At 43.5% G+C, this 72,089-nt stretch overlaps 1 long non-coding RNA gene across 2 annotated transcripts; it reads right to left on the reverse strand.

Annotated features, from left to right (window-relative positions):
* Positions 1-30,780: 30,780 nt before the first annotated feature.
* LOC115071191 lies at positions 30,781-42,949 on the reverse strand. Of its 2 annotated transcripts, none has more exons than XR_003850298.1 (3): positions 42,858-42,949; positions 33,225-33,294; positions 30,781-31,213 (listed from the first exon to the last, which is right to left on the reverse strand). It is a non-coding gene; the product is annotated as an uncharacterized LOC115071191 (long non-coding RNA). The 2 variants fall into 2 exon arrangements; XR_003850299.1 differs by lacking the exon at positions 30,781-31,213 and adding an exon at positions 31,694-32,873.
* Between the last annotated feature and the right edge of the window lie 29,140 nt (positions 42,950-72,089).

Consider the following 72,089-nt stretch of genomic DNA (forward strand, 5'->3'; position numbering starts at 1 on the left):
GCCCCTGACCTGGCTGCATTCTCTCCCAGCAGGCCTCCTAAGGGTGTCTGAGCTGCACTCTGATGGTCTATGCCCAGTCCTAGCTGGGGTGGTGGCAACTCGGGCGCTGTGGCTGGGTCTACTTCAACCAATCCTAGTTTCCAATCAGATGTCTGTTCTCTGCCGAAGACACTGCTCAGTACCAATCCTGGTGACACCCTGCCCATCTGCCAGGATAAAGCATTCTGAAATGGAAAGTGATTTAAATGCAGCAGCATTTAAATCACTGACACTGTGCTCTCACCACAGAAGAGTAACCTTGAATTTTCCTGTGACTGAATTTTCTTATCTGGGATAACAATAATTAGAAGTACTAACATCTAGCGTGTTCTTATTATGCAAGGCATTATGACCACCCCAGTGTTCTGTGTGAATCAACTTACCAAAATCCCTCCAGAACCTGCCTCAAAAGCACTATTCTAACTTCACAGTTGAGGAAGCCGAGAGCAGACGGGGCTCACTGACTTGACACTAACCGGTTTCCTCTGGAGGAACGCTCACCTAAAGACCTTCCTAGGGTTGATAGAACAGCTGGATTCTGGAGCCAGACACTGGCTTTTACTTGGCAGTCTCAGTTTCCAGTGGTGCCTACCCTATTTTTTATTATTTTTTTTAGCAATGGCGAGAACAGAGAGCAATTTCTTCTCGGTGTGACTATGTTACCTGTACTTGGAAAAACCTTACTCCCACTTCCCCCACAAAAGGAAAAACATTTGGTTGGGTATTGGTTTTTGTCAGATCTCTTTAATATTTACTCAGGATTGTGTCATCTAAAGAAGATTAATTAGGAAATGATGAAAGGATGCTGGCTTTCCTCCTGTTCATTACCTTGGTATTTATGAGAAATGTATATTTATGGAACAAGCATTTTGTAATTTTGGAATCTACCTTATTAGTTTGCATACTGAGTTTAATTTTGTCAGGTTTACCCCAAATCTGGATGCTAATAGAGCCTAAATATATTAAATATTGACTTCAGTTTTGCCAAGTAGAAAGCTATTGTTAATATTGCAGCTTTATTAGGGAGCACTGATAGGGGAAGTCAGTTAACTTCTCAGTTTGAGTGGCTCTGTTTACTCTTAGATGAAAGGGCAGAGAGGGGTTCTCAGACTTGATATTAGCCAGTTTCTTATACCATGGGGGGATGCTTGTGAAAGAAAAAATGGGCCAAATTAAAACTGGCCTGTGGGCTTTATTTTTTATTTCCTGTAGCTATAAGTGTATAAGTTGAACTGCACTAAATAAAACACAATAATTTGTTCTTGAAATTAGCAAGCACACGTTCCACTCATAAAACTGTTGCTCTGTGATGTGAGACTGGATTTTATTTCAGTGGTCTTGATTTATTGTTTGGTTTGTTTTATTTTAAGGGGGCGGGATAAGACGTCTGCAGGACAGGTCTATTAAAATGGCCAACAAGAACAGATTTGCAAAGGTTTATTAATCTTTAAAAAGTCTGAGTCAGTGAGTTAAAAAAATTAAATGTTAGGAAGATTTTTTTGAAGACCTTAAAAATATACATGTGGCTTGAACCAAAATGTTTGGTGAGAGGTTGGGAAGACCTTCCTGTCTTTTTCACTTTACTCTATAAAGTTCATGTCTAGACACTTGCTTTTTGTGCCTGAAGGCAGTTTTCTTATCATGCAGGTTAGTATTACGGTGAATTAGGACTCCCTAGTTGGCCTTGCAAAAGCCTAGACCCTGCTCAAACAGGCCCTGTTCACCAGGTTCCACTGCTCACTGCCATGTGTGCTGCTCCCTTAGGAATGGGTACAAATGACAAGCATGCGGAACACGTTGGTTGACAGCAGGAGCCTGGGGCGGCTAGTATCTGAACCTTGGGGGAGTTTTACTTTCCTTGGAAAGGCAAAAGCTATCAGAACAGTTCAAAAGAAACTTGGTAAATACGGCTATGTAGATACCTTACAAGTGGTGATTTTGTTTCGCTCCCTTTAGGAAATATAGAACAGGGATTCCTGGGTCACATGCAGCATTAAACATACAGGTGCACCATAAATGACCATTGAGAAATGAAGAGATTGGAGAGAGAGAGAGAGGAGAGAGAGAGAATTGAGATTGATTTTAAGGGGTGATACTGCCATTTAGGACACAACCATTTAAACTAGAGGACAGTCTATTAAATGAGGTAAACCAGATGACCAGATGCTGAAATACATATGATCTGTCTTGTATGTATATTTTTTTAATAAAAGAAACAAAACTCTAATAAAATTCATGGAAACAACACAAAAGTGACTAATGGGGAGGAGTTGGGAAATGTTGGTGAAAGAGAACAAGTTGAGGTAAAATGGATAAATCTAGAGAAGTAATGTATAGAATAAGGACTATATTTAATGATTGTTATTATATGGTGGAAGTTTGCTTTAAAAAAAGTAGGTTTTAGGTAATTTTACCACATATTCATACAAAGATAACTACTTAGGTAATTGACACGTTGATTTGCCTGACTGTAGTAGTCAGTTTACTGTGCGTATCAAGAGAGTGTGTGGCAATCTTTAAATATACACATTATTTTTAAAAAACTGAAAAGAGGGAAGGGAGAGAGAGGAATAGAGAGAAGAGGTAAAGAAGGAGAGGAGGAAGAGGAGGAGTTGGTACATTGCTAGACGCAAGCATCAAACTGCTTTCAGACCCAGAGAGCATGTAATTATTCTGCCAACTAAATAGCCAAGTGAGAACTTGACAGGCCTCAGGAGCGTGCGACTGAAAGGTTGGGTACAGACCGGCTTCGGCTTTAAGGCTGCTGCAGGGATCCAGCTGAGGTCACCAGGCCCCTTCTCTTGGATCTGTTCTTTACCAGTTGGCTTATGACCAGACCCTGTGTGATGGTAAGATGGCTGCCAGCAGCCCAGGTCCACTGGAAAGAATGCCTCTCTCCCAGCATACTCAGCCATAATGCCATGGCATCTTGTTGCTTCTGGTTGGGTCACCATCATCCTGAACTGATCAAATGGTCCAGGGAATGAATACACCGATGGCTCAGGGGTGGGTGCAGGGCTCTTCTTTGAAGTGAGGAGAAGCATAACATCTACGCACTATGTGAAGGGAGGACTAGGCCAGCTGAGGAAGAGGGTCAAAACTTTCCGGCTGAAGTAAAGGAAGCTGAGTGTTCTCTAAAGACAACAAAGAGGAGGGAGTCACCAGGCCAACTCCACGAGTTGCAGTTCATGCCACAGGTTGCAAAACCTAAGACAAGCCTTTGGGAACTCCCACACATAACCTAGGGACACTGTAGTTCACTCTAGTGACATTTTAAAGGGTTTCATTCTGGCAGAAATACAAGTTCACTTATAGACATTCTGTGGAACCAGAGACAAAGAAATCTTACTTTATTAACTTGAAATTTTCTGAAACAAAGTCAGTATCTGCAATGTGATATCTTTGGTATGTCAGACTAGGCCTCTTCTTCCTCATAGAGCATGTTTTTGTTTCCTTTCTGTTTCTTAAAATTGCCAGAGGTTGGCCAGTTTTGTCTTTTCAAAGAATCCACTTTTATATTTTGCCATTTAAATTTGTAAGATTAACCAATTCTAGCTTCTTTTTAAAATTTTTAGTTGATTTTTTTTTTTCTATTTCCTTAAGTTTCATGCTTCCCTTATTTTGAGACAGGGTCTCTCCATAGTTCCATCTGCCCTAGAACTCACTATGTAGACCAGGCTGGCCTCAAATTCATGGAGATCCGCCTGCCTCTGCCTCCTGAGTGCTGGGACTAAAGGTGTGTGCTACCACGTTTGGCTTTCTTTTCTTTCTTTAAAAAAATATTTTATGGGCTAGAGAGATGGCTCAGTGGTTAAGAGCACTGGCTGCCTTTGCAGAGGACCTGGTCTCAATTCCCACGGCCTACATGGTGGCTAACAACCATCTATATCCTCAGTTTCAGGAGATCCAGCACCCTCTTCTGATCTCCATGGGCACTGCATGATACGGGTGCACTTGCATACATACAGGCAACACACTCATATACATAAAATAAAAATAATAAATGAAAATTTATTTTTATTGTATTTATTTTGTGTGTAGAGCTCAAAGGATGACTTTTGGGAGCCATCTTGCCCCAGCTTACATCTTTTCTTTTTTTCAAAAACTACAGTTTATGTGTTTATTTTGTTTGCGTGTGTATGTATGTGTTTGTGTATGTATGTGCATGGATGTGTGCAAGCCGCAGTGGATGCTAGTGGAGGTCGGAGGATAACTTGCAGGAGTCAGTTCTCTACATCATGTGGGTTCTGGGGTTGAATTCAGGTCTTCAGGTTTGGCAGCAACAGGCACCTTTACCTGCTGAGCCGTCCCTTCTTCACTTTTTCCTTCCTTCCTTCCTTCCTTCCTTCCTTCTTTCGTTATTTTTATAGTTGTGGTTTTGAGACAGGATCTCAGTATGTAGCCTTGGCTGGCCTAGAACTCTGCATGCAGACAAGGCTGGCCTCAAGCTCACAGAGAACCACCTGTGTCTGCCTCCCATCATGATATCTGATATACCATAATTCTGGCATTATGCTCTGATGTCGTCCATGTTATTGTAAATTTCCTTTTTTTGAAATGCTTTAAAAATTTTTCCCTGATTCAGTATTTTTAAAACTTCTTTCCCATTTCTTAAAAAAAAACTTTTGTACTGAGCTTTTGTACATTTCATTTCATACAACAGTTCTTAATCAAATTTAGATCCCCCTCCCCAATCCATGCCCTCCCACCCCTCCCACTGGACCTTATGTATTCTGCCATACATGTTAAGTCCCATCCAGTCAAGTGTTTGTACCCAGACGTCCTTCAGTACAAATTCACCCACTGGAGTCTAGTCAGCCTATGCAGAGATTGTAAATAAGGCCTACTCGCCCTCACCCAGTAGTAACCAGTGTCCTATAGTTCCCAGACAAGGGCCCAGAGTTGGCGTGGGTCCTGTGCTCAATGCCACCATTGCCACAAGTTCACATGTGCAAGTTTCCAGTGGCCTAAAAACCTCTGCTTCCCTGCGTTCATGAACCAGCCCTGGCTCTTACAATCTTCCCCCTGCAATGGTCCCTGAGCTGTGGGTGAGTGAGGTTTAGAATCTACCGTATGATCTGGTTATACCACTCCTTGGCATATACCCAAAGTCCTCACCCTATTATATAAAGAAACCTGTACATTCATGTTTGTTGCTTCTTTCTCCACAATAGCTAAGAAATGGAAACAACCTAAATGTCCCTCAACTGACAAATGGATAATGAAAATGTGGTACATTTACCCAATGGAGTTCAACAGCAAGAAAAGATGAAATTATGAAAATTTCAGGTAAATAGAGGGAACTAGAGACTGTTATACTAAGGGAAGTAACACAAACTCAGAAAAGCAAGGGACATATGTTCTCCCTCATTTGTGGATCATACTGCCGATTTTTTATATGCGAGTATATATCGTGATGTTACACCAAGGGCCAGAAAAATGGAAAGGAAACACAGAGGTAAAGGAAAAGAAAGAACCCAAAAGAGGGGGATAGTAAGAAACAGATGTTACGGGGTTGGGGGAGGTGGGGAAAGTGGGAGTATTTGACTGAGAGGAGAGAAGGGAAGGACATGCAGGGGCCACAGTGGGGGAGGAGGAAACTCAAGGGCGGGTGGAAGGTGAGTGCTATTGGGGGCAGGATGGGAATAATGGGGGAGCTTGGACTGGGAAGGGAGGAGGGCAGTCAGAAGGGGGGAGAGTAGCGATGAATGGGCATTGGGGGACTAGGAAAACCAGAGAAATGTGTTGTCTTGGAAATCCCCTGAGAAATGCCCACTTTTAATATGAAATTCTCCTGTGTATATTATTTTTCACAAATTAATATTTTTGCAAGTCATATTCACAAATATTTATATGTGTATATGGAGAGACTAAATACACATATGCTCTTTTGGGGTAGGTCTGTGTGTGTGCAGGGGTATGTAGGTATTTGTGTTTGTGTACATATGGAGCGTCATTGCTCCTCAGGACCTGTCCAACTTGTTTTCTGTGCCAGAGTCACTCAGCAAGACCTTGAAGGTCACAGCTTAGCAAGGCTGGGTGGCCAGAGAGTCCCAGGGTTCTTTTGCCTGACTATATTTTATTATTTTTATTTTATGCATATGAGTGTGTTGCCTGCATGTATGTATGTGAGTGCACCCGTGTCGTGCAATGCCGCGGAGGTCAGAAGAGAGCTTCGGATTTCCCTGGAACTAGAGTTGAGGACGGTTCGTAGCCACCATGTGGGTGCTGGGAATCGAACCCGCATCCTCTGCAAGAGCAGTCAGTGCTCTTAACCGCTGAGCCATCTCTCCAGCCCTGTTTCCCTGTTCTTAATTCCTACATTAAACCTTTGATTGAATGCTGTTTAATTAATAAAATTTAAATAACTGACCATTTATTAAAATGTTGTTATATTAATAGCATATCACTTTTCAAATACTTTCTTAACATTTATTCTTTAAATTTATATTAGCATTATTATGAAGCCATCTACAGTCTTGTTATGAAAGGTGTGTTCACTATGGACGACCTAGAATAAACCTTAGTTCAAATCCTGACTCTATGAACTTAGATCAGTTAAAAAAGGAAGCTAAGCCAGGCGTGGTGGCACACGCCTTTAATCCCAGCACTCGGGAGGCACAGGCAGGCGGATCTCTGTGAGTTCAAGGCCAGCCTGGTCTACATAGTGAGTTCCAGGACAGCTGGAGCTACAGGGAGACACTGTCTCAAAAAGACCAAAAAAAAAAGAAAAGAAAAGAAAAATCACACAAAAAAGGAAGCTAATAGTAAAATACATTCTTTTGTACAATGTGGAGAGAGAAATAGTAGTATCTACAATAAACCTAGAAAAAGTCTTGGCAGAAATATTCCATATTGGATGGTGATAGCACCATCAAGCCAGAGTCAGCTGTAGATGTCCCAGTGCTGTGCCATTTGCTTCACCCAATTCTTGTAGATCATCGTCAGCTCCTTTGAGAATCATGTTCAGATTTTATTTTTCATTGGCTTGCACATTTTACTAAGTTATTCCTTTAGAAAAAATACAAGATGGCCAGTGAGATGGCTTATTACGTAAAAGCACTTGCTACACTATCCTGAAGATCTGATTCAATCCCTGAAACCCACATAAAGGGAGGGTGAGAACCCACTCAAAAGTTGTCCCCTCTCCTCCATGCATATGCTGTGGCACCTGCAGCCTCCCCCCCATGGTAATAATAATAATAATAATAATGATAATAATAATAATAATAATTTTTTTTTAGCTAAACAAAGAAAGCATACAAGTCTTTATGTATGGAAATGCCTTTCTCTGGTTCTCCAATAGTTTGACCAGGTGGATAATTTTGAAATTGCAGTCTTTTTCTTGCAGATAAGGAATCCAATTCCTGTCCTACTCTCTGTATAAGTAATTCTTGCCCACTTAAAACAATTGATTTCAGGGCTGAAGAGATGGCTCAGTGGTTAAGAATACTGGCTGCTCTTGCAGAGGACCTGGGTTTGATTCCCAGCACCCACATGGTGGCTAACAACCACCCATAATTCCAGTTCCAGGGGAATCTGATACCCTCTTCTGACCTCCATGGGCATTGCACAATACAGGTGCACCTAATCCCATGCAGACAATACACTCAAACACATAAAATAAAAATAATAAATAAAATATTTTTTTTTTAAAACGATTGATTTCAGAAACTACCCAGGTGTGTTCAGGCTTGTTTCTTATATGAAACCTGCTAAGTACTTCGCTTAGCCCTCCGACCTGAAATGCAAATAATTGTTAAGGTCAGACAGATTTCCTTCTAAAAATCATTCTCTTCCAACTCAGCTTTTTCTGTTTCCAAGTCATTATTTTCGCACTAGGTTCCTGGATTCGTCTTCCATGTCCCTCATCTTCTCACTCACTTGCCCTCTCTGTATTCTGTTTTGCAGGGTATTTTGTCCATCTCCCACATCAGTAACTGAGTGCTCATCATGATCCAATCTACTGTTCAATTTTTCTGTTCTATTTCAATATTTAGAAAATATTTTTAATTTTGGGAACGTTTGTGTCCTTTGGTTGCTCCATCATTTTGTATCACTTTAAAACTTTAAATTTTAATTCTCTAGGCCCTTATTTTCCTCCTTCAGTGTCCTCTAGCCGATGGACGGAAGTGCCCCATGTCTTGTTCATTCCAAGTTGTTGCTGCTCTTGGAGGTAGCTAGGATCTATGGTACCTTCAAGTCTCTCCAGGGCTGTGCACAGCTGGGCTTCTGAGCCAAGACCTCAGGGGAGAGAGAGTCTTTGTCCCAGGGCCCTGCAAAGGCAGAGCAGCCCTTCGGTCCTCTTCACTACTGGCCCCTAACATCACTACCGTATCTCGGGGAGCTACCCTCAGTTGGCCTCTCATCTCTAGTGCTTCTCAAGAATCTCAGGTTTCAGTCGTCTGCAGATTCCCTCCACGTAACAGGTCTCTCTCTCTCTCTCTCTCTCTCTCTCTCTCTCTCTCTCTCTCTTGAACCCACAAGGCAGTATGCTGTGTATTCTGTCATTTTCTTTTGAAAGTATTTCTAACTGATACAATGATATGTTACATGGTGTGGTCAGATTATGCAAAGGTAGAAGATAAACAGTATTTTGTTTTAAAATAAATACAATTATAAAGAATTTAAACCCCATGTATAATTTAAAAGTAGGGTACCAATGCAAATTTTTATTCACAGGAAACTTCTTGTCCAAGGCTTTGGAACTCTTAAGACACTGTTTGGTGCTAAGACACTCATGTGGGGAAGGGAAATGTGTTCTTTCTTCTATACAGAAAAGTAGACTATTATCCCTTCCTGATTTGAGAGAGAGGTGGAGAGAGAATTTAGAGGATTCAGGAAAGGCAACACCTGTCTCTGCATTTTCAAACTGAATACAGAAGATACCTGTGGGTATTCCCAAATGCTTACTCCCTGATAACCAACTCAAGAGATGAGTTATGATCAGTCTAAGCTGGGCATAAAAACTCTGTTCCCCTCTACCAGAGCATGCATTCCAGTCTCTCTGTAACTAAGTAGTGTCATAACAAGTTTTGGACAAAAAGATTAAATATATGAATTTTGGAGGGGTTCTTGTTTACTGTTCATTCTTTCTGGGGATGATAGTGTGAGAGACAGTGCTTGGAACTATGGAAGTCATTTTGAATAAAATGGGACAGTCACAGAAAGCAAACATATTTAAGAAAGTGGATCAGCATCAGATGAGAAGAAACATGTTTCTGACAATAGAGGTGAGCCATTTACATGTGTTACCCAATAATGTAGGCACTGATGGTTGAATTCATCATAGCTGAGTATTTTTTTATTTTCTTTTGAAAGTATTTCTAACTAGTACAATGATGTCTCACTTGGTGTGTTCAGATTATGCAAAGGCAGAAGATAAACAGTATTTTGTTTTAAAATAAACACAATTATAAAGAAGAATTTAAACCCCACATACATTATAATTTAAAAGCAGGGTACCAATGCAAATTCCTATTCACAGCAACCTTCTTGTCCAAGGCTTTGACAATGATATCCCCTTGCCCTTAGGAACAGTTGGGGAAAGAGTTTCAGAAAGAGGATGGAAGGGCAAACCAATACTCACCTTATAAAGGATCAATAGTCAAGTAGACTGTTGCTGCTGTTGACTTATTATTTTCCTACTAATAACCAAAAAAGAACACTTGCTGACAAATGTGAGACATTTTGATGCCGAATATGTCATCCTGGGAAATATCTGATTTTTTTCAGGGAGAATTATAACTATATTTTTTAGTTAAATTAAAGTTAAATGAAGCTGTGATTAATAACAACTAGGGACTGAGATATTTATTCTATTTAAAATTTTATCCCTGAGGTAAGCTGCTTTTTAAAGTATTTTTTCCTTCCAAATGGAAAAATGAGTAAAATGATCATGGATGTTGCATGCCTGTACTTATCATGTGCCAGGTATTTTGTTAAGCACTTCACAGATCTTGTCTCATTATATCCTTCCAAGAATTCTAGTGCAAGTTGTCAAAATCATTGTTTACAGATAGATACTAAGACAGAACTTTTATGTCATTGATAGAAGAAATCTTGTCTTTAAGTCTTATAGAACACTATGCTGTCTTCAAAAAGAGTAGCTCATCAAACTTACAATTCAGTGTGATAGTCTAGATCTTTTAACATGGGTGCTATGTTAACATGTTACTATTTCATAGTGACTTTTTCTTTTTGGTCTTTTTGAGACAGAGTCTCCTTGTAGCCTCTGCTGGCCTGGAACTCACTATGTAGACCAGGCTGGCCTCTATCTCACAGAGATCCACCTGCCTCTACCTCTCAAGTGCTGAGATTAAAGGCTTGTGCCACCACACCCAGCATAGTGACTGTGCTGGATAGCTATAGGGTCAACTTGACACACCTGAGTTGAGGGAGTCTCAACTGGGGAATTGCCTCCAATGGACTGGCCTGTGGCCATATCTATAGTTTTTTTTCTGGATTGTTGAGTGATGTGGGAGGGCCCAGCCCACTGTGGGCAGTGCCACCCTGGGCAGGTGGTCCTGTATTGAATAAGAATGCAGGCTGAGCACAGGGCAGGGAACAAGCCAGTAAGCAGTGATCCTCCATGACCTCTGCTCCAGCCTCTGTCTCCAGGTTCTTTCCCCGAGTTCTTACCTTGGGCTCCCTGATGAATTGTGACCCAGGAGATTTAAGCCAAATAAACCCTTTCCTCCCCAAGTTGGTATTGGTCAGAGTGTTTTGTCACAGCAGTGGAAAGCAAACTAGAACAGTGACATATTTTTAACTTTAAATTTAGTTTTCTAATATTTCCTATGACTTGAAATTGAATTTGCAGAATTAAACCAATTGATTACCAACATAATATGGCATGATTTATTTCTCCATTATCAACCAATTCAGTGTTTATGATGGTCACATGTATATTTCCATTCTATTAGATTCTTTAATCAAATTCAACACAATACTGAAGGTCCTTGAGGTTAAGTGAGAAAAAAAATCAAGGGTGTAGTGGGGCACATCACAGATAATTTGGACATAGTACAGTAGTTTTCTTCATAAGACATTACACATAGTCTCTGGCTTCCCTCCTATATTGACAAAAAATAATTCCAATTTTCATACTGTCACAGTGCAAATAGAAGTGTGACTTACGTCTCACAATTTGCACAGCTGATTTCCTTTGACCATTCAATCATGTGTCTGACAGTTACAAAATTGTTTTTCTTTGGGACATCATTGGTGTGCACTTATGCTTCAAGGAGTTTCTAAATTAAAACATGGGCCCATTATATGGCATACAGAGAGCCCCAATCACAACTTGTATAATCAGGCAAATCAGGTGCCACTGATTGGCATACCCACAGCTACCATCTCGGGGAATCTCCTGTACTGTTTTGGATGCCAGGTGCTTAGGTGGCTGGTCTTAAATGGTGAAGGCATTCCCAAAGCCAGGTGTTGTCCAGCACAGAATCCTTTCTTGCTGTCTTCAGTCCTGATAGAACAACATAACCCAATGTAAAGCCAGGTTTGGGAGCATTTAGGGGCCTTTTCTTTTAAATATGACAATAATGAGGGAAACTTGAATGTGTCTGGCTTGCAGTTGCCTGCCTCACCTTGGTTTCATTGGACAGCACTAAGACTACCTGATATACACATATTCTCCTTCTTGGAAAAGTTTCTTTGCCTACAGTTCCTGCTTAAATAGTTTAAAAATACCAATTGACTTATCTCAGGCAGACTGACTGGACCCAGGATGGGCACTAATCCAAGGAAGCCAAGCCAGAGGTTGTCAAAGACACAAAATATAGCCGCTGCCCCCCCCAAGTGTCCTGAGTTAACAAAGATCTCCATGAACCCAGAGGAGAGAGCAAGCTATCATCAAGAACTGAAGTAGGGAGAATGACAGAACACCAAACAGGCTAGACAGGAACCTGAAGAAAGTTCTGAGTTAGATGAAGAACCAGATAACAAAAGAAGGAGGAGACATAAGGTCAGGGAAAGATGAGATACTTCAGGAAACGGAGGGGAGAGAGAGAGAGAGAGAGAGAAACAAATAATGGTCTAACTACACTATTATCCAGTTCTTGTCATGACCTGGTCTATCGTTTTTCCCCCTGAAGTTAGCCTCTTCCCAGAAATCTGAACTGTCTCAATGGAAATTGGGAGAGGGGTCACCCAGTCCTGATGAATCATGACGATGAGTTCAGGTGAACACAAACACCGGATGTTCTGACTTGTTCACCTAGGGTTCAAGTTTCATGATCCTAGAAACTGCAGTGTCCCAAACCTCAACCCCCCGCAACCCCGGCCCAGGGTCTGAGGGGTTATGATTTTGCAAGGTGCTCTTTCCATATGACTGAGAAGTTTGCAAATTGAAGCTGGCCCCATATGGTCTGGCTTTGTGATCTAAGAATGGTCATCAGCAAGCACTCACCCTGAAGTAAGACGTATCCTAAATGAAGAGGTGGATGTGAACAGCCAGAGGGTCTGGATTTTCAGATCTTTCAGGAGAGACTCAGGAGGTTTGGTTAGGAGTCCTCAGAATCTATGAACTTAACAGCCACCAGCTATGGCCGAGGGAAATAGGCATTCACTTCGACAGGGCCTGTAGCGCTAGTACTTCAAAGCTTTGACAAGTGGGGAAGGACAAGTGGAATTACCTAAATGGCTCTAGCTGTTTATCTATCTGTATTGTAAGTGCTGTGTTTCCTGGAAAGTAGCTCTGAGTTAAGAAAATAGTTTTAACTGGTTTCAACTTCCTGCCTGCTGTGATTCACAAACCACATTTCAATATTTCTGGGTTTTGTCTGACAAAGTAGAAGCATGTAGAGATGGAGGAGGGAGTAGATGGGGGAGAATGGAGTGAGGACAGAACCAAGAGACTGGAAGGAATTTCGAGGGGTTAAACACTACAGAGGTGGGCATGGGCGGTGTGCTTCCTACTTCAAATGGGCAGAAGAGGCAGGTCCTATGTTTAAGCCACTCCCTCCACCTACCATTTTCATGTCACCAAAAGCCAAGGGGAACTGACCTCATCTCTGATCTATTTGAAGGGCTGGTTTCCTTCTTTCAAATCCCTTTTCCATTGCTGTCTGAAATTTCATAAGTTTAAAGTCGTTTGTTCCAACTACAAGTCTCCAGGCATCCTTTTCAGATCTTTATAAATGCTTACCAAATAATATTTCTCTCTGACAATAAGAGGTTACTGAGTGCAGGTGAAGTATTGGGCATCTATGTGCACTGCGGGCAAAACAAGGAAAAACCCTGATGCCTATAGCCTCACAAATCTGTGGCTGTGGAATTCTTCAGCTGTTGCTTCGTTCCCTCCCCCATAGCAGCACAAAAGGGAGTTGTTTTTATTGTCCCTCCCTCAGACAAGAAAACCCAGGCTTTGAGAGAGTCTATGAGAGTCTTTTCTAAGGTCTAGCTGCAAGAGACAGAGTCCAGATGGGAGCGGATCCTTGGGATGAGTGGGCTTCTTCTAGTCCAGTGCACTGAAGACTGTTTTAGGTCACAGAGTGTTTTAGGTCAACTTATTAGTCAGGCCAGGGACAATACAGACAACTCATGCCAGGAGCCCTCTCATGAGGGGAACCTTCAGGACCCTACTAAGAGGTGGCATGAGCTGTCTTTTCTTTTTTTCCCTTATTCTTTCCTTCCTTCCTCACTTCCTCACTCCTTCCCTTTTCCCCTCCCTCCCTCTCTTTCTCTCTTTCTTTCTTGGAAAACCTACCAAGCCTGGGGACTTGGCCCCAATAAAATTATAAATGTTAGATTTTCATGTACTCTTGCTATAGCATGATTAGCTGTTATTGGTGAGTCAAATATCCATGACTACCAGTTACGCTAAGATCATAGCAACATTTTTTTCTTTTTCTTTTTGCTTTCTGCACAGCAGCAAGAAAAAGCTTCATAAATAAGATCTTAACATTTTGGGTCTCTGTTTTCCTTCCTTCCTCCCTCCCTCCCCTCCTTCCTTCCTCCCTCCTTCCCTTCCCCTCCCCTTCCTTCCTTCCTTCCTTCCTTCCTTCCTTTCTTTCTTTCTTTCTTTCTTTCTTTCTTTCTTTCTTTCTTTCTTTCTTCCTCCCATTAGGACATTTTCAGAATGACTGACAAAAAGTTGTTTTAAGACTAAGTAAAATAAATACATTATTCTTTGGTTAAATAAAAGTTTTATTTTTATTTATGTGTATATATGTGTGTCTATGCCATGTGTATGTCATGCCTGCAGAGGACAGAAGAGGACATTGGATTCCATAGAGCTGGAGTTACAGGCAGTTGTGAGTCACCTGCATGGGTGTTGGGAACCAAACTCAGATCTTCTGCAAAAGCAGTATCTGCTCTTAACTGTTGAGCTATCTCTCTAGGCCCAGTATGAGCTGTGCTGTTCCCAAGACATCAGGTTTTACAGGAAATTATCCAGCCTCTGCTTTTTCTTGATCTACCTATACCACTTTTACACAGAGATCTGACCCAAAATATGCCTTGGCCTGGCTTCTTTCCTTGATGCACTGATTCTCTGCCCACTCACCCTACTTACCACCATTTCACTTTTGATTTACCTCATAAGAATATGGGAAGGATTAAAAAAAAAAAAAGACAATCTACAGCAGTCAAAAGCTGTACTTTTTGACAATTCTTTTTTTTTTTTTTTGGTCAAAAAGCATAACTTATTTATGCTGTAACTTTTTTCAGTACATATTTTATTGAATTTCTGTGTATTTCACAAAATGTATCATAATCATATTTAGACCCTTTCCCCTATCTGCATCCCCATAGTCCTTCCCCACCAGATTTCACGCATTCTGTCATATATGTTAAGGCCTATAGCGTCGAGTTTGTGTTCCCAGGTGTCCCTCAGTGTGAGTTAATTGACTCGGAGCCTGGTCAACCTATCTAGCACTACTCCCTTGAAAAAGACCAACTCTCCCTCACTCAGCAGTGATCAGCCAATAGTTCCTCAGCTAAGTTGGGGCTTCTTACCCATTTCCACAGTTTTATGCTGGGTTTTTGTCTGATTTGAGTTTGCATGGGTCTTGTGCATGCTTTCACCATTGCTGTAAGTGCATATGAGCAAGTTCCCAGCCACCTGGAAGGCTCTGTTTCCTTGTGGTCATCTACCATCTTACAGTCTTTCTGCCTCTTCTCCTGCAATGGTCCCTGAGTCTTGGGTGGCAGGGGTTTAATATAGGAGTCCTATTCAGGGACATGCACTCTTCAGTCTCTTATTCACGCACTACATTTTGGCCAGTTGTGGACAATTCTAATTTTTAAGCGGGGTTAAAATAAATACAAAATGTTGAAACTGCTATTTAAAATGAAGCTTAAATGTTGCCTGCATCTGACTTTAAAAATAATGTATACTGAAGAAATGATCTAGGGGCTTTGAAGTGAAGCTGACTAGCAAAACTGGCTTCTTGAAGGTCAAGTGGCAGACGCACATCATGTCCAACAAGCAATCCCCAGAGGGCCGCAGGAGTAGTGCTCCCAAGACTGCAAAGGCCGGAGCCATGTGCATGTCTCCTTACCATTGCTTTTTACCTAATGAGGATTCAGGAAGAGGCTCCCAGGATTATTCATGAAAATTACTCAACCAATCTGAATTATGCACTTTCTAAGAATTTCTTCAGACAGAGTCTACTTATAGTCCCAACTCCCTTGAAACTCACTATGTAGGCCTGGCTGGCCTCGATCTCACAGAGCCCTGCCTGTTTCTGCTGGGATTTAAGGCTGTCGCCACCACACCTGGCAATTATGTACTTTCATTTGACCAATATTTACATAGTAGTTATTAGGTATCACATACCATTTAGGAAGATTCTGATATGCTAACCCACTTTTGTGACCATAACAGCTACAAATGGGAAGATGCGCATGGCAGAGTTGAGGCACATCAGGCAGTGAGGCTCACCCATGCTACTAAGCCTGCCAGACTTCTGGGCTCTACATCTTCAGCTGTCCCAGAAGTTTCTATTTAATCCCTGTGATCTATGTAAATTGATGAACATACAGTGTAGTATGTCCCTGAGAGGCAGGGACTTTGCTGGTTGGAAAGCAGCCTCTCCGGGACCCTCAGGATGGAACAATAGAGTCGCATGTAGCTGACTTCCCATTTCACAAAAATACTTGCTTTGTCAGGACAGAGGGAGAAGGACCAGCTAGGGTGAAGCTGAGGAGGCAAGCTGCCACCCATGAAGGATTGCATTCAGACCTGCTGGTGTTCGGAAGTCTGTAATCATGTGGCTCTGGTTGTATGTCTGTGTGTGAAAGTGTTCACTCATTTATTTATACTTTTATGCCCACTGTGTGTATGTGTGTACTTGTCACTGGCTTGCTAACATAAACAGAAGACGCTAGGATAAACTTCCCATGTGACCTGTTTTCTGCCTGCTATGTACGTTCAGATCCTCTAAGAATTTAAAATAAACATTTTTTTTTTTTCCTGAAAGGATCATTATTTGTTCAGAAGTGCACAGGCTGACCACTACACGGTGCTTTTTCTTAATGAAGCTGAAACTCAGTTTGAGAAAGCCCGCGCTCCCTGCATGCAGGTCTCCTAGGTCACAGCTCATCCCTGCAGGTGGCCAGAACGGGGGTCCACTGCTCACAGGCATGAACCACGGAGGCCCCGAGAGGACTTGGAAGGACTCGGTTTCCACTTCCCCAACTCTTAAAATCTCAGGACCCATCAAAGCCCGACGGTTTGTCTCCAGAAACACTTCATTCAAACACTTTTCGGGGAGCTGGGCCTCCAAGTGCAAAGGAAAAGGAGCCCAGTGGGGGCGGGTGGGGGGCTGCCGTAGCTCCTCTTCCTGCATCTGTAGCAGACAGGACATCTGTGGGCCCACGTCTATCTGCTGAGGTGGCAGCCCAGGCTTCTCTCGCTGCGAGGTGATGTCTGGAGTGATAGTCTTAAGGAAGCAAAGAGCAGAGGCTGGAGAGAGAGTTCCAGAGAGAATGGCTGGGCTAGGGCTTCAGCCACAGGCCTCCAAGGCTGGGAAGATGAACATGCCCAGCAGAGGGCGCCACCGCGCCGGCTCACCGCTCTGAGCAACCAGGCAGGGGGATGCTCAGAACCGCAGAAGAGGGATTGATTCACTACCGTCCCTCACTCGCCTCCTCCTCCCTCCTTCTGCTCTCTCTTCTTCTCTCGGTCCCCTCCTCTCTCTGCCCTCTCTCAGTCTTTCTTTCCATCCATCTCCAGCCCCACACGGCCCCAACTTGAGCCAGGCACCCTAGGGAGCCTCAAGTCTAGTAACTGAGTGTTAATTATGTCTGGATTCTAGAGAAAAAGAAAACCATATACTGTATCAGCAGAGAAATGGTTTCACTATGAGGAAACTAATGATGCTTTTATCGGGAACAATATAAAGATTGCTTTTTTACTAGTGTGTGTCCCGTAGGGTTCAGGACTATGAGATATTTCTGTATCTGGCTTTAGGTTCCTCTGAGCTTTTACATAATCAAATCAATATAGCCATGATTCACCCTCTGGCAACAACTGCTCCCTGCAAGTTTGCTGTTGCTCCATCAGTGGCTAAAGGGAAAATAAATAAATATATAGAAAGGAACTTATTATGAATCTGTAACCATTGATTTGTTCAGTCTTCAGTCTTCCTTTTTAATTGCTCGGCATACACATGTACACAGGCACACAGGCAACGTGATCGTGTAAGTTCACATCAGTCAGAAACAAGGCAGCGAGTAGGGCCTGAGGGCTCGCCACTGTCCATTTGCAGGAGACTGGCTTCTTTGCTCAGAGACAGCAAACCAGAGGCGGCAGGGAAGCTCGCCTGTCCTCCGCTGCCCTTTTCCTACATTCTGTGTATCTTCTTCCCCATCCCTGTGAATTCCCTACATTCCGGGCATGATTTTTGGCTCTTGCCTTTCTCTTTGAGTTATCTTGTTTTTGTATCAGGAATTTCCCTCCCCTCCCCTGGCAGAAACCATCTGCCTCAGACCTAGATCTGTCGCGGTGACTGTCAGTGAGGCCCCAGCTTTCTCTTCCCATCCCTCGGACAGCTGGTCTGGACCCCAAAGATAATGAAGTGTGAGAACAAGAAGTAGGAGAGAGTGCACTCCACACAGGAACAAGCCACCTCACCATTCACTGAGGACACACATCTTCCTTTCCCTGTGCTCATGAGCCTCAGCTTCGCGGTTCACAGAAGGGCAGCCCCAGGGCAGCTCCAGGAGCGGGGCCCGAAAGCTCACTGCCCCTCCACCTTGCTTCTCCTTGCCCTACTTTCTTTCTCATAGCAATAAACACAGATATCTTTCAGATGAACACGGGGCAGGATTCGGTGCCCTGCACTGTGTCATCTGCCTTCCCTAGATAAACCTGGATGGCCACAAAATACAGCTTTTCTGGTGTCTTGTGTGGCTTAGAATCAACAAAATCAACGGATGAAGTGTGTTTGACTTGGCTTTGGAGAAGCCAAAATGGAGCCTGCCAGGCCATCTGCTGGTCATGGGGGTAGAGGAGAACTAGTGTGTGTTTTCTCCTCCACCTCAACGGCCTGATCTTGTTCACAGGTGTGCTCCTTATCTTATCCCCTTGAGGAGAAAAATGTTAGAGAAAATAGAGACGAGAGGAAAGAAAACCTACTCATGTAATCAGGCGCAGTGAGCTCCAGAGAAACAGTGTCACAAATACACTCCCTAACTACGAGGAAGTCTTCTAAGTAAGCACAGTTTCTTTTTTTATTGAATTTTTGCGACTGTCATGTAATATAATGGTATTTAGATCCCCTCCCCTATCTCCGCACCTCCCCTTGCCCCGCTCTCTACCCAATTTAATGTGCTCTATTATATATATATATTTATATATATATCGTAAATATATAATATATATGTAAATATGGTCTATAGAATCTGATTTGTGTCCCCAAGTCCATCAGTGTGAGTCCATCCACTGAAGCCTGGTTAACCTACCAAGAGTTCCAACCCTGCAAGACACTGTCTCTTCCCTTCTAGCAGCCATCAGTTGCCAAAAGTTTCTTAGGCTGGGCTGGGATTTCTTTACGCACTTCCCCATGTCTATGCTGGGATTTTGTCTGGTTTGAGCTTACATAGGACTTATGAGTATGGTTTCTTGATAGTCACACCATACTCTCCTGAGAAGTTAGCAGGCAATGAATTCTGTAGGAGCAAAGCTCCCTGGCCAGCAAGTAAAGATTTGCCCATGAAGAACATGGCTTCCAGTTTCTCAGCAATGTTTGCAGGCTTAAAGACAGACAGGTTCCAGCTGGGGTTTTCAGGGAATGGAAGTGACTTTCAGACAGATTGTGTATACCAGCCATGGGGCTTATTAGCATACAGAGAGTCCCACTACTGGCCATTTATTAACCATCTACCATGCACTAAAAACTGCAAGGTGCTTCATGTACATTACTGAAGTCTATTAACTTGACCCCTCAAGATGATATTGCAAAGAAAGTCTTATTATTCCCATTTTATGGGACCCAAAAAGTTTGCATGATTTACCAAGGACATAGAGCCAGCACATGCCCAGCAGGAGTCCAACCAAATCTCTGTGATCTCCAGAGCTCTATTTTCCTGCCATGCCCACCACCCATAGAAAGTTTAGAAACCTTGCCAAAGAGGCCTTCAGGTGCTCCTGGACAAACAAAAATTACATCATTATGTGCTTTTCTAGAACTATTACTCAAAAGCCTATTGTTTCTGAATTAAACCCACTATTTTATGGACATTAGTCTTGCAAAAGGGCTGAATCTCTGCTTAAAAGAAAAGTAATCAGTGTAAATCAATTAAGTAAAATATACTGGGGTGGGGGAGATGGGAAATGTGCTTAAAAGGACCAAGGAGGCAAACAAATGACCAGAAGAGGGGCATGTAGGGAATTCACAGGGATGGGAAAAGGCAGTGGAGGACAAGCTAGCCACAGTCTGACAGGCTGCCTCAAAGAACAGGGCAACAGTGTTGTTAGGATCTGTCAGAATGGGGGCTGAGGAGTCTGTGACCCATGTGTTATCTACTAGTGATGTCTGCCGTGGGACACTGGGCAGACTTGGAAGGAACAGGAGGACCAGTCACTTGCGAAGTCACCTTGCTCTTTGTGATCACACCCAACATGCTCTTTGGCTAGGGAGGAAGATCCTGAGAAATTAACAGCTATTCTGTGCTTCAAGCCAATGATTCTACAGCTAACACTTCTCTCTCACAGGTCTTAAGCATTTGCTCATGGTTCTCCATCAATACATTTTGTCTTTGAGGGAGAGGCTCAAGATGATGATGCACATCTTCACTGGGTTTAGATTATTTCCGGTGGGAAAGGAGTACTGGGTTTGAATCCTGCCCTATTCTAAGTATGTCAGAGGAAATGCCCGCACCCTTTTAACCTCTGAGGTTTCTTCCTCCCTGCAGTAGAGAGCATCATCTTCGTAATGCTGCCATGAGAGTCGAACGAATCGCATAGCCACAAGTAGCAATTTCGAAGTGCACACAGGTCAACGATGGCGCCCAACCTACGGTTCCACAGAACAGAGTCGTCAAAGCTCACAGAGCACAGCAGCCTTTCACCAGGAGGTTTTCACTGCAGCAGCAGCGAGAGAAACACACTCCTCAACACATACTCGAAGGCTTAGCAGCTCTTCCCAGGCCTTTGTGGACATCATGGCTCTGGCACGCAGCCCTCCACTCCACCAACACACAGGCACACAGACCCTGACCACACACTTTCACACAAGAAGAATCAGAAAATACATGAGGAAAAATCTAATAATACTTACTTGAGGTTTTTTAAACTCCTTGGGGGTAGATAGATACAAGGCAGTAAACCAGTATAGGGAAAGAAAAACAGTTTAAAAAAAAAACTAATAAAAAAAATCCCATAGGAAGGAGATGGAAACCCCCCACTCCCAAAATGGAGCTAAATTGTGCAGTTACCCTTAGCTGCTTTCCTGGAAAGGAGACCCGAAGCTGAGCGTGTGCAGCACTTAGGCTGGAATTGTTTTCTAAACAGATTTTCTTAGAGTGTATTTTTCACATATTTTAACCTTTCTCAAAACACCCTGGCCAAAAGCAGTAAAAACGCTGTACTATTAAACTTAAATTAGGGGCTTGTGTAGGCTGAGAGACCCAGCTGGGTTTCTTCTGGCCACAGGGAGAAGGAGGGAGGAAAGAGCCACCACGATGTACTGCCTTCAGGTGCTCGCCTAGTACCCCTCGGGCATGCTCAGATGAACCTGGCCCCTGGCAAATAATGAAGGGATGGCGGTGAGGAAACAGAGGAACTTTAAAAAAATAATGAAGGGTCACATGTATGTGAAGTGGGGGAAAAATTGCATCTGTCCATTTTCAGACCCAGCAAGCAAGATTGGGTCACAGTTTCGCTTTTGTTCCCAGTGTCAAAGGGGAGAGGATCTTAGAATTTGGCAAGGAGTATTCAGAGACCGGGCATAGGGGTGTGGAGAGCTTGATTCAAAACAGTAGATTTTTAGCATAAGCCAAGTTGGGCACAACAGACATGTTCACAAGTCATCACCAGTTGTGGCTGAAGAAAAGTCACTTTCCATCATGTGCTTTTCTGTGGTCTTTGGGGACTAAATGAAAAGTTGTGCACACTCTCTGGGTGCGTGTGAGACCTGGGAGGCACATGAAGCCACCTCTCATTATGACTGCCCGCACAGCCCGATGAGGCCAGAGGGTACCTGAGGAAAGTTGTGCTGACTGGAAAGTGCCTGAGTGAGTTTATTGATCTCATTGGAAAATGGGCATTTCAGACTCTCTCCAAGGAACCAGCCTGGACGTGTCAGCAAGGCGTCCCTTCGGACCCATCGACCCAAGCTGAAAAATGTACTCCTTCACATCTACTGATTCTGATGCTGACAGCCGTATTGTCTGACAGTCCATCCAGGAAGAAAGTGGGGAGGGGCAGCGAAGGTCTCCTCCCTCTGCAGACTGCTATGGGCTGTGTCTGCATCGGGGTACCCTCACAGACTGAAAGTTACGGAAGCTGTCGAGGATCATGGAGCCTTGGCACAGAGACTGTTGCGGTTGGGAAGGGCCTTTAGCTCCCAGCTGTTTTGCAGCAATGGGCAGAAGATAAAAAAGTCTGCTGGTGCCACCCAGCCTTGCAGCTGGAATCTGAGCTTGAGCTGTGAGGACATGACCAAAGGAAGCAAATGTTTGACCAGACATCTGAGAACATCTGTGTAGTTTGCTTGTGTAGATGCAGCCTGCCTGGTCTATGGTGTCTGCTTTTGGCTGAGATACAGGATGGAGGTCCCTTGCAAACACAAGCCATGCCAAGTATAGCAAAATCTGCCTAGGTGACTGCACTAGTGCCTCTGGCATCACTCGGTGTGATGGGTTTCTTCCTGTTCTCAACACATCTAAACTTGCAGTGGAAGGAGTGGACAAAAATAGACCAGAGGCTTAGGTGCTTTGTTCTGTTTCCCAGCTCAGAAACCAAAGGAGCTCAAATAACTGCCCCTTGGACACCCCATTGCACCCCCTTTTCCCATAACTAGGCCAGAAAAGGTGATGCTGTGAGGAAGGGTGACTAATGGACCTGTCCTGAAATACTCTGGAGGCAAAATAAATGGAAGGAAAGAACAGAGGAAAGAAGGGAGCGAGGGAGGGAGAGAAGGAAGAAGGGGGGAGAGGGACGGGAACCAAGGGGAACCAATTGTATACTAAGGATGCTTCTATGTCACGGCCCCAGACTTTGGTCGCTGCTGTTTGTCAGTGGCAAATTGTGCCTGGTTTATTCTTAGTAAAGCACTTAGGTAGTCTGAGCCTAAGGGGCTCGGGAATGGAAAAGCAAACAACAAAACAAGCTTGCTCTCCCTGCCTTCTGGAAATAGTCAAAGCTAGGTGGAGAAAGTAGATCAGATGGGGACAGAGAGTTTGTTACATGGAGAATGCCCTTCGCCCCGCCTTCTGGCCCCCAAATCATGATTGTTTTATGTGGTTCTTTTCCCCTTGGTGAGGAAAATGGGATGTGGTGTCAATTACTGGGAAAAATATACAAAGTCCTAATGGCTAATCTATTCTTCTAAGTATGAGGAGGGCTACTACACCTAAGAGACTTAATCTAATTGTATAATAAAACTCGAGTCATTTCCAGGTGGCTCGGACATGCCGTGTCTGTAGAAGAAGGCTCTGGCTGCAGCTGCTGCTGCCCTGGGCGGGGAGCAGTGAGCTGACCCCTGCAGTTGCTTGTGGCTAAAGTCTAAGGAGGATCTGAAGGGCGGGAATATTACTGCAGGGAGCCATGAGGACAGTGAAGACTCTGCACCATAAATAGTGCCTTCTAGTTCTATGTGTCTCTTTGGTGGCAGTTGCTGCTTCAGCTGGAAATGTCTGTGTGAAGGCCCTGACCTTGGGAGGCAACTCTTCCGCGATGTTCTCTCCTTTCTTTCCCTCCCCTGGCTTTGTTGTTTGTAGATCTTCATTTGAAGAGCATACAAGTATTTTCACTTGATCTGTTTTAATTTCACCTTCCTGACAACCCTCAGAGGAAAATCCAATTATCATTTTACAGGTGATAATCCAGGAGAGGCTAAGTTGTTTAAAGTTTCATTGCTAAGAAGCGATGGCTGGATTCAAACCCAGAATTTCTCGCTCCTTTCTGCCCGTTTCTGCTCTCCCAACCCTGTCCCTACCTGGGGCAAGAGGTCCTCTGAAAAGTCCTGTTCAGTGATCCTGAAGTCAGGGCGTGGTGGGGACCCAAGGCATGGAAAGCGGGTGTGTGTGGTGAGAAGCTGGTGGTGGCAGCAGGCACCCCTAAATTAGCTCTTTCCTTTCAATTCTTTGCGATTTGATCTAAAAACATGAAAGGGCTTGCAACCCCCCTTGCATGTAAATCCAACGACAGCTTCTAATGCCACCACAAAAGGCAAAACTTCTATTTATTTAAGCATTGGAAAAAAAAAACTTTTAAGAAAAATTCAAGTGGGAGTAGGAGTCACTGGGTTATAAATGAGCTCTTACCCCACCAAAGAAAAAATAATAATTATAATAAAAATAATGGTACCATATTCTCTGATAAACCAGTGCCAGAAAAGCTCTTGGGGATCAAGTTTTGTCGGTCCCCAGCTTTTACCAATTTAAATTCTTGGCAGAGTATTAAAAAAAAAAGTATAAGGTATTTGAAACTCCAGTCCCTCAGGTACTAAATCTAGGGTTTCCTGGCAATAGATGAATGTTGCCGGGGCAAAAACCTCGCACCACAGGGCCGAATCTCTGTGGCTGTTCATATTTATACTTCATAGACAAATATGTCATTCTTTCAGGATCCCTTTACAGGGCCAATTTTTTCCCTTACATGTTGCCCACCCCCTTTAGCTAAAAATGAAACCTGTCAAGCTCCGGACACAGACTTTGAATTAGTGCGATGCTCTTTGGTCCAGGAAGCCCTTGCTTCCTCAAAGCTGGACCTCATAAGCCACTGGCATAATGACCAGAAAGGAAGAGGAATCTGGACCGCTGTGGAGATGGTGAGTGAGGACAGGGTCGCGTTGCCTTGTAGCTTTCAATCCTCAGGCATGTCCCATGTTCTCTTCCCATGTTCTTGTGTAGCTGTGATACGCACGGAGAGATGGATCTCGTAGTCCTTCAGATGATTTTGCTGGAACTTGATCTGGCAAAAACTGGTCGGTTGTCTCTGCTGTGTTAGAGGAAGGTTCCCTGCTGGCAACAGCATCTACATGCCTTTCACAAACTGTCTCCTCCATCCTGGGCTCCTGGAATTTCAGTCTAACAACAAGGGTTTTCTAGTCTCCTTCCAAAATCTCTTTGCTAGTCTTTGACTTTTCATTGAGTTTCTTCTCTCCTCTACCCTAATCTCTGCTAGTGGAGTCTAATCTAGCCTGAAAATACTTCACGTGACTCAACTTTCCATGTCGATAGACCACATTTTGACCTTCATAGTATAAGGGAAGATAACAAACATTTATTGACAAACATCTACTATGTTTTGGGCACTGTGTTTAGTCCTTGCCCAATTGTAAACTTGGGAGATAAGCCTTATAAACATCTTGGCTAAAGGAAATTCTATAATATTTTAAGTACCTTTTAACCCTGGGAAGCATTACATTGCATTGCAATGTAACAATGCCATTTCTTTGCTCAATCTAGAGTTTCATACTTTTACAAGTAGAAACCGCATCCTTTACCTTTCAGAAAAATGCATTTCCAGTTAGTTTTATGATATCTCAACCCTCTGTACGTCACAAAATATTTCTGTCATAACCTGAGGGACACGGGGATGTCTCAGAAGGAATGGGATATAACTGGGGTGAGGATTTTCAGTGAGTAGCCACGGGAACTTTCCATATTTCCTGTGAGTAGCCCCTAAGATTTGGCCCACATGGCAGCCTTCCTTTGGCCCAGGCTGCTGAGATGCCACTCGACTGGCTAAGGCAGCCTGAGAGCCACAACACCCTTTTGTAAGAACCATGAATGTGCCTTTTGGGTTCTGCTTCTGAAACAATGTAGCGGCCTGAATCAAACTCTGTCTTTTTAAAAATTCTCTTTCCAGAGTTTCTCATCTAATCTTACAACATCAGCCATGATTTCTAGAACAGTTTCTATGCTCCATGCTGGCCTGACTTTAGGACTTCAATTCCACATGCCCTCCTGCATATGGGACATTTAAACATGATGACTTCATTTCATTTAGTTAGCGTGTCTCCAAACAAACCCTTTCCTTACAAAAGTCCGTATTTTAGGCAGTGTGCCCAATTTCCCTATCACCCACATGTGAAGTACTTCATTGTCAAACCCTTATTTTTCTTAACATCAATAATAGTAGACATTCATTAATTACATTAGCTCTATTAATTGAAATCTTCATGAGTGCATTGGTTCATCTGAGTTCATAGTCAAATGGGGTCCTCATCAAAATTCCATGAAGTATATATAATTATCACTATTCCCATTTTATAGGCCAAAGACAAGCTCAGAAATGGGTGATCAACCCAAGGAGGCACTTGGACTATGAAGCTCTAGAAGATGAGTCTCATATTAGAAACTGTATGTTCTTTGCTGTAGTGCACACATATAAGCTCTCCACTCTGTGACTTTTCATCCTAAGAAATGTCTCACTATTTCATGTGGACATCAAGACTCTTTATCTGTAGGTCCCCAGAGAGAAGGGACTCTGTGCCAAAGTGAGGATACAGCGAGGACTTCCAGCAGCAAGAACAGCATTTCTATATGCCTTCCTCCATGAGCTTGCTCTCTCCCCACAAACTAGACTATTGCCCCATTGTGTTCTTGGTCTTTTCTTTTGGGATACTCCTGACCACCAGCCTGCCCAGCGGTTGTGTTCTTCCAGATGACCAAGTGTGCCTTGTCTACCACTGTTTGGCACAGAGTAGATCTTAATAAATTCAAAAGTATGTGGATGAACAACATTATACCCCTGGATGAAATTTGTGTTTCTACATTTGCATCTTATAAAAGGGAAATTGCCTTAAAACACCTTTTCCCTTTAAGTCCTCAGACTTCACTCCAGCCAAGAGTTTAAGGGGATCAAGAACTAAGGATAAGGAGACTTGGATGTGAATCTTCTCAACTTATTAGTGTGTGGACTTAGACATTTAATTCCACTCTGCTCACTTTCTTAGCTAGAAGATGGGGACTTTCCAGTGATTGAGACGAGTAATACAGACTTTCAGTATAGAGTGTGGCATATGGTACTCCCTTAAATAATGGTGGTGTTGCCATGAATGTCTTTCCTTCAGCTCCAAAGAGCTTGTAGTCAGTGGAGGAGACACAGAGCAGCTTTGCATTCTCATTATCAGATGGGATTTCATATACCTCAGGCTCAGATAGACCCACACCAGCAACATAGACTTACTTCAGACCGCTCCAGGCTCATGTTCATCATCAATTACAGAAAAGGAAGTGGTGTTATTCCATTCAGCACTCAGCCTTTAGGGTCCAGTTAGAACTATAGTTCCCAAATTGCATGTTGGGTGATCCTAATGAAGTCAGTTTACTCTCGGCTTGCAATTTCCACACTTAGGAAATGGTGTCGACAACGCACCTCTCTAAAGGCTGCTACACATGGGTGGCAGCCGACCGTAGGCTCAGAGGCAGTTCACTCCAGCTTGGAACTTCACTCTTGTCCCTTACAAACATGCCAATCACTGCCTAAACACCCTCGTGAATGAATTAGATCAAAGATAAATTCTTCTTCTGTAAACTCCCTCAGCTTTCTGGACTACCAGCATCAAGGCCAAGATCAGTCCTTTTCCTTCTAGTCTTAATCTCCTTTTTTACCTTGCTGGGCCTCCTTTATGGTCACCTCAAGTCATCATGAACAAGCCTGGTCTGTTCTCCCTACCCTGTGTCCCCTTCTCAGAGCCAACAATGCCCATCTTGATCTCCACCCCACTAGAAACATCCCCAGTGGTGCCCATTCTCCAGGCTTCCAGTATTTCTACACCCAGAATTCCACCTCTGTCCCCAGAAAGCTCCCTGGCAATGTTCCTTACTCAGAGAAAAGCAAGGTCTTGTCTTTTTCTTTCAGTCTTTCTATTTTCCTATTCCTTTGGTGGTTTTTAATCATTTCTTATTGTATATTGTGTGTGTGTTCTTAATACTATCAAATCCCTGAAGAACAGTTAGGAAGAGATGGAAGAAGGTGTAGACAACTAACTGTAATGTAGCAACCCTCAACTCTCTTAGGGGCTTGCATGATGATTCTTGGGGATGAGAGCAATGTTGTAGAACTGCTAAGGTGATAACTGGAGGCAACAACTTGATGTGCTCCAAGTGTGGCCATTTGAGAGAGCAGTAGGGAGTTTCCAAAGGTGTGCTGATAAGGATGTGATAAGAACTCTCCATTCAGAATCCTTGTGGGTCTGGTGCCAAATCTTTAGTGACAATTACCTGCACAGTAAAATACTTGTGCTTCCTTTTCAACGCTTCCTATACGGGCCAAATTCAGCAAGCAGGTTGCGACAGGGCAACGATAAAGAGGGCTTGAGAGATCACAGAGCTAGAGAACAAGGGGACCACCTGGACTACAAGGACGATAATATTTTCAATCATAAGCAGAAGCCAGGGATGTGGAAATCCCCTTAAAGGTTGTTCAGTAATAATGCCAGGTTGTTGTGAATCAGATAATCTCATGAGAAAAACAATCTTGCAGTCATTTGTCTTGAAATCAGACACAGGCATCAACCCGGCACTTGCTGAAACCATCGGCTTTTGTCCAGGGAATCAGAGAATGCTTCTCTAAGTGGTAGAGATGAGGATGCCATTACGAAGATGTAAGGCGTATGCTAGTGCATGGGGAAGTTGGGCCAAATGCTCCTCTCGGACGTGCCTCCTCCAGGTGGTCTATCTGAAGGACCAGCTTATGTATCCAACAACACATTTGGTTTTGATTGTTCCCCAAACCCTGCTTTCTCCATTCCCAATACACTCATCAAGGAAATGAACCAAGCAAGCTCCAGTAGAATAGGTGGTTGGTGGGTTGGAAAAGATGCTGGAAGAGGGCATGGTGGGCCTTCTGCTGGGGACTGGATGTTGTGGGAGGAACACTACGAAGGCATGTGTGAGATTTAGCTGTTTATTGATCAAGCCCATTTTCACGTGAACCTCATCATCAGCTCTTGCTTAAACTCTCACTTCCCCGGTACCCGGTAATTGACTCTCGCATATTGATTAAGATGTTGATGTGTCCCAGGATTTCTCGGTGATGCAGGCACGCCTCCCTGCAGGCTGGGCTGGCAAGGCTCTCACTGTAAGGCTGTCACCGCGTGCTCCTTAATGGATAAAGCTGTCATCTGAGAGCTGGAATGTCTTGCAGGCACAAAGACGAAATTAACTGTTCAATAATGTATGGGACATGGAAAAAACTTTACCCAACAACTTGAATTGATTGCTGTAAGTGTTTTGACTGCACTTGCCTGCTTTGCATAAAGTCAGCGACTTTGGCTAGCCTGATATTCACGAACAGCCATTTGTAGGCCTACTTTAAAGTAAGAGTTGAGAGACTGGCGGCTGCCAGGAACCAGCTGTCTGGAGGGAATGGTGGAGGGGGAGCAGGTGGGCACAGCTGACACCTCTCAAGGGATCCTTGAGTGATCCCTGGTCTTCAAGGCAATGGGTTCCTGGCAGTTCAGTGGAATCTTGCTAGAATGGTGTCTTGGGTGAGTTTGGTGAATCAGTGGGTGTGGAATTCCTGGAGCTCTGTGACCTCACTTGCTTCCTGCCCTCCTCTCCTCTCTCTTGGAGTTAGGCTGACATCTTGCAGAGAGCCTGTCAGTCAGAGCTGTAGGAGGAGCAGGCCATTGGATCAAACATTTGACACCAGCCTGATAAACAATCCTCTCTCACTGAAACTGAACCTTACTCATTATTTGGGACTTGGTTAAATGTGTGCTAAGGATCTCTCAGTTTCCAGAAATTGCTGGGTTTTTCTTTCTAGTCCTCTCCCTTTCTATCTTGGAAGAAGGGGAATATATCAAGGTAGCAAGCCTATATGCTACATCTTTTCTGCCAAACTTAGACTTTTAAAAACTTAACAAGATCCTTTGAACATAGTGCTGTTTTATCACAGGATCTTTATTGAACTTTTAATCAACACAAGCAGCTGACAAAATAGGAAACTGCAGATTCGGCCTAGCATTATGTATCTTCCTCATGAGTCTGAAAAAAAAAATCATAACATTAAAGGATGACAAAATAAATAGGCTCACTTAAAAAACAAATGAGTCCCACCAAACCAAGGAAATCCTCTCACACCCAGAGGAAGGCCTGCCGCGTGGCTTGCGGACTGCAACTCGAGAGTTTGTAGCCTCATGGAGGTCATTACCATAAAACAAATAACCAATTCATTTTTGTCACCCACTAGGAGTGAGCTCTAAGCCACAGGCTCACGTCCAAGGATTCCTTCTCCACAGGGCCAACCAACCATGTATAAGGCTGGCCTCTTGCCTAGAAGGGAAGTGGGGCACAGCCCCTGTGTCTAAATCATGACCCTTTCTCAACCCAGCTACTGTCTCATGGCCCTGGATAGGGCATTGTCCTCAACTGGGGTTTCGTCTCCCTCCCTGCCTCTGTTTCCCTATTTGTTTCTTTTCTTCTTTATTCAACAATGGGACACACAATTGTCCCACTGGGATTACCCACTTAGTTCTCAGGGGACACTGGATAAGGAAGGAGGAACCCTCTTTCTATTCTGATCACAGCTCCCTTTTTTAAACCAGCCTGAAACACCATTTACTTGAAACCATCACAGAGAAGGGCCCTGGTGGCAGCAGCCCAATTATTAAGGCTCGTGCCTATCTGGACAAGTCATCTTTTATTTTTCCTGAGGGTAGAAATAAATGCAGCAGCCAAGAGGAGGAAACTCCTGGTCTCCGGTGGGGACTGCAGGGTTGTGACGGAAAGCCAGCTTCTCACTATGGGGTGTGGGCTTAACGCCTGGTAGTGGACACTGAAAATACATTGGAATGGAATGGATGAGGAGTTAAGAGATGGGTGAGGATGTGGTCCAGATGCGGTACTCTAGTAAGGAGGGAGTACAAAGTATGAGAAAAATCAGCTGGTCTGTGGTCCTTTAGCCAAGTTTCTTGAAATAATATTGCAACTGGTTCTGGAACTGCAGAATAGCCACCAGCACAGATGTGCTGAAAGACAAAGTATGCTAAACAAGATGCAATAAAGGGATGGCCTGAGGTCTACAGGGTCTGGAGAGGCAGTGGCAGAGAACCTTGAAGGCTGAGGTGTTCTGGGAGGGAGCATCTGATACTTTACAATAAAACAGTGAGATCTGTCCCTTTTGGAATGATCATTTGCCATCGTGGAATGATGCTGAGTAGACCAAAGGGAGCCTGGACACAGGGGACCAAGGGGAGCCTGCAAGAAGGCCACCTGGTAACAAGAGTCAAACCTAAGACTGAGTATGAGCATCACACAACCCTAGCAGGTTTTAGGGAAGGAGGGGCTGCCCAGCCACCATGACCCTGCTCACGGTGCCGTCATTCTTATGTTTCCATCCTGGCATAAAGCCTTTCCAAGAAGCTCCCCTGAAGTTCTTATTCTGTGGCCAGCTTTCAAGTAGATCCAGGGAACTGAACCACCAGACCTATATTTCTCCTCACTTGCTGCCTCAGATATCTGTTCCACGCCAACTCCCGAAGATGGTGGAGACACAGAGATGGAAGGCACCAAGTCTCTCTTCCCAGAGCTTCTCAGCCTATTGGAGATAGAAAATAGGATAGAAAGGCATGGCCAAAGGCTGAGGAGGTCAGTAGAACAAGGTGATTAGCTCAAATGGGTCAGAGGGTATAGTAACTCTCAAAAGTGTGGCGTGTATAATGGAACTTGTCCCCTTCAGAAATGTAAGAGAGGCTTTAAGCCTTATTTGTTGCAATACAATAAGAGAAAAACTTGGGAGAAGGTAGGGGAAATGCAGATACCACAACTGGGTCTCATCTTAGTCCATTTAGACTCATATGACAAAATAGCTTGGGCTTCGTTATTTAGAAGTAGGACTTTATTTTTACAGTTCTAGAGGCTCTGAGGTCCAAAGTGAAGGCACAAGCACTGATACCAAGTGAGAGCTGACTCTCCTTAAATGATAGTGACTTTGGTGAGTCATGATATGGTAGACGGGAGGAAAGGGATGTTGATGTGAACTCAGTCCTTCAAGCCCTTTCTTATTGCACTAACTACACTCTCAAAGTTGAAGCCTTCATAGCTAATCCCCGAGACTCCACCTCTTAGTACTATTAGGATTGACTTTCAACATGAATTTGGGAAGCGTACAAATACTAGAACCATAGTAGCTTTGATCAGTATTCAGTTTGGTGGAAAAGCTTGGTTAAACCAGCATTAGTAAGGCACATGAGCACCTGGGTTTGCAAGAGGCTACTTCAGAGTCAAGTCCACAGGAAGGAGGTAGAGATTCTTGGAAAGACTTCAAAAGTATGCTTGTCACCTTTACTTTCTAGACTCTTCTGGCACATGGCAAGTAGTTGCCCCTCAGTCTTAGGGAAGAGCCATAAATTAGGTCAGAACTGCAATTTATCCTCATAGGTAACTAGGGGAATTGGCCTAGACCTTGGGTGACCAAAATAGTTAACTCCCCCAATCTGCTCAGGGCAGTTACATTATGTGACTTGAAATGGTGAGAATGGAAATGATTTATTCTGAGAATCCTGCCAGTATTGCAGTGAAATCATTTGTATTTCATTATGGGACATGAGTGTGCTAGACATGCCCCAAATGACATTCTACACTGTTCCTATGACTGGTTATTTCAGGTGACGATTAACAGAAAATGATTGGTAACAGCCCCAGGGTGAGGGCGGTCACTTTTCCGAGGGACGCTGGGCACTAAGTTTCAGTTCCTTGTAGTCTCCTATCTAAGTCTCCAAAAGGAAATGAACCACTTCTGTTCTTGCCACAGAAAATCAGTTTCTTTTTTTCTATTTCCTGTTCTCTATTTTACCAGTGGAGTTTCAAGAAGTTAAACCAAGAGTTAAGCCAAAGGGTCTCTGGGGTCTCATCTATAATAAACATATGTGCGTCTTCTACAATCCCAGTTGCAAAGGACAGCATCAAAACTGGAAGGAAACAATGAAGCCAAATGCCATAGTGCTTGTTTGCTGTTTCCTCTTTGTGATTCTGTGTGTTGTTGAGAATGCTCCAGGCAGGTTCTCCAGGCAGACTCACAGCGTCCCCAGCACTGCCTGCCCATGGTTGCATGCTCATTCATTCTTGGCGGAAGAACCCTGCTTCAGGTCTACAGAGTGAAAGCCTTGGCGAGGGCGGGGTAGCAAGCAGGGTCCAGTGCAGGCAGGCAGGATGCGCAGCGGTTTGGCTGTGGCTGATGTGGTGCCTTTCTGCTGCTTCTGTTAAGACAGTGAACAGTGTCTGTTTGATGTCTGGTCTTTGGGAAGGAGACCCAAGAGAACTTGAGCTGGGCTTGTCTGGATATCAAAGTCCAAATTAAAAATTTATTCCAGTGTTTGAAAAATTCCTGGCCAAAACCTTTGTATGGACAAAAAAAAAGAAAAAAAAATACAAACTCCCTGGTTTCTTCAGTGTCTCCAATTGAAGGATAGAGGATTTATTTTGAAAAATAAGAAAATAAAAGTAAGGCCAAATGGTTCTGTAAGAGGACACAGGTCAGATGGCCCCTTAGCTAAATCTTCAAGGAAAGTAATCTGTTAAAGCACTTTGGGCAACTGAGAAGCACTTACTTTAGTTATTTTTGAATCTTCTTTCTTCTACCTTGCATTGCATGCCAGATCATCTGGTTCTTCACTTGAGCTAGAGGGTGAAGAACAAGAAAGAACTTATTCCACACCCTTTGCCCTCACCACATTCAGCAGAAAAGCAGAGAAGAGAACTTTTAAGTTGTCGGTTGGGGAGGGAAATAACGATGGCAAACCAAATCATCTAATAGTAATGATGAATTATCAGTAATAATGGAAATTTCATTATACGGCAAAAGATTAAACAAAGGAGTGAAATTCTAAACAAAAGAGTCAGGCCATTAGTAAAATATTTTCAGAAAAAATAGAGCTAGCCTAATGCCAGAGTTTCTTTAGTGAAATGTTGAAATGGAAGTTGCACAGGAGAATTAATTCTAAGGGCAAAGCAACCAGAGGAAGGATTGGGACCAACATGTCGGGTTTAGAATGAAAGCAGAAGGGTTAGAATGAGAGACTGGGAGAGCCATGTCAACAGACAGATGTGGAAACTGAGTGCAGACATCCCCAGGACTGCAATTCAAGGCATCCTGCAAAGGTGAACATGCAGCTCCAGGTAAATTTGCACAAGTCCTCGGGTCCAAGGGCTTTGCCATCGTGCTATTGGCAAACTTCACGCTTTGCAGCTTTGTTTAGTTTGACGAACTTTCAGAGTGGACCACTCACCACTCATGTCACCACCCTTCTGATCTGGCCTCACCCCAACCTGTTCCCACTGCCCCCATTCTCCAAGAGCAACCCCTCTTCACCCATCCACGAGCATGGACCCATTGCCCCTGTTTCTCAAGGCCACGTAGAGGCATACACTATTTTTCCTCCATTTCTTTAATATTGTATTTATGATTCTTATGTATGATAGGCAGCAGGTGGTAGGGTATTCCATTGTGTCAATAGCATAACTTTTGCCATTGTAGTGTCCCTAGAAAGTTGTATGGTTTCCAGTCTTTTGCTAATCAAAATGCCACTGCTATGGACATTCTTGGATGTATCTTTTGGTGTCCTTATGTACTTCTCTGGACAGAGAATGGTTGGGTCATATGGTTCACATAGGTTAGTTTCAGTAGATACCACCTTATTTTTCAGATGTAACCTGGTGACCTTGACCCTCACGCTCACAGATCCCTATTGCTTCTCGTTCATATCATTTCTGGGCATTGTCAATTCTAATCTACATTCTGAAAGTGCTCAGTACTGAACTATGACTGACGTTTAGAATGCCCAATTTGCATCTTTTCCAAAGTTTGTATCAATTTAGATATTTTCTTTTGTGAAGAGACTATTCAGTTATTTTGTCCACTATTAATGCATTATATACTGTTGTTTCATATAAAAAAAAATCTTTAAGGGACTGGAGAGACAGCTCTGTGGTTAAAAGCACTGACTGCTCTTGCAGAGGTCCAAGGTTTGGTTCTCAGCACCCACATGGTAGCTAACAACTGTCTGTCACTCCAGTTCCAAGGGAATATGATGTCTTCTTCTGACCTCTGTGGGCATTGCATGCCACAGGTACACTTACACACATACATAAAAAATAAAAATAATAAATAAAATATTTTTAAAATCTTTAAATATTGCAGATATAAAGGTTTTTAGATACATATGAGAGTATGTTGTATATACATACATGTATGTGTATGAGTGCATGTGTATGTGCAGGTACATGTGTATGTATGGAGGCCTAAAGTTGACATTGGGTGTCTTCCTCAATTTTGCTCCACCTTATATTTTAGGCAGGTCTCTTTCCAGAGCTCCCAGTTTCAGCTAATCTAGGTAGTCAGCATACTCTGGGGATTCCCTGTCTCTACCCTAGTACGCCTGGATTACAAGTGGGCCACCATGCCCACCTGGATTTCTGTGTGGGGTCTTGGGGATCCCAACTCGAGTCCTCATGCTTGTGCAGCAAGCACCTTATCTGCTGAACCATCACCACAACTTCAGATATGATTTTTTATATAGTTTGCAAAACACCCTCTCCTACTCTATAACTTGCCTTTTGATTTTCTTAATCGTATCACTGTGTTTTTTTCTTTTCTCTTTTCATGGAGGAGTTCCTAATTTCTAGAAGACTAATTTATTAGTCTTTCATTTTATGGTTAGTGAGTTTTACATCTTGTTTAGATTTACCTACCCTAAGTCATGAGGCTATTCTTCTACATCATATTTTACAAGCTTTATTATTATATTTCTTACACTTAGGTCTCAAATGTATCTGTAATTGAGTTTTTTGAATGGTGTAAGGTAGGGCCAAAGTAATCTTTAAAAATATGAATAGCTGGGGCTGGAGAGATGGCTCAGCGGTTAAGAGCACTGACTGCTCTTGCAGAGGACCCAGGTTCAATTCCCAGCACCCTCATGGCAGCTAAGAACCATCCTTAACTCCAGTTCCAGGGGAATTTAATGCCCTCTTCTGGACCTCCGTCAGGCATTGCATGACACGGGTGCACCTACCCACATGCAAGCAATATGACTCATACACAAAAATAAAAATAATAAATAAAATATTTTAAAAATATGAAAAGCTGAACCATTTACTTAAAAGACAGTTCTTTACATACTGCCTTCAATGATGCCCCTGTTATAAATCAGGTACTTTATCTACAGCTGTTTATAGATTTTTAAATCTGTTCATTGGGTCTATTTGTCTCTGTTTAGACCAATATCACAGTGCCTTAAGTGTGTTACTTTATATTTACCTTTGAACTTACAACTTTTTTCTTCTTAAATTTTGTCTGGACTATTTTTTTGTTCTTGTTGTTGTTCTGTTTTTTGTTTGTTTGTTAGTTTTGTTTGAGACAGGGTCTCCCTGTAGCCCCAGGCTGGCCTAGATTTCACAGATTCTCCTGTCTCTGTCCCCAGAGTGTTAGGATTAAAGGCATGCACTTCCATACCCGGCCCATGTCTAGACCATTTTTGATCCTTTGTAATTCCATATAAATTGTAGAATTAGCTTACCAATTTTCACAAGTGAAAAAAGAAAAGGCAAGGAGCGAGGAAGAGAAGGGAAAGAAGAGAGAGAGAGAGAGGAGAGAGAGAGAGAGAGAGAGAGAGAGAGAGAGAGAAACGTGCCAGGATTTTTATGAGTTTTACACACAGGTAATAGGTCAGTTTGGGAAGCATCAGCCTTTTTACAATACTTTTTTTTTCAGTCCAATTTGTATAGTATATCCTTTCAAAATATTCTCTGTAATGTTTTACATTTTTACACACTAGGTAGGTGAATTTTGCTGAATTTATTTCTATTGAAGCACTTATTTTTAAAATGCTATTAAAATATCAAACTTAAGGTGCTGTTTTTTAATATTGTCATGAGTATACAATTGATTTTGGGGGGCATCTTTTTGAGACAGGGTCTCCTTGTAGTCCCCGTTGGCCTGAAACTTGCTACGTAGACCAACTTGGCCTCAGTCTCACAGAGATCTGCCTGCCTCTGACTCTGAAATTCTGGATTAAAAGGCATGGGCAACCACACCAAGCTACAATTGATTTTTAATCATGAATAAGTAGTAAGTTTTATCAAATTATTTTTATTCATCTTTTAAGATGATCATGATATTTCTTCTTTATTTTGTTACTGTGATGAATTATACTGACTTTTAAGTGCTAAACCAACCTTGCATTTCTGAAATAAAAGTAGCTTGAAATAAAATCATGGCAGTTGATCCTTTAAATGTGTCTGTATATTCGATTGGCTAATATTCAGCTTTTGGGAATTTTATATTTATGACAATATTATCTGTTTCAGTGCTGTGACCATATTGAAATGACAAATGAGCTGCTTAGACACCTATAATTCAGGGGCCAAATATATTCTGAAGTCCCCTGACTTCATATACTCTCTCAACCCCCCATGATATGCCTATCTTTTAGAGATGGAGAATTCAGTCACAATGTGAAAACTACCTCAAATCAGACTAAAAGCAAAGATGTATAGTTGGAGACTAATTTTTTCTTTCAGAAGAAGGTAGAAGAAATGACTCTACCCCTAGTAAGTTATAAGGTTGGGAGACTATGAAGGCCAGAGTGATTAATTGTAATCATCATTTATAATGTATACTCATAATCATATTGCTTCTAGAACATTCTTCATTATCTTTCACTTTTGAAATGATTGGTTTTCCCAACAGACTTGAGAATCCGCTTTTATTAGGCCCAGATCATCAATCCAAACCTTTTAAGGTAAGAGTGTTGCTACCTCAGAAGCCAAAGAGACATTTCCTAGCTGGAAAGCAAGCACTCGTAGCCATTAGCCTCCTGGACCTGTGAGCCAGCCTGCCTGTCAGTGAGGTTATGTCGGGCTCAGAATTAACACTGGGCTCCTTTTTGCCCACTCACATTGTCCTTCGTTTCACAGACTGTTCTCAAGTGCCTCCCGCAAGCCTTGTTTCATACGAGAGCTACGTTTCTGGGGGAAAAATGTCTAAATTGAATTTAGTTTACACAGTTTTATTTGTAATGAAGCCCGTGTTTAAAAGAAAGCCATACTCAATTCTTTTAAAACCAAGTATCTGTTTTCTGATCTAATTGGTCTCAGAAATCCTCACTTGCAGAGCTGTAGCACCCTTTGTTTGTAATTGTGCTCATGTCACATTCAGGACCTAGTCTTCTGGACTTCTGCACTCCCTCGGTAAGAGCAAGGATTCTTCAGACAACAGTACTCTCCTCAGACCCCATGAAGGCCTCTCTCTCCACACCGTCTGGCCATCCTCTCTCTGTCTCAGCAACCCCGACTCCTGTCTCTGTCTCAGCAACCCCGGCTCCTCTTTCGGCTCCGCAGGTCGCCCAGTCCTGTCGGCCATGAGTGCTTCTCTGTGGAATCCACGTCCTTGACTGTTGCCTTGGCCCATGCACACTGACCTGTTTGTGTTAAGACCCTTTGGAGTCCTCAGGGACAACTCACCAGTGACCAGGGGCAGAGCAGCTGTATCAACTCAGCTTGGGGAAGCTCAAGTATCCAGTGATCTTGGCTGTGTGGAGTTTGAAATTAAGCCCAATGCATTACTCACGGCAAAACCAGGGGCCAGCCAAGTTAAATAGAGCACTCCCCGAAACATTCGCAGACTGATTAGAGAAGGAAGCTCTGACTTGAAGAGCGGCTGTTTTGGACCTTCTTTTTATTTTTTTAAACAACATGATCTCGACAAGTGAAGTGGGGAAAGTAGAAACCTCCTCAAAGAATGGTATTTAATAATTTTAAAAGTTTCAGCCTATGAACATATGCCAGGTTCATTTAACTTCATAAGCACCACAATTTAATTGCGCTCTTCCTTCCGAACGGTTGCTGAGCACTTTGTAAGCACTGTCTTGTCTCATCTTCATGGCAGCTGCACTGTAGATACCACTGCTCTTCCCCTTCATAGGTGGGCAAGTGGAGGCCCAGAGAGCTGAGACACACGCTGCTAAGGGATGGCTTAGAATCCCTGACAACCTGCCTTTATCTTTTTGCTGGCTGTAAAAACAGACAAAAGTGACTTTTGTGAACAGGACGCCAAGAGAAAACCATGACATTGCCTGATGGGTCTGTGAATAGAAGCTGGGTTTTGTTTGGGAGAACTCTTGAAGGCAGGAGTTCAATAAGGCAGAGCACACCCTACTGAACCAAGCAGGGCTTCAGTTCACAGATCATTAGGTCCAACCAGAAGGAGCTCCTTGCCTTGGAGGAAGAAAGAGGATCATTTAATGGACTTACAGAAAATCTTTGTATTTTCACATTTTTTCCCCTTGCACAACAATTGAACCCTTCCCAGGCCGTGGTTCATTCCCTCCACTGGCCTTTCTACCTGGGATTGTTTTGAGAGGCCTGAAGCTAAGTCCTGTGCCCACTCCCACCTCCATTGGCCTGGCCTGCCCTATCATTTGATCAGGGTACCAGCACTGCCCTCTGTAGCTGCATGTCCACATAGACATGTTTATTGGAGCACTGAGAATCTCACTTCTCAACAAAGCCCTGGGAATTAGATTGTTTTCCACGCTAAAAGTTTTCATTTGAAAAATAACCCTCTTTGTTTAACTAATGAAAAGGAGGGGTTGCTGCTCTCTTCTAGGGCTGGGTAAGAATTCCATGGGCAGTAATTCTATTTCTCGGTGGAAAATGTTTCAGTTTCTTGAATTTTTTTTTTTTTTTTTTTTTTTTTTTTTTTTTTTTTTTTTTTTGCAGGCTGGTCCCTGCCCGGCCCTTTGCTCCAAGGACCACACATACACACATGCTCATGTTCACCCTCATGCATGCACAGTGCAGCATTTTCCACCCTTCCCTGTTGAGAGTTAAGAATGGCCACATCCTCTTTCCAACACCTGCAGAACAAAAATGAGGTGGGTCGATGGCTGTCACCCAGCCAGAGGCATCCTACTTGTTTGGGAACAGAACGCCTTCCCAGGCTGTACTCTCAACCCCAGAGGCTGGGTGGGCCACAGAGGAAGGACACTAGACTCCAGACTTCTCTTGTTTCTGTTCATCCCTATGTCAAGCAATTTTTTCACACCGTGGAAGGGATAGTCTATAAATTCCCTCTTCATGTTAGCATGAAGTAGGAATAAATACAGTTAGACCTTGTGTGGTCTGCATGATACATCAGAATATGCCCCAGGAAGCAACTCAGGAGAAAGAGAAAACTCATGCACACTCAGTTCAGACAAACCTGCTCTGTCACTTAAGTATCTCAGCCTGTGAGCAAGTGACAGCTGACCTATTTTGAGCCTTAGAGTCTGGACTTAACAGCCAGGGATATATAAAACCATGGGCAAAGTTTGCCTAAGGAATGTCTGTCTTCTTCCCTTGCCTATCCTCCATACACTGGCCTTCTAGATATCTAGCTCCATTCTTAAAAAAGAACAATTGAGAGCTGAGTCAGAACCAGGCGTCCTCAGCAAGGCCTGTTGTAACACGGATGTGCGCTGTTGAGGTGGCACTGTGTGTTCTAGGGTTGCAGAGTCTGTCGCCAGGGAGACTATAAAATTCTCTAGATCTGTGAGTTCGCACAATACATCCGTCCTGAGTATGTGGTTTAAACACAATTCTACTTGAAGCAAGCAGGAGAGATGGGCTGGATGGATGCGAATTATATGAAAATGAGACATTTAGAAGATCTACTTGCACCAAATGTTAAGAGAGGAACAGCAGTTAGCATTATGTAATGAACTTTCAAAGCAGATAGGGATAGTAAGAAAGAATATGCCAGTCAGACCACTTTTGGTTTTAAGTGGTAGAAACCTCACTTCTATATTAACTGAAATAAACAAATAAATAAGGAATTTATTGGTTCATATAGCCAAGACATTTTTGGTTATATCTCCAGCTAGAGCTGAATATACAAAAGTCTAAAAGTCTGGAGTCTAGTCTCTCTCCCTCTCCCTCAACCCCCCTTTCCTTTCCTTCTAATAAATTTCTAACACCAACTTAGTAGCTGGCAGAAGTTGAACTTGTCTCTTTCAACATCTGAACACCAAATCTAAAGAAAACTCTAATTGACATACCCTGGACCTTTACCTGGCTAAAGTGTTACACTTCCCTTTGCAGTTGTCAACCAGATGTTAGGTGAGTGCTTACTCTGGGCTAGGAAATGTTCAGGCCACTAAGACACACTGATGAATGGGGGCACATAGTGACCTGCTCCCTAGAGCTTCCAGTCTTGTGAGAAGACAACATTTCAGTTTAGTTGAATCCTGCTATATTGGGAACCAAACAGAAGCATAGTCTCTTCTCATTCCACAAGGAAGCCTCTCCCTCCCTCTCTCTCTCTCTCTCTCTCTCTCTCTCTCTCTCTCTCTCTCAATGCAGGGTGTCCCTTATAGTTCTAGCTGACAAGGAACTGGCTAGGTAGACTAGGCTGGCCTCAATCTCACAGAGATCTGACTGTCTCTGCCTCCTGAGTGCTAGACATGCTCTACCAGGCCCAGCTGAAGCAAACCTTTCTTGGCTTCAGAAAGCCATCAAATAGAATTATATTTGCTAAAGATTCCCATGTGTAAGATAAGCATATAGATCATCTTACCTTGTCTCAACAAGCAGGATAGCTTTGACACCCCATGGAAAGTGTCTCCTGGAAGCACACAGTCAGTAGAAAACCCTGTCAACAAATGTGTCCTCAGGAAGACTCTGGAATTCCCCTAAGAAACTCGCATCTGTCTGACAAGCAAGGCATACAGATGGTTTCTGTCACAGGTAGGGGTAAGCAAGACTTCCCATCCCAGAAGTCAGAATGGTGTCACTGCTTTGAGTTGTTAGTGACTACCAAGGAAGCCACGGAGATCATAACCTGAGAGTCTGTTTAAGGTGAATATACATGTGGGTATACATGCAGATATATGAGGATAATGGCCTTTATAATTTTCTATATTAGGAGGGACTAGTATCCATGCTTTTTAATGACATACATGTGCTGAGTTGTGAAGGAAGTCTTACCAAATATAATTTATTCAGCTTTTATTGAGTACTTATTGCTATGTTATACTTTGGTTATATAAAGATAAATGCTGCTATCTCTCTGCTTCATGGGTAGAGTGGCTAGAGTAGAGATCTGTATACTCCACATAGGACATTGTGTAAGGGATAATATGCACAGAACATCTCTCCATAACATGTCCAAGATGCACAACAGGCTCTTGGTGATTGCGGGGGGAGGGAGGGATCCACCCCCCCCAACCTCACAATGTCTTCACAGAGTCTTGAACAGCAACAACAAAAATACTGGAAGATTCTGGAGAGCTGAGGACAGGCTCAGAGCCACCTGGGGCCACCCCTTGTTAAGTATGCTTAACCTCTGCAAGCCCAAGGAGGTATGCAACAAACATCCCGAGGGTTTGCTGGGCAATCATTACTTTTTATTATGCTTCTGACTATCAGGTACTCCAAAATCCACATAGACAGTTCCTGTGATTTCAGGTTGTCCCCAAAGAGAAACTCAAGAATCAGTGATGAGCACAGTGGGAGAGGGAGCTCGCTGCCTATCTCAAAAGGGCACATCACCATAATCACAGATAGCCTGTGAGTATATGCAGAAAGAATGCACCAGTGTCAGGAGCTGCGGAGGATAAGGATACACAAACCAGGTGTCCCTCCCTGCTTCCCTCTCTCCCACACAAAAGGTACCTTTAAAACATATGATGGGGGCCTACTTCATCTGTCTGAAAACACAGAACCCCCTCCTCAGGAGCCACCTTTGCTTCTATCCCACTAAACTCTCCCTGGGTCTCTCCAGGGCTGGCTGCTGCCTTCATATTTCATGCGGAATGTGCAACCTCCCAGGAGCCTAAGGCATGCCCTGCATTCTGATGCATCGGCCAGCTCTGACATTAGCCAGCTCTAGTATGCCTAATGAAGAGGCTGGTGCCACATAGAGGAATCAGGCCAAGGCTGTGGAGGACCTGCTGCAAACCAGGTACAGGATGACAGGAAGGTACTGAGGGTGATCTGAGGAGGAAGATGGTGGGTGCCTCTGTAAGACACTGCTCTATCATTGGATGTGATAAATGCGGGGCAATTTAAACCATAGCAGGATCTGACTGGAGATAAAGATCAGATAAAGAACAGTTCAGAGCAAGAAGCATCCTTGGGAAAAGGATAAAATTAAAGAAAAAGAAGTTTTGCAGGCTAAGAGGGGCTTGCGTGCAGGCTTAAGCACCAACCTTGTAGTGGGCAGAGGTGCAGGCCATTTCAGTGCTCCTTTTGGTGCCGTTTCAAGTCTCTTTAGCAACCACTTCATTACCTAAAAGATCCTGCCGAACACAAGTTTTCCTTTTCTTAAAATTTTATCCACCTTAATTTCACACATTATTCCTCATTTTGACTGGCTCTATCAGGATAAATTGACTCTTGCTTCTCCTGGTGTTAAGAACATTTACATTACGTTCTGAGGAGGATGGACACCTACAATCTACAGTCACCATGCCAAAGTTACATGGATGTGAGGGAGGACACACATGCACTGCCAGCCTAACACTCCTGACCAGGTCAGTCCCATGAAGCCGTCTCCCTGATTTGATGAAGGAGGTGAAGCAGGTCCCATTTTTCAGATGGGTAATAGAAGTTTATTCAAAGCCAAGGTCTCAAACTTCACAGAGCCTGTAGTCCTTTCAAATGAGCTGACTTAAAAAGACTAAAACCCACCATTCTGCTTGAGTATACATGGGATAAAGTCACAACCCATCATTTCTTATTACTAACAATGTGCTATGTTTTGGATCGTGAATGTCTCCCAAAGGCCATGTGCTGAAGGTTTGGTTGCCAGCCTGTGGCACTCTGGGAGGTGGTGGAAGCTCTAAGAGGTATGGCCTATTGGGAAGAAGTTGAGCACTGAGGGTGTGCCCTTGAAGGGTGTGCCCTTGAGGAGGACATTAGAACCTCTGTCCCTTCTTGTCTCTCTTCCCAGCTACTGTGAGATGAGCAGTTGTCTTCTGCAATGGATTTCCCTCCACTGAGATGCATTGTGTCATCACAGGCCCAAAGCTACCTGGCCAAGGGACCATGGACCAAAACCCCTGAATGAGCCCTAATAAATCCTTCCCTTTTTAAGTTGATTTTCTCAAGTTTTGATCACAGTGATGGAAGACTAAGTAAAACAATATATTAAAAAACATAGCTTTACATTTGTATAGGAAAGGTCATTATAGTATGAAATCTATAACAGGTAAATTTCTTTCAAAATTGTGATTTCTCTCTTTCTCTTTCTGAGTCTCTGTAGGGGGGTATGATGTGCATATATGCATGCAAATTAAGTTTTACGTTTTAGCTCTGGGGAAAATAATTTCTGATAAGAATAGTTGTTTTCCCTTACCACCAAGTGCCTAACACTGCTTGTTCCCTTGTCATGGCCCTGACTTTGAGCCGAGTGACGTCCCACAGTGAAGTCATGCAGAGAGACCGAGGGCACACATCTTTGGAGGCAGAACAGGAAATATCTTGACCTGAAACTGCAGGTTTTTTACTTCTACAGACAATGTTCCTATTTTGCAGCCTGTTTTGAGGCCATATCATACCGATAGATCTTTAATGCATCACCATTCTTCATGTTTTGCTGGTTAGGGTCTTGAAATATTTCCTCCACTAACACCTTGTATTTTCTAATTCTGTCCAGTGGAAATCGGGATCCAAAGACACATCTACACTTCCATGCTTGCTGCAGCGCTAGTCACAAAATCCAAGACATAGAAGGTCATATTCTGAGGGACTGGGAAGTTAGGGTTTCAGTATAAGGCTGAGAGTGCCACAGTTCAGTCCACAACTGTCTTTTGCCGCCAATGAGCCCTTTAGATGCATGAAGAAGATACTGCATTGTCCCCGAGGCTTCTCTTTTTCTAGTTTAACAACCTACGATGTTTTGCCAGGCTCTTATGTCTTGGGAGTCTGTTCTGAATGCTCTTCCCTGTCAGAGTCTGAAAGGGTGGCACTCTGCCAGCTGGGCTCCAAGGGCTCTGCTTCTCCATGTCAGCTCTGGTCCAGTTCACATCCCATCTGCCTAGGTGTGCCGAGTGTGGCTTGTATTGCTTACAGCCTCTGTGAGTCCCTCCAGTTCTCTGTCACATGGATTGGCTATAAACTCAGATACTCATATCCAGTACCCTGCCATTTTATTCTCTTTCCAAAACAACAAAACAACTCAGCCCAGAGAAAGAGAGAGATCCTTTTGGTGTATTGCTGGAAACCTCCTGTCTGGGTTTGAGGCAGTGCCACATTTTTGTGGATCTTTTAGTCACTTTCTGATTCCCTGTTCCAGTCTTCACATCAAATCCATCACCAAAATGAAGATCTATGAAGTGGTCTGAAGCCACCTCATTTGCCAGCCCTGAAACTGAAGTCTTGAGGTGGAGTTTGCTTGGCGAGCCCAGTTTCTCATAAACACGCCATGTTACCCATTAACCTCTCATCATCCCGCTGTCCCTGAGCCTTTCTTGATTAAGCTTTGCTCCATTTTCTTGCAAAATGCTGAAATTCCCAGTTCTATGTTTTCCCTGGATAGGTTCCAGGGAAATAATGCTTTCCTACTTTGGAAATCAGTCCCACATGTCTTCTTTTAATACTTCTGATAAATCCCCTGGTCATGATTCATATTTTTCAGCCTGTAGTAAATGGCCTTCTTAAACGATCATTTCTGATCAGTTTCTAATTGAGAGGGAGGAGAGGATGAGTTCTTCAAGATCTCCATTCTTTCCAAGAGAACCCTTTCTTAGTTCATTTTCCCTTCTAGGTATGTTTCTTAGTGCATTTGCCATTGTTATATTAGAATACCTGCAGCTGAGTGGTGGCTAACAATAAGAGGTTTATTTAACCCACAGTTCTCGAAGGTCAAGAACATGCTCAACTCTGGCAAAGGTCTCATGGTAGATGGAATCAAAATATTGGGATGAGAGATTATATGACAAAAGAGAAGGAAACAGTCAAGCTTACTCTTTATAACAATTCATTCTCAAGGAACTAACCAAGGTCCCACAAGAACTATCTTAATCTCTTCTGGGGACAGAACCTTCAATGAACTAATCACCTCCCTCTAGGTTCTACCTCTTAAAGGATCCACACCACATTCTTTACATCATCACCCTGAGGACCAAGGCTTCAGCACATGAGTTTTTATAAGATAAACTAAATATGAAGGTTTCAAAGGACTAAGCTATGGTTCAAAAAAAGAGAGAAAGAAGGAAGGAAGGAAGGAAAGAAAGAAAAAAGGAAGGAAAGAAAGAGGAGTAACAGAGCTAAAAGAAAGTAGTCAACTCTATTTTTTGGACTATGCAACATTGGAATTATAAGCAGCTCAGAGTAGAAAGCATTAGAAAACAGGGAAGGTGATAGGGAGGTTATGGCTAGAGCTGCCTTACGTATGAAAATGGGCCAACTCTACCAAGTATGAGTCTGGCCCTAATTCTTCCAGAGTAAGTTCTGAAATTCCCTAAAACCAGGTATCTTAGCATATTTTAAACATAGACTAGGTCTCTCTCTCTCTCTCTCTCTCTCTCTCTCTCTCTCTCTCTCCTTTTCTCTCTCTTCCCCCTACCACATTAATTTTTACTAATCATTATGTACTATTCGGTAACAATTATTTCTATTTTGTTATTTTGTCTTAAAACTAACAAAGAGGAAATCTCAGCTTTAAAGATGCTATTCAGTCAGCAAAATATTTCACGCATGCACTAAAATTTATACTTATTTAACAAAAACATATCTCACAGTTTGCACTCTATCTCACTGTCTTGAATTTCCAAAACAAATAAAAGCTGCCAGAGGTCACATAAAACAAAAAACTGACATAACCCAAGTTTTGTTTCTTTATTCTTTTAGTCACATACTATTGTTTAAAAAAATCTATTGTTAAAAATGCAGGGATCTGGTGGCACATGCCTTTAATCCCAGCACTTGAGAGGCAGAGGCAGATGGATCTCTGTGAGTTCAAGGCCAGCCTGGTCTACAAAGTGAGTTCCAGGCCAGCTGGGGCTACAGGGAGACACTGTCTCAAAAAAACCAAAAAAATAAAAATAAAAAATGCAGGGATCAGTTCTGTTGCAGGCTTTGAAGATGAACTGTTCCGCAAATAAACTCCAGCATTCTTTAGCTCCACAAGGGACATGAATATCCTGTCCATCTGTATCAAAAGCTATATAGGTATACATTTATATATCAGCTTCCTCCTAGGATACAAAGGTTAGTCAACAATGTAAATGTATACATACTATAGTTTCCCTATGAACTGTTCCCCAAGAGGCTCTTGTACTAAATGTCTGGTGGCCAGCTGTGGCACCTTTGGGTGGTGGTGGAACTTTGGGGAGATGAGGCGTAGTAGAAGGAAGTTAGATCATGGGGCATGCCCTTGGAGGGGGATTGGAAACCCTACACCTTCTCTCATTGCTTCCTGGCTGCCACTTGCTTCTGCTGTGATGTAGTATGCTGTCACAGGGGTTGCCAAGCAACCGTGGACAGACACCTCTGAAACCTTGAGCCTAAATATGACTGTTCTGTTGCTCTGTCTCAAACGCTTTGTCACAGTGATAGAATGCTAACTAACATGAAGTTTGCATGTGGATAAAATTAAAACTCAAGTTAACTGCCAGGATTGCTTAACACTGACCAATGAAATACTGGGGGGAGATGTTGGGGGTAGTTTGTTTTTACCATTGATATTATTTTTAGAATCATTGGTGCACAGTGTAATAAAAGTTGAGCAAACATACTTGGGTGCTGGGGACTACTGCCCTTATGGTCCCCCTTGGTGGTCTCTGCTGGGACGTCCTGGGGCTCTTATGCTATATGGCATGCTCAAACCCTCCTGAAGCACTATTGCAGGCAAGAAAGAAACAGGCCTGAAATACGGGTCTGGGTGCTGTCCATGTAGTTGAATTATGCATGGTTATTTCCTTTCAAGTGCTCATGCCTTACCTCTTTTGCTCTACAGATATCTTCAGGGCATTGACATCTTAGGCCAACATCCTGTTTTATGATTCTTTGTTTTGCCCCACTTTGCCGGTCCCTTTGGATGCAAACAGTGCTTGGTGTGACCCAAGTCTTCAGTGCATACCTACTAGTTTAAGGGCAGCTGCTCCCTGTGCTGTTTGAACTTGTGAATTGCACCCTCCTCCTCTTTCATTTATTACTTACATTGTGAGCTTGTTTATCCCTGAGACAGTTATATAAGACTCTTGATTTTCAGCAACCCTATTAGCTCATCTCTGCTCCCTCCACTTCCTCAGCCTCAGAGGACCAGCACAGGGAAAGGAAGAAACAAAGGCAGGAAGCAGAAAGAAGACCCCAAAGATTTAAGCATGCTGGTCTACCTATGAGTATGCAAAGAAGGTTCTTGGTGCCTGGGGCTTAGTTTCTGCATCCTTTCTACAAAATGAAAGGGACATATATACATATCCATGGTGCAAGTGCATCCAGGAGTCAAAGAAATATCTCTCAGGAAACTTTGCTAGCACTTATCTGTCTTCCTTGGGGAGAATTCCAGCTCTGTGAGTTAGAGCAATTCCTCTTGCCCACCACCAGACCCCGCAGTTTAGTTCTTCATTAAAAGAAGGTCCGTTGAGGGGTTTAAATACAAAACTCCCTATAATGGTGAATACTCAGAATTACTTTCCACCTGATACTGCTGCATTTAATTGGACTAAAGCAAGCTCCCCTGGCTCCAGACTCCCTTGAAATCCTGCCCAAATTTGCCTGGTTCCTGCGTGGGCCTGAGTAAATATGCGGCAGGTGCGCCGAGGGGTTGTGATCTGGGCTCCCGTGAACTGTAATGTTGCTGCATGACTGATTCCCCCACCCTTCCAGCCTCCCATGAAATCCCAGGACCATCTCTGCTTATGCAAAGAGTAGGCTCCCCAGTGCCGTCTTATGAAGAAGTGGTAGAGCAATTTCATTTAATATTGCTAGTGCTTCCATTAACCTGACTATATTACTCTCCATCCTCAATTTAAGACTCCCTCTTTCTCTTGATTATCGCTGTATTTCAGAGCACCTGAATGTCCTCCCCAGACCTGTAAGCCAGCCTGGAATAAGGTGATGATCAAAAGCTACAGTTCCTTGAGTTTTCTGGCTTCAAAGTAATGCAGGCTTCCTGAAGCACCCTGGAGGCCTTCAAAAAGTGGCTGATGGTTTGCTCTGAATGGGGCTCCCTCTAGATGGCTCTGGTGTTTCTGTCCATATTAGCTCCCTTATTTCTCTTTGCATTTCTCCTTCCTGCCTGTTTTTTTTTTCCCTTCCTTTATTTCCTTCTTCATTTTTTGGAGGCGGGTGGGATAGACCCGGGGGATACAACAAAGTTGGATCTTTGAGGGGGTGCAAGTGAACAGAAGTCTGTTATGGATTACAGGTGCCTTGAGTTACAAGATAAGTCCATTATAAGGGCTATCAACTTACAATGGAATTTATAAGAATAAAGTCTGTATGTACTAATTTTGACATAAAGTGTCTCCAAAAATTGTGGTTGAAGGTTTGGTCCCAAGATGGTAGAGCCAATCATCAAGTTGTGAGGGCTCAGACCTTATCAATGGCTTACACATTGATGAATGCATAATTGAGTAGACTACTGAGGTGGAAACTGGAAGGTGGGGGCCAGTGGAGGAAGTGGGTCTTTTAGGGCCAGCCTTTGAAGGGTGCACCCTGTTTGGGGCCCCTCTTCTGTCTTTCTGCTTTCTGGCCACCCTGAGGCAGGCAGCCTCCAACTCCACATGCTTCCATCCATACTGTTTGGTCATATTACAGCCCCATAACAACGGAACCAGCCAGTCATGGACTGAAACTCTGAGCTCAAGAGAAAACTCTTTTTTTTCTATCAGCTGCTTTTCTTAGATACTTTGTCAGGGTGACAAAAAGCTACCTAACATATAGTCCATTGTAAGCTGAAAATGCACTTAACACACCTAACCTATAGAACATCAACATCAGAACTTAGCCCTGCCTGCCATAGAGATCAGAACATTGATACTAGCCTACAGTTGTAAAACCATCAAACACAAAGCCGTTCTATAATAAAATGCAGTATATTTTATGTAATTTATGAACTACTGTACTGAAAGTGAAAAACAATAGTTTTGTGGCTACACATTTACACCATCATAAAGCTAAAATAAACCATCATCAAATCATTGTAAATTGAGATCCATCTGCATTTTGAACCTGTTTGATTACTACTTAAATACATCTTTTATGCTATATGATTGGTTGGTTGGTTAACTAATTCAATCATTAATTCAATAAACATGTATTAAGTGACTACTGGTACTAGAGATTAATTGTGGACCAGTTTGACAAGGGTGTTGTGCTTGAAGCTTAAATTCTACCATCTTTAAGAGAAAGATCGAGGGGGAGCAGAGAAAGGGCAGAGACAGAGAATGAACAAATACGCCGTAGCCAATGAGCGAGCTGTGAAGAAAATGAAAGTGGGGCGCGGGGCTAGCCCACTGGGAGCCGTCTGGTATGCATCCACAGTTTTGAATGCCAGAGCTCTCTCTTTACCTCAGTTCGGCATGCTTTACAATGAGGATGATGACTGGGTAAGCTCAGAACACTTCCTAACAAGAACAGGGCTGGACAGATACCTGAGAGTTAATGCTCTACACACTCTCCATCATCCAGGTGCTCCCTAGCCACAGTTTGCAGGAGGCTAGGGAGGCTCTTGGAGGAAGAACCCCAAACTTCCCTCTGGAGGGCAAGCCTGGAAGGCATTATTAAGACAAGAGGGAGCAACATGGTAATGTGAACTACTCTGCCCCATTAATGCTGTCATCATGGGAAGTTCTCACTCTTACCATACTCTCGTGCCAAGGTCTGAGAAAGGTCATTGCCCTCCCCTCATCCCATCTCTTGTCTGCTGTGGATAACCCAGCCAGGACTGAATGAAAGTTGCAGTTCAAAACCAATGATAATTGTGCTGAAAGGTTATAGCCCAGTTCTTGGACTTTGCTGCCCTCAGGGACTGGTTCAGCCTGGCCTGAGGTAAAGCATAACCCTGTGAACTTGGCCAAGAATGGGATCAGGGGCCATGTGCTCAGAGGAGAGGACAATTCTTTAAGTCCCATGATAGAGAATAAGAGTGAGAACAGGCATTAGCCTTCAGTGAGGACGGTTCTAGGCCTGTATGAGCTGAGGAGGCAGAGAGGGAAGCAATTTAGAGACAGCCAGACCCTGGTTGGAATCTTGGCTCCCTAAGTCTCTGTTTACCTGGTTTGAGCCATGTTGGGTAGAGTGGGTCAGGCAGACCTTACTCATAGTCTTGTGAAATCTAAACGAAAAACATAATCAGACAGTGCTGGGACTAGAATAATAACCTGGCAGTAAAGCGATGACCTTAAATGCCATTTCCTGGGATGGTGTGTAAGAAGATTTTTTTTTTTTTTGATATTTTGAAGATGTTCATTGAAGGATTTAGAGGTGAAACATCACATCTATAATCTGCTTTAAAATATTCCAGATACATTGTGAAGTACCCCCTCCTTCTTTCTCCCCTGGACAACCTCCAGCCAACACAGAGCTCACTGACTTTTATTCAAAAATATAGGTCAGATCATTCATTGTCATAGTTTTAAAAAACATCTTCTTGTCAACAACTCCAAAGTGAAATCTCTAAGCCAGACTTCTCACAGGAACTCCAGACTAAAACACTCAACTGCCAAATGGGCCTCTCAAGCCAATGTCCTAAATAGAACACTTTCTTCTCATCCTTGCCTTATCCCAACAGCCTGAATCCTGGCTCCCCAACCCCCTTCCCACCTTGGTAAACAGAACCCCCATTTCCCAGCTGATTGATCCAGAGTCTACGGGAGAGCCACGATCACCCTCCTGGCTGGCCTCCTATGTCCGATCCACTAGTCTTCCCTATTAGTCTTCCACCAAATGTTTCTCCCCAAAGCCCTCTACCCACCATCTCCATAGCTACCCTTACTTGTAAAGATACCACTCGATCAGATCCATCCCCTTCATCCCCTGATTTGACTGTTGACCCCTGGGTAACTCATTCCATTCATAACCAGTCTTACGTTTTACAAGGTAAAAAACAAAATGATTTCACTTCCTGATAAAATCCTTTGTGTAGACAGGGTGGTCCACACATGGCCTATTTTCCAAAAGCCCGGATGTGCTCCCTTCTTTCCTCTGCCTCCTTAGCCATCTCTGTCTGCAATCCTTTCCCTCTTTTCACTGCACCCTGGCCATTCTGGCCAAGAAGCCGGTCTCTTTTTTCTACACTCTCTCATATTCCAGTTCAAACTCTCTCTCTCTCTCTCTCTCTCTCTCTCTCCCATTTCCAATTTCTTTCCATCCTTCAAGTCTTAACTTACATTTTACTTCTTCTTGAAACAGGCCCATCTGTTATACCTTCATAAAGGAATGAACTATCTGTTATCAACATATATCTAGTACATAGCATAGTGCTCATTAACTAGCTATTCTATTAATGAATTGAACAAATTAATTTTTAAAAATTCTACTGTGTGTGTGTGTGTGTGTGTGTGTGAGTATAGGTACACTTGTGCCACAAGTTGTGTTTACAAGTTGCCAGACGATAACTTGCAGATGTTAATTCTCTCCTGCCACCTTTTGGGATGCCAGTGATTAAACTCAAGTTGTCAGGCCCACACACAATGCTTCTCCCCAATGAGCCATCTCCCCAGCCACCACTACCTTTATTTCATCTCTGAGCCCTTCGTTCTCAGCCATACCCTGCAGCCCCTTCTTTGGTAGTTGTGCAGCTCTTTCGTGCTTCTGTCTACCTATTGTTTTGCCCTGTCTCCCAAAGTTGCAGCACCAGCATCCCAGTGTCCTTGATGGTAAGCTGACCTGGTAGATGAAGTGTTATCTCAGTACACACATGTATGTGCTAGTTGTATGTATTCTATACATACTCCTGTGTTCCTCTAGGCTGTCCATCCAACTATCGCTGTAAAATATGGCCCTGTAGATGTCAGCAGGAGACTTTTGGGCCCCTGCAGACCCTTCCCTGCCTTGCACTTCTCAAGGTGATGTGCCGCAGTTGCTCCGATGGCGTTCTGGGCCAGCTTTGAGCACTAATGCCTTGCTTTCCTGGGTGACTGGCTTTCCTATCAGAGTCTGCACTAACGAGAAGTGAATTCTGCAATCTCAGGGCTCATTCTGAGGTCGCAATTACGTAAGGATTATTAATGAAGCAACAATGTCAAAATTGTGTGAAATCAAACTCAGATTTAAGTACTTAAAATAAACAGATATAAAGTAACAGATGTCCCATTTTGTTCTCAGATGATTTCATCCCTTGTTAAAAATAAATGTCTGGCTTGAAAGGAGAAAAAAAAATAAAAGGGACTTTACTCCCATGTTAAAAATTAATTGAATCCAGAGGTTGGTAAGGCAACTAAGTGGTATGGGTTTTTTTTTTTTCTTAAGGCAAGGATATATTTGTGTTGATTTTTATTTCAGCAAGTAATGAATTCATTGCAAAGTCCCAACTTTGATAGGCAAAACTCACGTCCTCTGAAACCCAAAGGGAAAATTTCTCCAAAGTTATTATGTAGATAAGAGGGCCCAGTGTATCTATCTGAGGAGAAAATTTAGTTCCCTGTAAAACCCCGAAGGAAGCAGCAGAGGCTTAGAGAGTCAGGGGTCTGGGCTGTCATTCTCTGCAGCCCAGGTTTCCACGGAGGGCTCCTGTCTTGGAATTTCAGTGTGGAATTCCCAGAGAAGACTCCTACTGAAATTAGTAATGGAAAAGGTAAATTAGGTCATCTTGCCCGTCCCCCTGCCGGCTTCCTACACTGTGGTTAATTTTCTCCTCCTTTGATCAGATGTATCTTAAATGTTTCAAGAGATGGAAATTACTCAAGTTGTCTCCCTCCAGAGCCCCATCATCTACTGATGTTTCGGGACTTGATTTTCTGCCTGTGAGACCCCAAGGACTTTATCCAAGTGTAGAAGTTTGTGAGCTAGCAACCGCCTTCACTTTTCCCAAATTTCCTCATTGCTCTAGTTATGACCCAATCCACAGAAACTTCCACATTCACTGGGAATGTGGAAGAAATGTTCATCGAATCCAGCTCTCAAAATGGCCCTTGGGGCATTCAAGGAAATAACTGATCTGCAGAAACTGACAACAGAAACAAAAGAACGATACTGAAGCCCTTGAATAAAAAAAAATGTGGCAGCTCGTAGTCCTGGCACGAGCTCTCTGAGCAAGGGTACTGCACGCAACAGCACTTATTAGAAGGGGATAAACAACCCAGATCAGAAGCCACATGTTTCCAAGAAGAAAATGCATATGTTTCTAAGCCTTTCGATACTCAGGAAATAAAAAGCACTTCGTGTTTGGGGGATGAATTAAAACTTTCATTGCCCTTATTTCAAATCCCCATCTCTAAACTCAGTACCTGGGAAAACCACTATTCAATTCCAGTGGAAAATAAAGGAATGGTGGTGGTACAGCATAGTGAGTGTAATGCTGCTGAAGTATGCCATTGAAGATGAGCAAGAAGAAACATGGAAAGTCAAGTCACTCTGACGCTCCTGGAAGGAAGCAGGGTCTTTTATGAAAGGGCAGAAGGTAGTCCTGGTACTAAGGGTGGTCTCTTGCCCCTTGCTTCCCAGCATACTCTCTGCCTCTGGGAGATGAACCCTGGTGAGTGAAGGGTAATGGGCTGGGCCTAGTCTCACACAGTGCCTCCCTTTCCCTTGTCTGCTCTTGGCTGTGACAGAGAGGATGGCACGAAATAGTCCTCAGTGTATTTCCAGTTCCCCCTTGTTGCTGTTTTATGGAGGGCATTGTCAACCCATCCATGCCGCTTTTTACTTCCTTAGCACATTCTCCATTTTTGTTTTGAGTGTCACTATGCTCAGCTGTCAAAAACTAATGAGTTGGGGGCTGGAGAGATGACTCAGCAGTTAAGAACACTGGCTACTCTTACAGAGGACCTGGACTTGGTTTCTAGCGCCCATATGGTAGCTAACAACCACCCATAACTCCGGTTCTAGAGGATCTGACACCCTCTTCTGGCCTCTGTGGGCATTGTACACATGAGCATACTATATACATACATACAAAACATTCATACATATAAAATAAAAGCTGGGTGTGGTGGCACACACCTTTAATCCCAGCACTCGGGAGGCAGAGGCAGGTGGATCTCTGTGAGTTCAAGGCCAGCCCGGTCTACATAGTGAGTTCCAGGACAGCTGGGGCAACAGGGAAACCCTGTCTCAAAAAGACCAAAAAATAAATAAATAAAATACAAAATAAAAATAAAATACATAAATAACTTTAAAGCAAGGAAGTGGAAAGCTTATGTCTCCAGCCTCCCTTGTAGCTAGACATTGGTCGTGTGTCTTGGTTCTGTCTGCAGGCATCCCAACCTTTATCTCTGTGATCTTCAACTTCCTCTTTGCTGTCATTTTGCAGTTGTAGACATGACACAGAGAGTAGGTTCGGCCATAGAGATATCATAGTACTACCAGACACATCCCAGACAGACAAGTCAACATGTGTGTGCATGCATGCAAGTGTATGCTGGAACAAATAACACCTTTAATGTCTAAGCCACTGTCTTATGGCTTTCTGTAATTGCCAAAATTCCTGGCTGATATAAACTCTGATATGTCATTGGAAATTCCGTATCACTCACTCCTTTCAATGAAGTGCTGAAGTCTAGTGTTAAAGGACAAATGCTTTTTGGAAGGAGAACATTTTAAGTTATAGCAAGCTATTGAGATCTTCATTCAAGAGAGTTTATCTACATAGTGATCCATCCAATAGCTAGAGGCTAAAGGAGCAGACTGGGACCAGAAAGAGGAAGGAGGGGACTCTTGTCTGCAAGGTTCTCAGAACTTTTCTGAGTCTCTACAGGGACATGGTCCTGTGGCCAAGGGGCTGAGGGAAAAGGGCAGAGCTTGAGGAGCCATAGGGAGAGGCTGGAAAGGACGTGGTTGAAGTCTACCTTGGATTCTTCTGAAACAGCATCAGCAGCACCCGAGGCTCTCAGATAGCAGAAGGGCGGTGCTAGATTCCACAAAGTTTATCTTGGGGACATAGAATTTAGTTTGCCAATATCTGACTCTGCATTTGCTGCCTGGAAGTGTGTTCCCCTGACATTTTGTATCATCCCACTCAAGTCCCTGCTGTAGACCCGGAGCTTGTACTGCTCCTCTCCTCCCCAAGAGCCCAGAGCATGAATGTGCCGTCTACATGGCTCTTCTACCCCAGCTCGGATGTATACCTCTCATCCCTCTGGTCTGAGCAAGCCAGGGGCTTGATCTAGTTCTTTCTTATCCTGGCATCCCCTGCAGCTCCCAGGGCCTCATGGCTTTCTATTGAAGCCAGTGTTTGTTGACATCTCACAGAGTGCCAGACAGCACTGCCAGCTGTTCCCATGAGCTGGGTCCCTTGATCCTCAGTCCTCAGGTTCTGGCCCTCCGCTAGGACCTGGGGTGCTCCATGTTCTCCTGACAGGGAGGGATCCCATCTGCTATATATATCTCTGTGCCAGTTCACCGCCCTCCCTCTCCTCTCAATCCATCACTGAAGATTTCTCATGCCAACAGCACTTTGAGATACTTTTACTGGTGAAAGAAGTACCTGTCCTTTCATGGGTTCTTAAATCTCAATATTTTATTTATTATTTGGATTTTGTGTATATGAGTGTTTTACCTGCATGTATGTAACTGCACCATGTGCTTGCAATGACCATGGAGACCAAATAGAGTGTAGGATCCCCAGAAACTGTAGTTGTGAATGGTTGTTAAGTACCATGTGGATGCTGGGAATTGAACCCAGGTCCTCTGCAACAGCGGCCAATGCTCTTAACTGCTGAGCCATCTCTGCAGTCCTGCTTACAAGGTTTTTAATGACAGATGATTTCATCTTTAAGTTAAGGTACAAAGGCAAGAAATCACAGGTCCTTCAGAAAGTAGATTCTGAAGAAAACAGCACACTGAAGCCAGTCCTATTCAGCATGGGAGGAAGACTCCATATGTGAGCATCCCAACTCCTGTGCACAGTGACTGGGATGGGGAGAATTAAATCTGAGGATTCAACCATTGGGACAACCTGGTTCACATCCCGCGGTGCCTCCATGTAGCTGTAGCACCAGGACAAGCTCTTTCCCGCCTTCCAGCCCCAGCTTCTTGTCTGAAGCAGGCGGTACTGTTCCAATAGCTCACATCTCACGGTTTCTATTAGAATACCATGAATCAGTCCTCAAACTGCCCTGTAACAGTCAGCGTCCTTTCAGGAATCAAAACCACACTGGACATTTCACACAGGGAGTTTTAGACAAGAGATTGGCTACAAATGCTTTGAAGGGCTTTGAGAGCAAAACCAAAAAGGCATCATAGATAGAGAGGTTAGCAACTGCGGGAACACCCCACACTCCTGGACAGGAAGGAGCCAAAGGGGAAGAGGGTTTCTATAGCTCAAAGCTCTGATCTAAAGTCACTGATGCAACCCTCTGTCATCACGGCTGCCAGGATGACAAAGTCAAAGCTTGTGCCTGAGGATGCTGCATGCCTCCAGAAACCCAAGGAACACAGAGGGAATGCCATTCACCAGCAGGTACGGGACCCTGCAGCCACCTCCTGCTGCCTGCTGCTGTCACCACCTGGACCAGAGATTCAATTACTGAGTTGAAATATTGAAATAATGACTTCTCCCTTGCTCTCAGTTTCCAGTGTCCTTTGAGTGCTTCACACTGACACCAAAAGCAGCAAGGAAGTCTGTGAAATGGAGCTTTCAAACTTCTGAACACCGGTAAGATTAGTAAACATGGGGCTAAGCTCTAACTAACAAATCACTGACAGACACTGACACAGTTCCTGGCAGTTAGTAAATGCTTGGTCATGTTAATGACCATGCTTATCAATATTATTATCCTCAGGACTGGAGAGATGGCTCAGCGGTTAAGAACACTGGTTGTTCTAGCAGAAGACCCGGGTTTCGATCCCAGCACCTACATGGCAACTAACAACTGTTCATAACTCCAGTCCCAGGGGATCCAACAGCCACTTATGACCTCCACGGGCATTGCACAACATAGGTGCACTTACCTACATGCTGGCAATACACAAATACACATAAAATAAAAGTAATAAATAAAATATTTTAAAAATTGTTAAAAAAAGAAATATATGTCTAGGTAAGGTTTATCTGAGAACAACTGGTCTTTGCCCAAGATTTATCTACATGACACACAGTAATTAAAAGTACAGGCATTGCATGACATAGCGTGTTATACTCACAGACATAAAATAAAAATAATAAAATATTTAAAAATATTATTATCCTTACTATTTTTATGTCTGCAACTGACAGGCAATAGGACTGCAATCCAGTTATTTCATTTGCCCAGGCTGCAATTTCCTTATCCTTACAGTGAAGGGGTTAACTACATGAGTGCTCAGGGCCCTCTGTGCAAATAAGTTTCCTCTGTATGAGTCAGACACTAGGGGAGAGAGGGTAATGATGACTGTAAGAATGGCAAAATCAGGTTTGTGCTAAGAGTCACTATGGAATGACAAAGACAAATGAGTGATTGTGCCATTAATCCTGAGCGCACCTTGCTATTAGGGCCATGAAAATGGACTCCCGGTTCAGTGCTCTTTTCTGCTTATCTCTTTGCCACTCTGATTATTCTAGCAGAGCCCACTGTCAGGGGAAATTTCTTCTGCTGCTTCAAGATGCACACATAACCAATAGTCCCTGTCTCCAATAGGCTCCACTTCCCTTTGTCCACCACCCTTCCCCCTCCTTGGCCCCCAAATCAACTTGTCTACAATGTAGTGTGAGATGAGCGGCAGAGTGGGCCAGCAAGCTGGACCTGGTCAGCACCTGCAGAGCAGTCAGGGTGATAAGGAATGTAAAAATATGAATGCTCTGGGTCTCCATGATTTCCCTGTTTGTCCAATCTGTCACTCTGCTGCCAATGGATTTCCCACTATTACTCATGACCCTATGTGGAGTGGGAGACCCTGTGTATTCCATCTCCTACGCCTGCTCACTCCGAATGCATTCACATATTGCCGTGGAAACGTCAATTCCCCAAGCCAAGAAGACCCCGGTTCCCCAGAAGCTACCTCCTCTACGAACTCTAGAATATAGATGAGCCTGGTCCAATCACACGCTACGTCTGGGCCCGGCGGATTTGCAGCACACCTGCACTGGAGGTAAATCGATTGGCGCTTCTTAATCCTGCCTACCAGCAGGCAGGTTCTCTACTACTCATTGAAGCTTAGTAGCAACATGCCCTTCACTGTAAAGAGAATTTTTTGTCCTCTCACTTGAGACTAAAGGTCAAAGTTTAAATCTATATTTAATGCCATTTTCTGAAAACTGGATTTGTGATTCCCTTTATGCTGGTATTACATATCTTAAGGGATTTCAGGGGGAGAAATCTGGGAAGCCCAGTTTCTGAGAGTGACCTTTACTTTAAATGTGTAAATAGGATGGAGCTTGTGTTTCTGGTTTTTAAACCTTCTAATTGTGCTTCCAAAGACAGTTCTGGAAAGCATAGGCTGTGTGGACGGCTACACAGAAGCCACTTGGAAAGAAGAGACTTTGATTTTCATCTGACACAGATGAAAGGCCGGAGGTTAGACTGTGTTCTTTCAGGCCTGCTAGGGACCTTTAGCCACCGTGAGCCCACATTAGAATATGCAAATAGCGCGGCCTTTAAGTGTCTCAGGAAAGGCAAAGTTCAAATTTACTTAACTCTATTTTTCCTCTGAATTTTATAAAACGTTATTGAAGTGGCATCAGAATATCATTCAGAATGTCAGTTTTAAAATATTTCAAATATTTACCTAAAGGGTTTTTTTTTTAAGGGAGCTTTCATAGTTTGAATGTGGCACTAAAAGCACATATAAAATGGACTTTCCATATACTTCAGACGTTCAAAGTTGTATATTTAAGGTGAGGCTTCTCATTTTTCTAAGGCTTTCTAGCCTGGATGGACAGACAGATGGATGGATAGACAGTGAGAAAGTGATAAATTAGATAACGACAGATAATAATTGTAACAATCAATATGCCCCAATAAACTGGATTTTTAAAAAATAAAATGGACTCCCATGTTACTATCACATAATTCCAAACTTCCAGACTCTTAAAATTTACAACTTTTTTTTTTTTTTTTTTGCTTAAACAGACATGGTTTCAGGTAGCCCAGGCTGGCCTTCAACTTCAGATTCTTGTACCTCTACCTCCACCTACCCCAGAATGCTAAGATAGCAGGTATATGCCACCAAGTCCAGCTTACAACTATTATTTTAAAAGAAGGTGATTTGCTGTCCTTGGCTACATGAAGAAGATGAATGTGGAGCTCTAGGCTCCGTTACTCACCACATTATACATTCTGGCTCTGGAAAGTTCTCTCTCTGGGTCCCCCAGCCTGTCCCCTCACCGCTCCCTGAGACCAGAACCCTTCAACTGGGTAGGCACTGTCTACATGTGTCTGCATGCTGACTGCACGAGGCCCACTGATGAGGGATCATTTTTCGTCAGAAGAGGAAACAACTGAGATTCTAATCGGTCAAGAGGCAGGACCAGGTGACAGTCCCAGCCTGCCCATGGCCACAGTTCTCTTGATTCCACTTAGCTCTACAACAAAGGCTCCCTGGACTCTCGCTGTGGAAGAGATGACTCGATAAAGCAAGCTCTTTCCATCCATCCACCAGATGCCTTCTCTGTTAGAAAGCCAATCCAGGAACAGGTTATGGCAGATACAGGCTGCTGTTTTCAACTGCCTTAACAACTATATCAGGTCTCTTTGTGGTCAGCACTAAGCTGGCTGGACCCAAGTTGTAGAGCCTGGGGCAAATTTGTTCACAGTTTACAGTCACAGTGAACTTTAGTTTTTAGTGAGGCAGCTAAATATCTACTTTATGGTCACCTTAAGCTTTCCTCTGAGACCTTCGATGTCACCCTCCAGCCAGCAGCTTCCAGCCCCTCAAGGACCCTCAGGGATAATCAGCTCTCCAGCTTCCCAGCTGTCCCAGTCAGCCTTGTTTTCTTATTCTTGCAAGCTGTGCTCCTACCCACTGCTTTCCCATCTTTGTCCCTTCGCCCCAAACGGCTGTTGCCAAAGCCACTGCTGACCCTTGCTTTTCCAAAAGGTCCCTCTCTTCCTCTGGCATCCTTTATTTAACAGGGGCTGCCTTAGGCGAAGCTGATTAGACTTGCCTCCTTCACTGCAACGCTTTCTTCCCTGGGGCTTTGTGCTACCTCGGGCTTTCTTCTTACCTCTCCTGTGATCTTTTACCTTCTGTTCTCTGTGTTCCCTTCAGTTCTCCTTCTGCACTTTGTTTCTGTGTGACCTCTTCTGTTCCTTCACTTTTAACTCTAGCAGACTTGAGGACATGTCTTTAAACACACATACACACACACACCACACACACACACACACACACACACACACACACACACTGCACATACTACCTTCCTCCTGTTCACGACCACTTCTCTCTCTGCCCCTCCTTTCTCTTTTAAGGCCTGTTGCCACCATGTCAAACTAAAATCTTACTGCACTGTCTTTGCCTGAGGCCCTTTTCTATTTCATTCCCAACTCCTGATCTCTGAGCCTAAGGTGCTCATATGATCTGTCATATTGAGACCTTATTTCCCTTTTTATTTCCAGAATTCATTCTTCCACTCTCTTCTTGGCAAAAATATGTCTTAATTCAGAGTCCTTGTCTCTTATACCTTGGCTAATGAAATTTTTGACTTTTTATGATATTACCAAGACAAAAACTAAGACTGCCACCTATGAGGCAGTCTTGAATAACTCATCTAGCTGTGCATCATATTAGAAGCACATTATTTATCACAGCATATTTGTATTTATTAAATATAGTTAAGAATGTGGGCCCTATGTTTAAGCAAGCTAAGATTCAAATTTTGTCCACATGTCTTCTAATCTCTGGGACCGTGGGGGAGTGACTTATTTCTGTGAGTCTCATTTCCTCTTCTATAAAAGGTAATTTATAGTAAGACTACCTGTCTCTAGGCTTATGAGAATCAGGTGAAAAAATGGGTATGTGGGTTTATTGCCAAGTCTAGTACAAAACATAAGCTCAAAAATATAAACTGTTATTAAATAGTTTTCAATAGACAAAATCTCCATGGTCAGGACCATAGACTCCCCCCCCCCCCGCCGTGTGTGTGTGTGTGTGTGTGTGTGTGTGTGTGTGTGTGTATGTGTGTGTGTGTGGTATGTGTATATATGTATGTTGTGTTTGTGTGTGTTGTTGTGTACATGTGTATAGGCCAGAAGTCAACCTTAGCTGTCCTTCTGATACAGGATATTTTACTAATCTTGAAATCTTCAAATAGAAGATCCCAGGAACCTGCCTATCTCTGCCTTCTGCCTTCCTAGCACTGTGATTAGAAATGTATGCCACCAAACACTGCATTTTTAACATGGGTTCCGGGACAGAACTCAGGTCCTCGTGCTTGAGAGGTAAATACTTTACCAGGTGAGCTATCTCCCCAGCACCGGGACCACAGCTTCTTACAGCTCAAACTATGACTCTAATTTCTGTTTTTCTTTCTTTATTGTGTGTTTATTTGCGTGTATGTGTGTGAGTGTGGTGTATGTACACAAATCTGTGCAAGCATGGGTACCGGTGAGCATACTCTTGAAAACTGCTTTATTTCTTTGAGGCAGGATCTGTCCTAGTTTGTTTTCTGTTGCTGTGATAAAACACTGGCCAAAACCAACCTCTGGAGGCTTATTATCATCGAGGATAGCCAAAGTCAGACCTTGATCATGAGGCAGGAACTGAAGCAGAGACCATGGAGGAATGCTGCTTACTGGCTTGGTTCCAGACTCACAGTCAACCACCTTTCATATACAGCCCAGGCCCACCTGCCTAGTGGTGGTACTTCCAACGGTGGGTATGCTCTCCTTCATCAATTAACAATCAATAAAATGCTTCATAGACATACGCACAGGCCAATTCCATGGAAGTTGTTCCTCAACTGAGATTCCCTCTTCCCAGGAGTAGTACTAAGGTGACCACTGAAGCTAACTATGACAGAATCTCTCACTGAACCCAAAGCTAGGCTGGTAGCCAACAAGCCCTAGGGATCCTCCTGGCTTGCCGCCCCCCCACCACCACCCCAGAAGCACTGGGTTTACAGGTGCATATGGCCATGGCCAGCTTTTTTATTTTGGATACTGGGATCAGAACTCATGTCCTCATACTTGCGTAGCCAGTACTGTTACCCATCCAGTCACCTCTCCAGCCTCAATTTTTGTCTTTAAATCTCTGCTTAGGGACTGGAGAGATGGTTCAGTGACTAAGAGCAGTAAGAGTGGCTAGGAGGACCCAGGTTTAATTCCCAGCACCCACACGGGAGCTAACAACCATCTGTAATTCTAGTTCCAAGGGATCTGATGTACTCTTCCGACCTCCGAAGGCATTGTATAGTACAGGTGCACTTACATGCAGGCAATACGCTCATACACATCATCATCATCATCATCATCATCATAATAATAATAATAATATCTCTGCTTATTCTAGGTTTATTTGACAAAACTGATTGCCATTGTCTCCCAGGCCAATTTTTAGTTTCTTGTCTATGATGTACATTTGGAGCCTGAATAGTTCAGTACAAATCAGGCAGCTGCCAGCTTTGCGTGACAATCTCTTACCTCTTCACTCATTTGGCTTCCACACTCTTAAGAGCGCTGAAGTACCTACAGGTTACCCTGGGGGACAAGTGTAGGTCTTAGGAGAGAATTCTCTTTGAATCCTTGATTGCCCAACCTGACTCTATGCCCTAGAGACAGTTAAGCTAGAAATGCACACAATTCTTCCATGGAAGTTTCAGCAACAGTTCAACTTGTTTAGTTAAGTTGGTGAGTAAATTCAATAGCTTTTTAAAGAAGAGTAGACAGTCAAAGAAAAAGGGAATTCAGTACAGTTACAGGTTTCAGGTTTTCTTTTTATTCTCCACTTCCACCTTTTGATTGTGGATGGGCTACCACTGTAATTGATATGAAACAGTTGGGTCTGGATCGCATCAACCCACTTTAATGTGCTTTCAAGGAAGTAGCATTGACCGGAGGGCTAAGAAACCAGGATTTCACTACCTTCTCAGCAATGCTTTTTTCAATCAGCCCTGTAAAGTGGGAGTCTGAAGCCAAAGTGTTAGCAGTTGCTCCCAGGAGAAGACAAGGGAGCCTGGTTTCACTGCTTGGACCAAGAACTGGGAACTTGGACACTGAGACCTTGTGATTATGTTGCATGAGTCATTCTCCTCAAAGCAGCTTGATCTCCCCTTCCTCAACTTCTGCATCTATAAAATGGGAATAAGGGTGCCCAAGAATGGACAGAAAGTACTGCAAGGAGCCAGCATCAAAAGTCAGCATGTGAAGCACTCAGTGAGTTGTTCAGAGAAAGAATCAACAATGATTACACATTTGCTTGCCAGCTTCTTGACTTCACAGATCTGTTGTGTCATGGTGAGAAGTACAAATTTTATTTTATCAAAAGGCTCGTGCCTGTTGTCTGCTGAGTGCTCAGCCCTAAGAGGACATCTATATCACAGCCTCCTCGGATCAAGGAAGATCACAGAAGCGGGTGGTGGTTGGAGGGAGTGCTGTGAAATGTCTTCTGGATATGACATGGCTGTTACACTCATGAACTCACAGCAGTTGTGGTTACCTATACAAGATGGAACCCATCAACATTTCATCATGGATGAGGATGGGTTCATGAAGCCCCACCACCTCCTGAGGAGCTATAGATAGTTAATGACTACTGAGGAGGGCGAGTCATGTTCCTCAGTGCTGTAGCCAGTGCTAAGTCATCCATGCTCCAGTAAATAGTCCACCACCCTTTCTCATGGAAACAACCCTCATTAAATGCAGTGAGACACACACACACACACACACACACACACACACACACAATGACATGAAAGTGGGAGGGGGAGTTGTTGAGAAGAAGGGGGTGAATATGGTCAAAGAACACGTGTGTATATGTGTGTGTATGTGTGTGTGTGTGTCTGTCTGTCTGTCTGTCTATGAGAGAACATTTGTAAAGGCTCACATTTGGCAATGTCCCTCTGAGATTCACTGCAGCTTGTTTTTCTGAGTCAGAAACTAACTGTGGGTGAGATGGTCTCATTCAGCAGTCTCCGGGGTCCCTGGCTTCATGCCACACCCATCTTCTCCGTCTTTGTCCTTTGGCTTCCAGTCCTACTTGGAAATATGGATCACAATACTGCATTTTGCTTCCAAGTCTATAATGCACTATGACATATTGAGGACACAAAGTAGTGTTGCTTTTCTGAGTTCTTTTCCAACAGTCACATAAGTAGTCCATCTCTATTGCGAGAATATATAGTCCCTCCCACTCCACACATGACTTGATAAATCTGTCTCCTTTAAATGAAGGAAATACCCTCAAAACATGTTGGTGTTTTGTCCCTGAATTGATCATTTGTGAAGAAAGCTGTGTAACATCACTCTGCCTCTGATTACCTCACCCTTATATAGCCCTTTCCCAACAGCCCACCACGCCTCACCCTGTGTGCTCTAAGTGGACAAAGCTATGTGCTTTGCACATGTGAAATGGAGAAAGTTAAATGTGTCACTTGCCTCCTCAGAGAAAGGGCCTGGTCTTGAGTTTCCCAACATCATTCTTCCTATTGTTGATGTCCTTCTTTATCCTGTTTCTTGAAGAAACCAACTTGAAGCATGTGTGAAATTGTTCTCCAGGGGGTAGTATGCCCTCACTCTGCACCCAACTAGGGAAGTCAGACAAAGCCAAGCCCCAGACCCCCTTACTGGAATCAGGCCAGCAGTCAGCTTGGAATGTCTAAGGACAGAAACTCTTGCAGCCAGTCTAATTATACAACCTCACAATTCCTCTAGGCCATGAGTCACCCTCTCCCATGAGCCCACAGAGCTTTGATGCCGCCCTTGTCAGAGGCCTGTCACATCACTGGCATTCCTGTCTAGTCCACTCCTCTCTGAGTCCCCGTGGACAGTGTCACATTTTTCTCTGTGTCCTTCTGTGCCTTGTACTGTGCCCGATGCTCTGGGAGGCCCAGCTAATTGTCTGTCAGATGAATAAACACAGTTAAAATATCAGTTGACAATTAACCCACTTCAAAGGATGAAGAACTCTCAGAAACTGTATTGAAGTAATTGGTTCAGATTAAATCACCAAAGTGCTTACTGGACAAACGAGTGAGTGACTTTCTTGGCACACTCCACAATAAGTGACACATCTTTGATCAGTCACCAGGAATGTAAGTTTATCCATCAAGTATTTATGGAGAACCATCTACGTGCCCAAGACTGCTCCAGTGCTTGGGGGAGGGGAGCAGGGAAAGGGGAAATTGTGAGTCCCAGGCCTGACCCCAGGCATATTAACCCTAAAGTAGAGGAACTGACTCAAAACCCTCTGTAGAACCCCTTTGGCACTGCAAGCTGGCCCTAGATCCCTGGCCAACCTCACTGAGATGTAGACATGGCTCATTCAGGGAGACTGGTTCTGATCAGTGTCTGGAGACTACATCATGTCACAATGCAAGATGGTCACATCATTAAAACATCCAGACATATGCTCAAGCATGATGCAGCCAAACCAGTGTCTGCAGGGAAATGAGTGGGTCAATGGAACCACAAGCCTGGGAACAGAAAAGTCAAGTGGACAGCTTCAGTGAATGTGCCAACAGGACACAGTTCTTTAACTTGATATCTAGTTTTGACTTTTCCTTTACTTCTGTTCAGTGCCAGAGCTAGGAAAGCCACCCTGATTTTTCCCAACCTCCCTGTAACGTCATCAGCCAATGCAAAGCGTAAGTGTGCTGGGAGTTTCTGGGAAGGCTGCAGCCCCCTTTCTACCTTGGACACGGACAAGACACCTTGTGTTGGCATGAAGACAAATATAGAGAATCAGTCCTGACATCACTGAGTCACCACAGCAGTCTTCAAGACACTTTATTATGTGAGAAAAGTCCAATTTTGTTTAAGTCCCTGCTAGGTTTTCTGTTACTTACGGCTCCATGAGCCTGTACCTGGATGACAGAGTAAAAGAAATCCCTTTCTTTACTTGAGGAATGGTCAACACCATGTCAACAGTGAATGACATGCAGAAAGAGAATGTGGTAAGAGAGAAACTGGGGTCTCTGTAATGGACAAAGAAAGACCTTGGGGAGGGGCCATCATGCTTGGCTGTGGACGTTTAAGTGGACCTTTTCCCTGCCTTCCAAATAACACAGCATAGAACCTTGTAAAATAGCATTTTAATAGGAAAACCTCAGTCACTTAGCTGACTATTCTCAAATATTTAATTAGAACTCTCATAATTGGGGAAGCTACTATCACTCGTAATTATTTGAACCAAAAGAACTAATTTAGACTTTATAGTGGCTAAACTTCTTGTCTTTGAATCCCAACTCAGCCACCCAATACCAGCTATACAATTTTGATCAAGTTACTTAAATTTTCTGTGCACAATTTGCTCATCTGTAAAGTGGACATAATAAGAGTCTTTAACTCATAAGACTGTTAGGAGGATTAAATTAATTAAAACATATAAATTATACTCACACATAAAGAGTGCAGTATAAGAGCATGTGCTGTGACTGCCACTACTGTTATTCAAACCTGGTTTTGTTTGTCTTTTGAATTCAACACAAAGACTACTCTTCTTCATACCAAGTTAAACATAGAGATGAATCTGTTTGGAATTCGCCAAGTTTTTGAAGTGGAGGTTGCCCTTCCTTTGTCTACTTACTACCAAAAAGGCATCTACTATGGCCTTGGTTTATATTACTACAAAGTTAAGAATGTGAGGTACAAGCACACATCCTCCAGATCTTCCAGGTAGAGAGAGAGAGAGAGAGAGAGAGAGAGAGAGAGAGAGAGAGAGAAAAAAATATATACAAAAATAAGAAAGTGAGAGACAAGCACACATCCGCGAGATCTATCAGAGAGAGAGAGAGAGAGAGAGAGAGAGAGAGAGAGAGAGAGAGAGAGAGAGAGAGGAGAGATTTTGAAACTCAAGAAAGAATGCTTAAATAGAGAACTTGAAAGCATCTCCTTTTTATTCATGAGCCTACAGTGTGCTCCACGGGCACCAGCAGTCCATGGCTGTCCATGGTTTCTTCCCTCCTGCCCGGGTTCTCAAGGTGCTGCCTGCAGCATCCCTGGGACATTTTTTCCCACCCTGACTATGGCTACAGTGTGCCCAGAGTAGGATTGTGGATCAAGGAGAAGCCAAGAGAAGAGAGGCCTCCCCAGGCACACTGTTTTTGGGGCCCAAAGCTCAGGTCCGCACGGAGAACATCATGCTCTCGGGCCTGGATTCAAACCCTTTCTCCAGACCAGGCATCAAATAGCTGGTCCTTCCATTCTCTCCAGTATCTTCCTTTCTCTTCTTGCTCTTTCCCTTGGCACCAAGGATAGCATGGCGAGTGAATGTAGTAAGATCTAGCTTGAATCACAATTTCCAATGAAGTGAAAAATGGACACATTCAAACACACTTCTTTACCACTGAAACGTCAAGGATGTGCTACCACATTTGGAAATACAAAACACATCCCCAGCCTGGCCCTTCCAACTCCCTCCACAGAGAATAGAAAGATAAACATTCTTTCACATGTAGTTGATGTGGTTTTATTTTCATGAACTAGGAGTGGCCTTAATAGACAACAGGCCCTGCTCTCAGATCACTGCCAGAAAGAAGAGCTGCAGACCATCTAGTCTGAATCCACATCTCAAGGAGCCACTCAGTTCAGTTCAAAGTCACTACTGTCTTTGGTCTAGGGAGCAACCAAATGTTTTAGATTTTTTTTACTCTAAAACACCAGGTTAGCACATTCAGAGCCCAGGTAATCGTCCTACAGTATTCCACTAGGATAGAGGAAACCTCTCTTGGGACAGGCTATAGAACATTACTAGAGAAATCAGAATAAAACATTTGGGAAAGATTTTCAGCAAGAGTGATTGTTACAAAAATGGCAAGCTGGGTACAGTGAAGTTTACGTCTAATCCCAGTGACTCAGGAGGCTGAGATGGGAGTGGGAGGGTCACAAAACACAGAGTTCAACAGCCTAAGCAATGCAGTGAGACCCTGTCTCGAAAAAATACAAAGCAAAAGTCTAATGTTTCATGAACCAAAATATCCATCATCTCACAACGTTTAAGAAATTATAGGCTCCCACTCTAAAGTGTTCCCCAGCAAGTCTTGAGGGGATGGCTTCAGTGTTTGGACAAGACTTCTACTTCTAGATATATACCCAAACAGATTGAAAGTGGGGGCCAGAATAGATATTTGTACATAAGCACGTGAAAAGACACTCAATATCACCAACAGTTAGGGAAAAGCAAATTGAACCCATAATGAAATACCACCTCAACCCATGGGATGGTTGTTAACAAACAACTGAAAATAACAAGTGTTAGTGAGGATGAGGGGAAAGCAGCTACAGTGCAAGGCTGCTGGGGTTTAAAACGTAACAAAGAAGACAGTAGAAGGATCTCCAAAGAATTAAATATAGAATTACCAGATGATACAGAAATCTCCACATTTTGGCATGTACTCCCCAAACTGAAAGGTTTTAGAAGAGATTGTTTATTTATTTAAAAGATTTATTTAGTTTCTTTTATGTGTGTGTGTGTGTGTGTGTGTGTGTGTCTGTCTGTCTGTCTGAGTGTATATATGCATACCATGTATATGCAGGCAGTTGTGAGCCACTATATGGGTGCTGGAAACTAAGCCTAAGATCTCTGGAAGAGCAGTGGGCCTTCTTAACCACTGAACCCCTTGAAGAGGTATTTTATATACCCATGTTCATAGCAGTATAACTTCCAATCACTAAAAGGAAGCAGCTCAAGTATCTGTCTGTGGGTAAATGGATAAACAAACTGTAATGTATACACACAACAGAATGTCATGCAGCCTTAAAAAGGAATGGTATTTTTGACACATGTTGTAACATATGAACTTAATTTAAAGACAGTCAGCTAAGTGAAATAAGCCAGAAAGAAAGGGAGGAATGCTATACGGTATCAGCAATGTGAAGTATCTAGAGGAGTCAAATTCATAGAAGCAGAAAGCAGGCTAGTTTCTCAGGGCCAAGAGGAAGTCACTGTGCCATGGGGACAGGATCTCAGTATGGCAACATAGAGAAGCTTTAGAGATGGATGCTGCCATTAAATTGCCACCTAACATGATTGAAATAACAGACTTTAGGTTGTGTATATTTTATCACAGTAAAAAAATCAAATTTTTAAAAAGAACAGGTATAGTCTGAAGGGTGTAGTTCACGCCTGTAATCCCAGTACTCAGGAAGCAGAGACCAGTGAACTGTGAATTCGAGGCCAGCCTGTCCACACGGTGAGACTGCCTCCAAGTAAATAAATAAACAAATCAGGTTCATTTAGGAAGCCACTGGCAGAGCTCTGAGAAGTGACTGTCAGTCAATTGTTCTCTTAAGAATTCAGGTCTCCCCATCCAAACTGGTCACACCATAGCAAGATGCTCAGCCTTCCTCTTCAGCCCCATCCTCCAGTAGGAGTCTAAGTAGTACTGCTGTATCTACCTATGATTTACAAAACTAATATTTCCTCCTCACCATTAGTACCATTTGTGGCCGCACACTGAATCAGAATTCCAGCTGGCTTTCTTCCAAAAAACAAAAGAAAAAGCCAACATTTTTAAGGTCTCCCTGATCTTTTGTTATTTCAAGTGAATGTTTCCTCCAGTCTCAAGGATAATTTCAGCATTTCTGGGATCTATTAAGAAAAGCATAATGAATGTTATAGAACCAGCCAAGTTTCACACACACACACACACACACACACACACCACACACACACACACACACAGAGAGAGAGAGAGAGAGAGAGAGAGAGAGAGAGAGAGAATGAATCACAGTCTTGCAGAAATCCACTCTACCCCCTTTATACCAAAGGAGCCATACCTTCATCCCATAACAAATGCAAGCTTGGAAAGGCTCACTAGCCTGCCTGCCTCTTCAGCTAATGACAGTCTCAATTATGGGCCTAATCCTGCATTCCCGACACTCCCCTCACCTCTGCATAACTTCCAGGGGAGTCAAAGGGCCCTCCTTGGCCCTGCCAGGGTGACATTAGTTATGCGGGAGCAGTGCCTGGGGCGTGCTGGTAAATTTAAGGATCTGTTCCTATAACGACACACACTTGGAAGCCTGAAATACTCACACTGTGACTCTTCACCTTACACTGAAATAAAAAGCCACAGTAAGTCCATTAAAAAATAGAAAATTCCTCCACAGGAAATGAATACTAGTTTGCTTCCAAGGTATGCTGGTTTTAGGTCTCACCTTCCCCATCTCCCTTTCACTTTTAATATTAGTGTCTAAGTCTATGGAAAACATTTTTTCTATAAGGATAAACAATAGCACACGCTTTGTGCTGCATCCTTGCACTAAGCTGGGCAGGTCATCTTCGCTTTGCTGCCTCTAGCTTTGCAGATAATTCTTTGCAAATTCACGCTCAGGCTGTCACCCTAGGAGGATGCCTAATGACCTCTGGCTTATTGAGAAGTGGCCTTGTTTTATGTAAACTAATCATCCAGCCAGCTATATTAATAACGAGACTATAACTCATTTTCATCCTAGACACACACCGTGCATTATCAGTCTCCTAATTAATCCCAGGCAGTTCTGGGGGCAGGTATTATTAGTTCCAATTTTCCTCACTGCTACTTGAGCCCAAGACTCTGCAAACATAGGTCATGCTCTCTTTCCCACAGGCATGCCCCTGAGTCCCAGGCCAGAGCCCCCAGCCTCTAGACACCATCCCTCTGGACCTGGGAAGCCTGGGAACCAGCACACCTCTGCTCATCTCAGGCCGTGGATTTTCCCTCAGGGAGAAAGAACCTGGGGCTGCAGATAGCCAGTGAATCTGATTAATGGACAAAGTCAATACAGCTTCCCCAGAGGCAGGAGGTAAACATTGAGAGCCCACGGCGAGGGACTACGTTCTGAGTAGCTGAAACTCTCCAACATGCTGACCTCAGCCTTCCTCACACCGACCTTTGTCTCCCAGGATAGAGAGGTGGCTCCAGAGCCCAGCCAAACTAACAGGCTGTATAAAGTCAAGGTCTTGGTTTGAGTGCTCCAAACCTCCCTCTTTACCTGCCCGACTCAGACAATATCATAATCCCAGGGCATTTGATACTGGGCTCTCCAAAATAACAAAGGGGTTTATCTTCCCACCCTTTTACCCCCAGTTCTGAGACTGGCCAGGTGAGTGTCAACCAGAAGTCTGACTAGCTCTAATCATCCTGGGAAGATGGCCAGGTTCCCTGACAGTGCCCTGTCAGCACAGGCAGGTCCTCCCTTGCCGCAGTGGAAAGGGAGCATGAGGCCCATGTCAGGAGACCTGTGCTCAACTCTCATCTTTCCATCAACAAGGTGGAT

This window comes from Nannospalax galili, unplaced genomic scaffold (assembly GCF_000622305.1).
Source record: "Nannospalax galili isolate Female #2095 unplaced genomic scaffold, S.galili_v1.0 scaffold98, whole genome shotgun sequence".
Taxonomy (NCBI): Eukaryota; Metazoa; Chordata; class Mammalia; order Rodentia; family Spalacidae; genus Nannospalax; species Nannospalax galili.